At 36.9% G+C, this 72,089-nt stretch overlaps 1 protein-coding gene and 2 long non-coding RNA genes across 18 annotated transcripts; 2 read left to right on the top strand and 1 right to left on the bottom strand.

Moving 5' to 3' along the window:
* The first annotated feature begins 23,700 nt into the window (after positions 1–23,700).
* On the top strand, positions 23,701–28,399 carry LOC110781375 (uncharacterized). Of its 14 annotated transcripts, XR_008921881.1 has the most exons (7): positions 23,722–24,052; positions 24,150–24,215; positions 24,932–24,992; positions 26,080–26,162; positions 26,338–26,448; positions 26,632–26,750; positions 27,895–28,399. It is a non-coding gene; the product is annotated as an uncharacterized lncRNA (long non-coding RNA). The 14 variants fall into 14 exon arrangements; XR_008921879.1 differs by having other exon boundaries at positions 23,704–24,052; positions 24,932–26,448; XR_008921870.1 differs by having other exon boundaries at positions 23,718–24,215; positions 26,080–26,448.
* An 8,386-nt stretch (positions 28,400–36,785) lies between these two features.
* Positions 36,786–42,505, bottom strand: LOC110789639 (uncharacterized). Of its 3 annotated transcripts, XR_008921904.1 has the most exons (7): positions 42,163–42,500; positions 41,352–41,481; positions 40,927–41,248; positions 40,397–40,523; positions 40,173–40,312; positions 39,841–40,049; positions 36,786–36,992 (listed from the first exon to the last, which is right to left on the bottom strand). It is a non-coding gene; the product is annotated as an uncharacterized lncRNA (long non-coding RNA). The 3 variants fall into 3 exon arrangements; XR_008921906.1 differs by lacking the exon at positions 40,927–41,248 and having other exon boundaries at positions 36,798–36,992; positions 42,163–42,492; XR_008921905.1 differs by lacking the exon at positions 36,786–36,992 and having other exon boundaries at positions 39,612–40,049; positions 42,163–42,505.
* Positions 42,506–58,704: 16,199 nt separating this feature from the next.
* On the top strand, positions 58,705–59,556 carry LOC110786966 (uncharacterized). The gene has a single exon (XM_021991558.2). The coding sequence runs from the start codon at positions 58,705–58,707 to the stop codon at positions 59,554–59,556; it is 852 nt and encodes a 283-aa protein (XP_021847250.2).
* The last annotated feature ends 12,533 nt before the right edge of the window (positions 59,557–72,089 follow it).

Raw genomic sequence — 72,089 nt, 5'->3', positions numbered from 1 at the left:
ACCGATAAGAATCGATATAATAAGAAACCGAATCGATATGAACCAGAACCCAATATAACCCGGCTAAACCTATTCAACCTGACTAATTTCAAACAGTTTTCAGATGAACCCGACACGATATGAACCCGATATGATATGATATGAATCTATTACAACCCGTTATATTCCAACACGGGCCGACTTGACCTGACCCGACTATAACCCGGCCCGATATCTGTCCGACCCGATATGACATGCACCTGTTACGACCCGGCTAATCCCGTTTACAGCCCGACCCAACCCAATTATGCCCCGATCTGATATGAACCCGGACCGATTTTAGCCCGGACCAATATGAAACTGATCCAATATGAACCCGTGTTTACCAACCCGAACCGAACCAACCCAAGCCGTTAATTTTTCAACCCGTACTGATCCGACCCGATATCCAAATTAACTCGTTTCAACGCAAACCGATCAATCCAATCTAAACCTGATCCGTTTGTCCGAATATACACCATACCCTCACGACTTACAAAAGGTCTTGCGCGCACAAGGTGTACAATAAATTTATTGTACACCAAGATAACTTTTATGCAGTTTTTCGTAACTTTAACCTATTTTTCTGTAACTTTTATATTATAAAATTAAAAAGTTGATAGATAAACATTTTAAAGGGTTAAATGATTAATTTATACATTATTAGTGATTTTGAAGAAATAATTTTTTATTCAAATGAAAAATTTATCATTAAAAAATAGATAACTTTTACATATATAAATGTAACTTTAAAGCATTTTAAGTCAACTTTTACTTCGATGTACAATATTTATTGTACACCCATTGTAAATAAGAATTTGTGCACGACTTATTAAAAAAAGAAGTGAACAGAAGTGGCAGTGGTAGAGTAGCAGTCTCCCTAGGATTCTATAGTGGATAATTGTGCGTTAACGGCCGTATGCTGTTTTGTTTGTTGGGGTTGTTCAATTATTTGATTCTCTCTCTTACTCTGTCTTGGATTGTGCAATTACAACCATGATACGAAGACGAAATAAGAGTCGTTTGTATTTTGTAATCTACTGCTGGTTGTGGTAGTAAAAGGATATCATCTTTTATTATAATTAACCACTTGACTTGCCTTAAAGGAAATGGAGCGGAATAAGCCAAATCAAACACTGGAATAAGTAGAGAAGATGACACGAATTACATCAAATAAAAAGTAATTAATCACCAATTACATCCTATACACTTGATGCTTGTTGGTATTTCTCTTGATGTGTAATTAAGTTGGAAAAGTGAATCTCATTTTGCCATCCTTCAGCCTTCCTAGAGAAACCAAGCCAAACCAGCTTGGTAAACTCAAAGTAAAGATGATTTAAACTTTCCTCTTTCTGCTTGATCAGTACACAAACTGGACCATGAAACACTCCAAAATTAACCTTCCTCAACCTGTCACATGCAGCTAACTGACCATGCAGAGCTATGAAATACATTTAGGAGGCGCATAACCAAAAGATTACTATGAATTTAAAATAGTAAATATAATAACAAAAGAAGAACTATAACAAAAAATACTAATTATAACAAAACAACTGTAACTATAGCAAAAAGGAAAATTGATTATAAGAATCCAACTTCTAAGCAATTCGCTTTAATTAATCACACCTTTGAGGTTTTTTTAAAATAATCCGAACTCGAGGCACCATCTATTTTGTTTCTTTTTCCTTTTGTTAACCACCAACACCATCACTACGAACAGCAAAACTGACCACTACCGACACCAAAACTGACCACCACCACTCACAAAAATGGCATGTGAGTCTTACCTTCTTGTCGTCTCTCACTAGTGACAATCGACGGTTGATTTTGTTGTTGTTACAATGAGGGTCGGAAATAAAGAGAATTGGATAGCGGAGAGAATTGGGGCAATGGAGATGGTTGCAGTGGTTCAGTGAGGAGAAAGAAAAAGATACGAGAATGGTGGAAGAATGGGGCGAGAGCGAGTGTCAAAGGAGGGAGTTAGGCTGCGGGGCATTGATGATTGCAGGTTGGTTGGTGGGTGGTTGTTGATGTGGTGGTTTACAGCGAGGATGAGAGAGAGAATGAGGCATAATGGGAGGGGAAAAGAGAGAGAGAACGAGAGCGGGGGTTGTTAGCGTTTTGGTTGTTGATGCGTCGACGGAGAGGGAGGAGGGAGAAGAGATTGGCGAAGAAGTGAGAAGTTGTTGCTAGTGGAGGGGGTGGGGAGAGAAGATGGTCGCTGAGGTAAGGCGGAAAATCGGCTGTGGGTGGGAGGTTGGCTAGGTTTTGAGCACATGTGGAGGGTGAGGCGAAAGAAGGGGATTTTGATGGTGGGGGAGGAGATCGGCAGTGGGACAGGGGAAGTAGGAGGATAGTAGGTCGAGGTGGAAGGGGAAGGAAGAAGAAGGAGAGAACTTTTGTTTTAATGAAATAGATTTAACAAAAAATGTACAGTTAGAGCGACACGTGGACATGTAACCTGCTACTAGGGGTGTCAAATCGGATCATCGGATCAGTTTTAAATCGGATATAAACGGTTCGGGTCTTGTTAGAATCCGATAATGTCGGGTCAATGTTTCTATCCGGGTCAATCAGATCGGTTTGGATAACTTTGGGTTCGGGTGAAGTCGGGTAATATATTATTTCGGGTTCAAGTCGGTTTCGGTTCGGGTAATTTTGGTTTGATTAAATCTCGTGTTCGCTTTGAACCTGTTCGAGTTTAAAACGGTTTTGTAGAGGTTTAATTTTGTTCGGGTCTAGTTTGGTTCGGGTGTATGTCGAATACGATTGTTATTTTGACTAGTTTACTAGCGGTACGGGTTGTGCCTAGATCGGATAAGTCTCGGCTTTGGGTGTATGTCGGATTCAATTACTATTTTAACCGGTTTACTGGGGGAAGGGTTATGTCTGGATCGGATAAAGTCTCAGGTTGGGGTCAAGTTTGGATCGTGATTCTCGAGTTCAGGTCAAGTTCGGATCTATTATACCTCGATTCCTGGTCAATTACGGATTGAGGTTGCGGTTTGCGGTTTGAGCTGAGATTGGGCAGGCTTTTATTCTTATGTTTTATGGATCGGGTAACTGTCGACTTTACTATCAAATTCAGATCACTTTATTATTCTAACTTTTCATGCCAAATAATGATTTTTTAGAATTCTACTCCCTCCGTCCAAAATTAACCTTTACACTTATCAAGACACATTGGCACAAAGTTTTACGGAGTATGGGTAGTGACTTTTAAATTATCAGGTTATTTTCGGATGTCTAATAGATTCGGGTTGGATTGGTGATACTTCGATTGAAAGTCGATGTCGGGTTCATTGGGATCGGGTTAACAACAATGCGGGTCAAACAGAATATCGGGTTTTATCAAGTCGGGTCGATTGTAGTTGTTATCAGGTAAAATCGGATTTCAGATTGCTATTGGGTTGGATGCGGGTTCAGTTGGGCTAAAAATAGTTAGATACTACCCAAAGTTCGGTTTATTAAAATCAATTTTTCCTAACAAACAAAATGAATTACTATGCATTAATAAAAGAGTAATTATAGAATAATTCTTTTTCTAGTTTTCCAACTTCAATACACACACTATGCTGGCACTTGGGGAAGAAAGCTAATATATTCGTAGAAACTATTGAATGGTTCATCAATTTCCCTAGCTAAATATTATATTCATATATAAGAAAATATACCACTCGATCCTTTCAAAAAAAATATACCAACGTAACTACAACAATAATATATACATATATTAATTTTGAATATAATTGTCTTTTTTCTCACGTCCTCGTCCTCTTCCCTTTTCTCATTATCTTCATTTTCCAATTCTTCTTCTTTTTTGAATTTAACTTTTCCAACTCTTTGTTTCTTGATTATATTTACCGTATATCAACTGTAACAATAAATAATAACTGTTAAAATTATATGATCATCCTAAAATTCATAAAAGAGCATCTTGAATGATGATATAATCCCTACTAATTAAAATCATATAGTAGATGTGTGAAACATATAATACTGCTAAAAATAATAAAATTAACTTAAACGGAAAACTAATTTTTATTGCTCAATAACACTAATAAAAATATTTCGTATAGTGAGTACATACGTAATATAGTCATTGTTTAAAGTTTATATATTCTATATATGTGTAAACTATATAGTCACTAATATAAATACATTGGAAATTAATAAATCATATAGTTACGGAAATATTTAGATATTCACTAAACAATAAAACCTTTTCAATAATTAGACAAACAACTATTGTAATGAAATAGTAATTACATAAATCATATAGTTAATATGAAATTATATAGTGATTTTACAACTTATGTACCCACGATTTTAATTATATTCACTATCAATATCATATAGTACCTGCTAAAATCATATAACAAATACTTCATCCGTTTCAAAAATATCGCACCATCTTATTTTTTACACTATTCATACTAGACCTTTGGTCCTTTTTTGTGATTCATACCTCAGAAAAATTGTACTCGTGTGAGATCTTGTTAGGTTCATGTCGATATATATTTTCTCTCGTATCGATACATATTTTCTGAATATAAATATTTAATATTTTTTTTACTTATACATAATTCGAGATATATTAAGAGTCATAATATGTGTTGGGAAGCGTAAAATAAACCATGGTGTAATATTTAAGAAACGAAAAAAATATTTAAATTACATACTCACACTATCGAATCGTATATTCACTATAGCAATTCAATAGTTACGGTTAATTTATGTACTATAGTGACCGTAAAAACTTATGTAGTTATTATATCAAACATTTTCAAACAAATTTAAAAATGAAGCTACGTACTATTATAATGAAGTACCAACCTTATAAATCATATAGTTACTATTTGAATTACGTAATTATTATAAAGCTCAGTAAAATACAATTCAATAATAATGAAATTTATAGTCAAATATAGTCAATAAATTATTATAAGAATAACCAACTGTTATAGTAATCATCAATTAATATCAAATTACATAAAAACATTATAAATCATATAGTCACTCTTTAAATCATAAAGTTGTTGTACAACTCATATAGTCATTATTTAAAATAGTAACCTTAAGAATCAGTAGTTTCTATTTTAATTATAATGTCACTATAAATCTCAAGAAAATATAATTCAATAATCATGAAAATTTTAGTCCAATATAGTCAATAAATCATTATAAAAGAAAATAAATGTCATAGTAATCATCAATATCTATATGATAATTATTTAAATGACGTAGAATTATTATAAATCATATAGTCACTTTTTAAATCACAAAGTTACTATAAAACTTATATACTTATCATTTAAATTCGCGATGTCACGGGTTAAACTCGCGATGTTAAAAACGATGTTTCGACGAAACAAATCCTAATTTCTCCAAAACAACAAACATATTCAAATTTAAATAAAAATAAAATTAAAATACTTAAAAAATAACGAATAGAGAAATTTTTTTTTCCAAATTCTTGCATAGATTTGAAGAAGAGCGCGAACATTTTCAATTATAGTCACGTATTCATGAAACCTATAGTCAAATATATTCGATAAATAATTATAACATACAGTAAAAAAATGGTATAATATAGTCAACATATATCAGATAGTTATATAGTTAAAATCGCATATAAACTCTGAAAATCAAATAGTAACTCTATAAATCATAAAATTACCGTAAAACTCATATAGTTACTATTTAAAATCGCGGAACCACTGATCGAATTCGCGAAGTTAAAGCGATATTTTGGCAAAACACAAACGTTAATTTCTCCAAAACAACAAACATTTTGAATTTTAAATAAAAATAAACATAAAATTAGTTTTAAAACAACGAACCGAGATGTGATCTCTCAAGATCACTCAAAATTTTTTGCGATGATTTGTGGATGAGCGCAAATTCTACATCCAGTTTCGGTAATGGTGAACCTCCTTCTAGATATACTACTTCCTCCATCTTTTTCTCCTCTAGTAGATCAAATAATAATGAGAATATATTATCAGATAATTACGAAGAAAATCAAACAAAAATGAACAACCCCAAAAGTAATGAGTATTATTAGATAATTACGAAGAAAATCAAACAAAAATGAACAACCCCAAGAAAATTGGGCAAAAATCTAAAAAGCATAGAAAGAAAATAAAGAGAGAAATGAACAGAATACAGATCTGAAATTTTTGGAAAACAATACTTAAATGAAAAATAAAAGAATTTAGGAGGAATGTAAATTGGTCTAGGCACGAATCACATAGAAACTCTATGAATCACATAGTAACTCTTTAAATCATAGAGTTACTGTAAAATTCATATAGTTGCTATTTAAAATTAATAGTAACTGTCACGTGACAGTTACACACGTTAACCAACCAAAATTACTTTATTTCCCTGGTTCACACTAAGTTAGCGTGGATAGGGTTTATAATAGAGTTTATATTAAATGAGAATTGTATCATGTGAGAGATTTCCTACAAACGCCTGAAGAATAACATTTTGTGTTCATAAACAAAAACAATTACCTTAATTAACATTTTCAAAATCATAGTACGTAGTTCGACTACAAAAACAACCAAACCTCAAATTAATTGGCCTTTTTAAAAGTTTTTGGTGGTTGACGGGTTGCAAATATATTATAATTCTCCAAACTTGTACGATTATTTTGATGGAGTTTAATTTCCTAAGAAGATAGGAAAATGTTTCATGGCCATAATAATTTCTCATTGTAAGTTAACTTTGTAAGAGAACTTTTAATGGTACAATTAGCTTGTCATGTAAACTAAGATTTTAAGTTAATTTATTTTCTAGCTAGTTTATGTCTCAATGACAAGCTAATTTACAAAACTAACTTGCTATTAAATTAGGTTTACTTTTCAATTAACTATTTACTTTAAACTTTATTTTTAATTAAAATTTGTATTTTAATTGGGCAGATTTTTTTTATTTAAGCAATTAATTGCGTAGATTTATCCCAATTTGTTTTTATCAAAATCACTTTAATGATTACGCTAATAGTTTAAGACTTTTGCAAATTGTAAGTAAGTCCCTACCTACAAATGTCGAAGATGTTCTAAGTAAGTTTCCCCTCTTTTTTAGAATGTGTGCCAATAGTATTTCACTTTCTATATATTCTCGTGTCAACTAAATAGATCTTCAAACTTTGCTAATTTAATTTCGTAAATTAAAGTTTTCTTGTACTCCATAGTACGTCCATGTTTTCTTATTTATATCCATAATAAGATTAGATCCCGTGCACATACGGATATCTAAAATTATTTTTTGACTTTTTTTTAATAAAATGTTTAACTGATTTATTTCTCCTTATAAAGGAAATGCATAATTAATAAATCTTAAACACACTAATTTAATTATTTAATATGAAATTTTCGTCTCATTACGTATTACATATTTTATATGCTTAATATGCTAACACTATTTGATATATCTGACTAAAATATTACAAAAATGATTTTAAGTAAATTATTATTACGCGGTATCTATTAATTGTCATATTCTATACTCCAATTTTTTTTTCGTACATAAACCGTTAAAAGAACAAAAAATAAAAAATAAATAAAGTTGAAATATTTTTAGGAAAATGTTTTTGACGGGAAAATTTTGCACCAGGAGTGACACGTGTCACTCCTTATGTATATTTTATTATAATGTAGTAGATACTCGTAATTTGTAAGAGCAAACATGTCATTTTATTGCAAGTTACATTACTAACATTTGGTATCTGGTAACAAATAGTGGAATGAAAATAGATCGAGTTAAGTGTTATTTTGTTATCATAATGTCCATGATAATGAAACCTTATTCAAACTTGATGTTTCTGTTTATAAATTTGTATTCCCACTATGTTCGGGCCCCTAGGTGGGACCTACATTCCAGGATTTTACCAAAATACCCCCTCATAAGGCAAATTACTCAAATACCTCAAACACAAACCCTCTGATGGGTTCAGACCAAAATCTTGGGACCCAAGTCTCATCCTCCAGTAGGCCAGGATTTCATGCCCCTACATTCGCTCATATTTACTAATATTGTAATCCTACATTACTATAAATATGTCCCACCTAATCATGAAGGAAATATGTCCTTCCCTCAATGTGCATTAGTCTAATAACAAAGGTTCAGATTAATTACGAACAATTAATTTAGTGAGATCAAGTGATCCGAATAGCTGGCTGGAACAATGCTTCCGATCAGTGAGTTCTAATCCTAATTAGGCTCACAGCTTACTCTTGACTAAACCTATAAGGTCACACCATTGACATCTAACAGATCTTCGGATTAAATGAATCGGAAATTCATTTAATAGCTTTTTGACAAATTAGTTCGGCAAACATAATTATATAATTAAACAGTGGATCACAAATCTTATATCGTATTGTGTATATTCGTACGTTAGGCGAAACGAATAATCACATCGTACGACGTTGAATCGTCAAATACGAAACGATAAATTATCGAAGCATAATTTAATCGCAACACGAAGAAGCAACCACGAGCCAAGCGCACGAGGCGGAAGGCCCATGGGCGCAACGTGCAAGCGTGCAACACTAGCCCATGGTCTCGCATCCTAGGCGCGAGCGCACCTGAGCAAGCATGAGTAGCGCCGCGGCCCACGGCCTTGCAGCGTGCTCAGTGCATGTTGTTGCTTCGAGTGGGCCGAGCTGTCTGGTTGAGGCCTTTGGTTATGGCCGGTTATTTTGGAAAGTTAAAGGTTATTTGAATAACCTATTAACATATATTTTTCCCTTAACCAAATATCCTATTCATTCTACCCAAGCATATAGAGAACCCTAATTCTATGTGTGCCTCCATTAGAGTGTTCTTCCCAAAAGAAAAATATCTTGAAGGAAATCTAAGCCATCAATCTAAAGACGGATTTGAACTTGTCGGTGAACCAAGTAGAGGAACGACATTTGGTGTTCTTGTTCGTGTTCGTTGAACTAAGGGGGAAACATGTTACAAACGTAAGTTATTCTTAATCTGTACCTTATACATTGTTGATTCTGAGTTTTGATGATGACAACGCAAACTTCCTAATCGTTGTTTAAGTGTGTTTTTGGAATGCTAAGTTAGGGAGTGCCTGAGTAGGACAAACTAAGCATGTGGAACAAACACTAAGCAATGCATGGAATTTCTAAAGAATCGATCAAGTCTGCATATGAAGGTTGTTCCCAAGACAGTTGTTCCCGAGACAGCAGGAACAGCTGTTCCCAAGACAGCGGGAACAGCTGTTCCCAAGACAGCGGGAACAGCTGTTCCTAAGACGACTGTTCCCACGACGGCTGTTCCTAAGACGGCTGTTCCTAAGACGGCTGTTCCCACGACGGCTGTTCCTAAGACGGCTGTTCCCAAGACGGTTGCTCCTAAAGCAGGCTGATCCTCAACGACTGATCCTAAAGCAAGTTATTAAGGGTGCTCCTCATATAGTATGAAGATCATCAAAGTTCCGGAGAAGGAACAATGTATGAAGCATTCAGGTGATGCTTCAAAAGGTGCCAACATAGAAGCTACAACATATGAGTTTATGTTTAGATTTTATGTAAGTATTTTAATAACGTTTATGCATAATATGGAACAAAAGGAACACGTGTGTTTTAATATGTTTGAGAAAATAGTTTTTGTAAATAAAATAAAGTTTTATAAAGGAAAATCTTTTGGAAAATAAATAAAACGATTTTGAGAAAATCAACATTGGATTCTGATTTAGAATTCCTTGTTTTCCAAGAAAAGGTTTTTACTTGTTCCTAAAACTACTCCCACTATTTTCTCTAAAATTGAACGTGTTAAAAGTGGTTTGAAGAAGTCTCCCTGTTTCTCTCAATCAACGTGCACGTTACTGCTCCCAGTAACTGTTAGTGGCCGTTGAGGGGAACATGGGAAACTGACCAAGAAAGTTCTTCTATAAAAGGAAAAGGTTTTTCATTTCTCAAATCACAACTGACAACGTGCAATATTTCTAAAGAACTTAAGAGTTTTTATAAAAAGTCAGTTTGCGAAAGAGCGTGTTCCTAAAGTTCCTTTATTGTACATAAGCTTTATTGAATACTAGAGTTTTCATAATTCGAGTTGTAATTGTGGGGTTAAGGATCGAGTGATCCTTGAGTTGTGGGGTTAAGGATCAAGGGATCCTTGAGTCTTGAGTGTAAGGGTTGAGTGATCCTTAAAGTGACTTAGAGTCAAGTCAGCGAGAGAGTGTGAAAGGAGCAAGCACAGTAATCAACGGGGATTGCTGTGAGGAACTCGTGTTCAAGTGGAACTCGAGTTATTGAGTGTGTTGTATTCGAGCGATTACAATATATAAAAGAGTTTGAGGTTTTCGCTTCTTGATAAGGATCAAGAAGTTTCCTCAGTTTTCACATTCTTCGTACTAATTTGTTAGTTGTTCCTTTAATTTCTAAATTCCGCAAAGGAACACCCTAAGTTCAACGAAACAATTCACCCCCCCCTCTTGTCAGTGTTCCTACTGGAATATCAGTTGGTATCAGAGCGGGATCTCACAAAAATACAGGAAACCCTGTTGAGAAAATGTTCCTGGAAAGTATGAACACTCACGAGAAACTCGAAGAAGGTTATTCAACTCAAAGACCTCCAATGTTCAATGGAAAATTCTATACATATTGGAAGAACAGAATGGAGATCTTTATCAAGGCAGAGAACTATCAAGTTTGGCGAGTCATAGAAGTCGGTAACTTCGAGGTAACAAAAACCAATGCTGAAAATGAGGTAGTTCCTAAACCTATTTCTGAATTTGTGAAAGAATATTTTGAAAAATATGAAATCAACGCTATGGCTGTTAAGATTTTGCATTGCGGCCTTGGACCTCATGAACACAATAGAGTTATGGGGTGCAAGAGCGCAAAGCAAATCTGGGATCTCCTTCAAGTAACACATGAAGGAACAAATGAGGTCAAACGTTCTAAAATTGATTTACTGATGTCTAAATATGAACGTTTTGAAATGCATCCACAAGAAACAATTCAGGAGATGTTTACTCGGTTCACTAACATTACTAATGAACTTGTTTCCCTTGGAAGAATTATTCCCTCTGATGAACAGGTTAGGAAAATTCTAAGGAGCATGCCTCAAGATGATCGATGGAGAACCAAGGTCACTGCATTGTTTGAAACCAAGGATTTCACCAAATTCAACATTGAGCAGCTGGCAGGATCCTTAATGACACATGAACTACATCTAGGATCAGCTGTTCCTGAGAATCCCAAGAACCAAGGTCTTGCTCTCAAGGCTGGGGAACTGGAGGATTCAGAACCGGATGAAGAAGAGGCTGCCACTTTGGTCAGAAGGATGAAAATATTATACAGAAACCTCAGACCGGGAAATCAAAAAGGAAGGAACTCCGGAAGAAGAACAATTGGTTCCAAATCCGGCCAAGGATGCTTCAAATGCGGTGATCCAGACCATCAAATCCGGGAGTGCCCTCAGTGGGAATATGAAAAAGGAAAAGGAGAGGATCGGCTCAAAGAAAGATGCAACAAACCCACCTTTTCCAAACCCAAAAAGGCAATGATTGCAGCATGGGGAGATGTTACAGACTCGGAGGACGATGATGACCAACCAGAAAAAGAAACTGCCAACCTGTGCCTCATGGCAAAGATTGATGGAACAATGCAAGATCCATCAAACGAGGTAAGTTCCACAACCTCTCAATCTTTGTCTAATAACAGGTTAATTGAATCACCAATTGAAAATCTAGTATTTTTTGAAAAGCTTAGTGTAGTAAAGGAACAAAGTAATAAGGCATTGGAGCCCAATAAAGATCACATGACCTACCTAAATAATGTTAGATATGAGGTACAAGGTAGGTTCTTGGAATTGCCTGACAGGAACAACTCTCTCCAAGACTCTCTTGGAAGAGTTAAAAATGCACATACTATTCTTGATGAAACTGATAATATTGATAAAGTTCAGGAGCAGGAGAATTTCGATATTGGTTTAATTCGCCTTACAGATAATGATGAGGAAGATTCTCCAGCTGAACTACATAAGAAAGATCAAGGAATTCCTGTGCAAGAGGAACAAGCAGAAAATCAGGGTGTTCCCATGCAAGAGGAACAAGCAGAAAATCAAGGTGCTCCCATGCAAGAGGAACAAGTAGAAAATCAGGGTGTTCCCATACAAGAGGAACAAGTAGAAAATCAGGGTGTTCCCATGCAAGAGGAACAAGTAGAGAATCAAGGTGTTCCTATGCAAGAGGAACAAGCAGATAATCAAGGCGTTCAAAGGACGGAAGCAACCTTGGATGTTCCCGTGGCTCAATTTCAACCTAAGCCATGGAAACATCAAAGCTCCCATCCAATGAAACTAATTGTCAGCGACATTAGAAAGGGAATTCAAACAAGGTCTCAACTCAGAAACTTTTGTGCCTTTCATGCGTTCCTTTCCACAATAGAGCCAAGAAATCACACCGAAGCTCTGGAAGATGCTGATTGGATAACAGCCATGCAAGAAGAGCTAAATGAGTTCGAAAGGAACAAGGTGTGGCACCTGGAACCCAAACCTAAGCACCAGAAAGTGATAGGACTGAAATGGGTGTTCCGGAACAAGAAAGATGAACATGCAACAATCATAAGGAACAAGGCAAGGTTAGTGGTCAAAGGCTACAATCAACAGGAAGGTATTGATTTCGAAGAAACTTTTGCTCCTGTTGCTAGATTAGAAGCTATAAGAATCTTGATTGCCTTTGCTGCTTTTATGGGTTTTAAACTGTACCAAATGGACGTCAAATGTGCTTTTTTAAATGGTTTTCTAGAAGAAGATGTCTATGTGGAACAACCTCCTGGTTTCGAAAATCCTGAATTTCCCAACCACATCTATAAGCTTGATAAAGCTCTTTATGGATTGAAGCAAGCGCCTAGATCGTGGTATGATAGATTATCTAAATTCCTTTTGCAAAATGATTTTAAACGAGGCAGAATTGACAAAACTTTATTTCTAAAATCAAAAGGAGCAGACTTGTTAGTTGTACAAATTTACGTTGATGATATATTATTTGGTGCAACTAACGAAATTTTATGCAAGGAATTTGCAAATTTAATGAGCAGCGAATTTAAAATGAGTATGATGGGGGAACTAAATTTCTTCCTCGGTTTGCAAATCAAACAAACCAAAGAAGGAATCATGATCCACCAACAGAAATACGTGAAAGAACTCCTCAAAAAGTACGAAATGGAAACTACCAAAGTGAATCACACACCAATGGGAACAACCACAAGATTAGACGAAGATCCCAGAGGAACAAGTGTGAATCAAACAAGATACAGAGGGATGATTGGATCCCTGCTCTACCTAACTGCAAGTAGACCTGACATTTCATTCAGTGTAGGCTTATGCGCAAGGTTCCAGTCAAACCCAAAGGAGTCTCACATGACTGCTGTAAAGAGGATTCTCAGATACCTCAAAGGAACAGACGATTTATGTTTGTTCTATCCAAGAAGTGGAACATTCGACTTAAGAGGATATGCTGATGCTGATTATGCTGGTGATCTGGTAAATCGTAAAAGCACATCAGGTATGGTTCAATTCTTAGGTCCCTGCATGGTTTCTTGGGGTTCCAAGAAACAAAACACTGTTGCTTTATCCACAGCTGAAGCTGAGTACGTAGCTGCTGCTGCATGCTGCTCTCAAATCCTTTGGATAAAACAACAGTTAAGGGATTTTGGTATCACATATGACTGTGTTCCTATTTATTGTGATAATACTAGTGCAATATGTATTTCTAAAGATCCAGTTCACCATTCCAGAGTCAAGCATATACATATTAGACACCACTTTCTTAAAGATAATGTAGAAAAAAGTTTAATTAAGTTGGATTTTTGTCAAACAGAAAATCAAATTGCAGATATCTTGACTAAACCTTTAAGCAGAGAGAAGCACGAGAAAATGAGATTGGAACTGGGAATGATCAAGCTAAGATAAGGAAGCAGGAAGATCCTCTAAAGGTATAAACTTTAATATTAAATGCCTGGCCTTAATATTATATTCATAATTTTACGTGCGAAAGCATAGCTAAAGTTTACCATCGTTAGGGATCGACCTACATAATGAAAGTGCATAATACATGATTAAATAAATGAATCAATAATACGAGATGCAAAAATAAGCTGTTCCACAACCAGGTTTACCGTTATCATTTTTCCTGTATTCTCTCCAATTCTTCAGTTATCATTTATTTTTATTTTTATCTTTATCTTTTTTTTTCCTCGAAATTTTTTCTTTCCGAATTTTTTTTTTGTTTATCTTCCACATACATAAACCTCACAAATTTATTTCTTAATCCTCAAATTCTTCCTGTTCCCAACATCTAAAAAAACAATGGAAACAATCCCAATGGATCTCAACTACTCAACCCCCACACCAACAAATACACGTTTATCCCAGCCCCGACGGTCGCCCACACATCAACCACCCCTCCTGCTCAGGTCGCCGAAGAAAACAAAGAGGACCACCACCGACCCGCGAAGAATCCGCGGCAGTCGGGTGGTGTGGTTATTGCAAAAAAAAAAAAAAAAAAAATAAAAAAAAAAAAATAAAAAAAAAAAAAAGAATTACGGATTGTTCTAAGGGGGAATTTACCTTATTCCGGTTGATGATGCAAATTTGATGACGAGGTGTGCAATTAATATTGAGGATTCATGGGTTATGTACTATATTAAAGGGAAAACGTTGTTATACCCAAAAAAAAAAAAAAAAAAAAAAAAAAAAAAAAAAAAAAAAAAAAAGGTTAACAACGTGGTTCCTAGGGTGAACAACTCTCTGTTTGTTGAAATTCTTGTGAGGATGAGGATGATGAGGGGGAACAAGGTGAGGAGGATATTATAAAAGAAAAGGAACAGGCATCCAAAGTCCCTCAACCCATTGATGTTGTTCCTAAGACTAAACCCTTCACCCTTAAACCTGATCCGCTACTTTGATTGTTACCTTGGTTTTTTATTTGTTTGGAACAATTTTTTTCTCTATTTTATTTTTTATGTAACCCTCAGTTTGGGTGACATCATTATTATTTTTATTTTTAGAACATGTGGAACCTAAAGCTTGCATCTCTAAAACTTGGTTGATTTCTTTTGTTATATATTATGTTTACAATTAATTATGCATGTTGAGACTTGACTTTGAGGCTAACTTAGTTTGCCAAACGTTGATCGTGGGGCGCTATGAATATTCTATTACTGCCTTGTATTTTCTCTTTTTGTTAATGCCAACAGGGGGAAAAGAATGCAAACTTTGTTTTAACTTGATCTTACCTGTCTCCATGTCCCTCATTGCCTCACTTCTCGCTGCTGTAAGTTTTTGTTTTAAGTTTTCAATTTGTTTCACTTTTTTTTCCGTAAATTTTTTCATTTCCATTTTTGTGTTTTAAAAACTTGTTTAAGATTGCAAATAAGTTCGATTTTTTTGGTAAAAGTTTGCTTATGTTGTCATCACCAAAAAGGGGGAATATTGTTGATTCTGAGTTTTGATGATGACAACGCAAACTTCCTAATCGTTGTTTAAGTGTGTTTTTGGAATGCTAAGTTAGGGAGTGCCTGAGTAGGACAAACTAAGCATGTGGAACAAACACTAAGCAATGCATGGAATTTCTAAAGAATCGATCAAGTCTGCATATGAAGGTTGTTCCCAAGACAGTTGTTCCCGAGACAGCAGGAACAGCTGTTCCCAAGACAGCGGGAACAGCTGTTCCCAAGACAGCGGGAACAGCTGTTCCTAAGACGACTGTTCCCACGACGGCTGTTCCTAAGACGACTGTTCCTAAGACGGCTGTTCCCACGACGGCTGTTCCTAAGACGGCTGTTCCCAAGACGGTTGCTCCTAAAGCAGACTGATCCTCAACGACTGATCCTAAAGCAAGTTATTAAGGGTGCTCCTCATATAGTATGAAGATCATCAAAGTTCCGGAGAAGGAACAATGTATGAAGCATTCAGGTGATGCTTCAAAAGGTGCCAACATAGAAGCTACAACATATGAGTTTATGTTTAGATTTTATGTAAGTATTTTAATAACGTTTATGCATAATATGGAACAAAAGGAACACGTGTGTTTTAATATGTTTGAGAAAATAGTTTTTGTAAATAAAATAAAGTTTTATAAAGGAAAATCTTTTGGAAAATAAATAAAACGATTTTGAGAAAATCAACATTGGATTCTGATTTAGAATTCCTTGTTTTCCAAGAAAAGGTTTTTACTTGTTCCTAAAACTACTCCCACTATTTTCTCTAAAATTGAACGTGTTAAAAGTGGTTTGAAGAAGTCTCCCTGTTTCTCTCAATCAACGTGCACGTTACTGCTCCCAGTAACTGTTAGTGGCCGTTGAGGGGAACATGGGAAACTGACCAAGAAAGTTCTTCTATAAAAGGAAAAGGTTTTTCATTTCTCAAATCACAACTGACAACGTGTAATATTTCTAAAGAACTTAAGAGTTTTTATAAAAAGTCAGTTTGCGAAAGAGCGTGTTCCTAAAGTTCCTTTATTGTACATAAGCTTTATTGAATACTAGAGTTTTCATAATTCGAGTTGTAATTGTGGGGTTAAGGATCGAGTGATCCTTGAGTTGTGGGGTTAAGGATCAAGTGATCCTTGAGTTTTGAGTGTAAGGGTTGAGTGATCCTTAAAGTGACTTAGAGTCAAGTCAGCGAGAGAGTGTGAAAGGAGCAAGCACAGTAATCAACGGGGATTGCTGTGAGGAACTCGTGTTCAAGTGGAACTCGAGTTATTGAGTGTGTTGTATTCGAGCGATTACAATATATAAAAGAGTTTGAGGTTTTCGCTTCTTGATAAGGATCAAGAAGTTTCCTCAGTTTTCACATTCTTCGTACTAATTTGTTAGTTGTTCCTTTAATTTCTAAATTCCGCAAAGGAACACCCTAAGTTCAACGAAACAATTCACCCCCCCCCTCTTGTCAGTGTTCCTACTGGAATATCATACATGCTTCCTGGCTTTGGGCTATTCCGCTATCATGTTATGTATTTAAATGTAAACCCTACAGTGGTATCATGAGCTTCATGTAATTAAGTAATTTTTAGCATATTTTATATGTTTGTGTGCTGTCGAAATTTTCTGAATTTTTTTTATTATTTTTCGAATATTTTTTCTTGATTATTGGATGAATCGTTGAAAACGTTGCTGTATTCGTAAAGTGTCGGAATTTCGACTTTTCTGAACCTAATCTGATGAATACAGATTTTTAAAATCAATGAATGAGAACGGAATATCAAAAACATTCTCCAAAGTTGGATTTTTTGGGTGTTTTTATTGTTTAATGAGTAAATCATTTATTTTAATGCATTTTTTAATTAATTATATGAGCGAATCAACTTATAATTAATTGAAATTTTGTTCTACTGTTGTTTATAATATTGTGAACCTATGATAATTTTTCGTTCATAAATTTAAATTATAAACCCTTATCCCAATTTAACCTAGATTAATGCATGGATTTTAGATCGAAAAATGAATTTTATTGATTTGGTTAGATCTGAAAATTTATTTAGGTGAGAAGGGGAATATGATTTCATGTTTAAATGGCTTATTTAAAAATTCAATGATTGAAATTTTTATTGGATTCGTTAATTTAAATCGTTCACCTAAACCAAAATTGATGAAAATCTGAAATTTAAACGTTTAGAACGATTTAAATGTGTGGGTTGGATTATCAAAGTTATTCAATTTTTTTTTGATGTTCAATGTTCGTTAAATTTGAATATTTTTTAGCCAAGATTTATTATATTTGATAATTGAATTTTTTGAAATTATATAAATACCCCACTTTATTATTTTTCGTAATTAAAACGATTGGAATTGTTAACATCATCAAAAATATAATTCGAATTTTTCTTTTCGAACATAAAAATTGAAACTTTTTTTTTAATGATCGGACGAGCAAGCCACTCTTACTTGGCGAGGGGTGGCTGCTCCCATTGCGAGATGAAAGGAATAAGCGGCACGCGACACGCAAGCAGGCCCATGGGCGCTGGCCTTGCGGGTGCGCGATGTGCCTGCGAGCAGCGAGCCATGAGCGAGTGACCTTGGCAGCGCTGGGTGAGGCAGCAAGCAGCAGGCAGCGATGAACATTGAGCGGGCGCACCAGCCTGTGTGCTGCTACTAGGCTGTGTGCGACGTTGTGGGCCTTTGTTGCCTGCTCATTGGTGTGTTGATTCGATGCACAACACATCATTTGGGCTGGACGCTTGCCTAACCCACGATGCATCAAAATGTGTGTTTTTGCATCGTTCTAATGCAAGGCCTAATATCTGGGCTTTGGGCTTAATTTGCACGAAGGTGCTAACGGTGGATTTTTTCATTGTTTATTTTATTTGACTTGGGACGGGTCGCGAGTTTAAATATTTAAAATCAAAAGGTCCAAAATAAATATTGGTTTAAGTGGGAGCCGTTTAAATAAAATTATTGAAATTAATTATTGGAAAAATTGATATTATCGGTCCCAACTATGGCCGATTTACTTTAAAAGGTCCCAACTTTTGATTATGTCAGGGTGGTCCCAACTATAGAGAGTGTTTTCCAAAAATGGTCCCTTAGTTAAAATTAAGTGCTAAATAACTTAATTAACACTAATATCTCTCGTGCAATAATCATATTTTTTAATTAAATGAAGTAAATGGAACAGTATGATATGCTTAAATCAACTTAATTAATAGTTTAATAAACCAAAGGACCATTCTTGGAAAACACACCTTAAAGTTGAGACCACTCTAGAATAATCAAAAGTTGGGACCTTTAAAAGTTAAACGGCCATAGTTGGAACTGTCAATATCAATTTTTCCTTAATTATTTTAATCATTTTTTCGTAGGAAATTTTATTTTAATGAAATTAATTTTTGATTACAAAAAATCTAAGGATTAAGAATTTGGAATTGATTAATCTTTTAGGACGCGTTTACATGAACGTGATTTTAATTAATCATGTAAATACTTGCAAACCTTACTTGGGCCATTCGTTTTAGGATACGAATGGGTGAATGCATATATATATATTATTATGTATTGCAGGTATTGAATGTGACCAGTATGTCCCAACTAGGATAGTTAAATACGGTATGCGTACCGTTTTATCTTTGAATGTATCTGCCTACCATGAAGTTTTGATGTAATAATTAGATTATTAAGTTCAAGCTCTTATAGTTTTTTTTTTTAAAACTACTACTTAGCCTTTTGAATGGAGTTCAAGACGGTGCCAAGCTAACAAGGTGAAGGGAAGATTGGATGCTTTAAGACCAAGTTTTTGGGGCCATACTAGTTCACCAAACTTATTTATGCTTTTATATATTGGTATATGTATATTATGCATGAATGCGTTGTCTGTATGTTTGATTAAGGATTTAGTTCACTAAATAATCAAACCAACATACTGTAGAAACGACTAGGTGCAAGGAATATCATGTTTAAAATTTCCTTCCAAATCAAGCACTTACAAAAATCTTTGAACCTAAGATAGTAGGTTTCCGCCAAAGCGAGGTGCTATTTTAGTATTCCTAGATGGTAAGGTATCCCGAAGGAACACGTTGGATGTGGTTTCAACTCAAACAATATTGGTATATGTTTTGGCAATGAAATAAATTATGGAATTAATTTATTAACCAAGAGTAGTTTCGATATTATTAGCAATTGGTTTTTGTTTACCTAAAATCTTAAAAGATTTAAGACAAGCCAAAGCATGCTTAAGAATTAGAGCCTTTTAGGGTCTTGGATTCGTTTCATTCATTACAGACCATGTTTTATTATGCATGAATGAAAGGTTTAATAGCTTTAATAATTGCATGATTGCTTTTATTTCAATGTTATTAAAGGATTATGAATGGTTATTTATTACAAATTCCTTTCAAATTGTAGTAAGAAATGGCCGCAAAAAATACAACTCAATCAATTTGCGTTCACTTCTCGAAAAAGAGATGTTGAATGGCAATAACTTCCTCGATTGGCAAAGGAACTTGAAAATAGTTCTAATGCATGAGGAAAAGGTGTATGTCCTTAAGGAAGAGTTACCGAAAGCCGCTGGGCCGGAGGTAACTCAAGCTGCCCTTAATCACTGGAACTAGGCCAACAGGGATGTCAAATGTGTGATGCTTTCATCCATGAATCCTGAACTTCATAAAATGTTCATCAAGTCGGATGCTTATCAAATCATCTTGGAGTTAAAGAACATGTTTCAGGACCAGGCCAGAATTGAAAGATTCAAAACTCAGAGGTTTATCCTTGAGACAAAGCTCGAGAAAGGAGAGCCAGTGAGCGCACATGTTCTTAAGATGATTAGATTGTTTGAGAACATGATGGCTCTAGATTGTGATGTTTCTAATGAGATGGTCATTGACATCAGTCTTCGTTCACTTTATATTGGATATAATCAGTTAAAGTTGAATTACAACATGAACAGTATGGAGAAAACTCTTAGTGAGCTTCATGGTATGCTGAAAACCGCTGAAAAGACGCTTAAGCAAGAGAATAAGCAAGACATGCTTATGGTGCGTAAGGGCAAAGGCTTCAAGAAATCTGGCAACAGAAAGGGAAAGAAGGGTAAGGGAAAGGCTACGCCCACACCCAAGCCCAACTGCACCAATTCGGGTAAACAGAAAAAGGTGACTTGTTCTCCCGACGACTCTGAATGCTTCTATTGCAAGAAGAAGGGGCACTGGAAGAGGGATTGCTTGAAGAGAAAGGAAGATGAGAAGAACGGGAACGTTTCTTCTACTTCAGGTATATATATTACACATTGTAATCTTGCTAATTCTATTTCTTGGGTATTAGATACTGCTTGTGGCTCACACTTATGTTCCGATTCACAGGGACTAAGGAGAAGTAAAAAGATTGATAAAGGCGAGATGGATCTACGCGTGGGAAATGGAGCACGGATTGATGCATTAGCCGTAAGATATTATTTTATATCTTTGCCTAGAGGTTTTGTTTTGGAACTAGAAAACTGTTACTTCGCCACGAGTTGGATGACCATCTAAAAGGATGCGGTATTCTTTCTGAATTGACTGCTCCGGGGACACCTCAATGGAATGGAGTGTCAGAACGGAGATACAAGGCCTTACTAGATATGGTCAAGTCAATGATGGGTCAAGCCGAAATTCCTTTACAATATGGGGGACATGCGTTGCAAACAACAGTACTTACATTAAATCGTGCCCCGTCAAAATCCATTGAAAAGACTCCATATGAATTATGGACTGGGAAACTGGCAAAGTTTTATTTTCTAAGATTTGGGGTTGGGAAGCATATTTCAAGCGATTAATTTCAGACAAGCTAGCACCAAAATATGGCAAATGTTTCTTTCTTGGGTATCCAATAGAAACTAAGGGGTATTACTTCTACAACAAGCTAGAGAACAAAGTATTTGTTGCTCGTGATGGTGTCTTTTTGGAAAGAAATCAAATAATAGACCTCGAAGAGATTCGAGACGAACCATAAATAAATAACTCTTTAGAAGGAGTTCAAGATGAAGAACCTCAAAGGCCTTTGGAAGAGCCACTGGGAGTAGTTCCTCAAGACGTTGTTGCCCCTCGTAGATCACATAGAAATAAGGTACAGTCGGATAGATGGAAAGGTGTCCTCTTGACTGAAAACTTAGAAGTTCTCATATTAGATGGTGATGAACCTATATCCTACAAGCAAGCTATGACGAGCCAAAGCTCCATGAAATATAAAATAGATTCCATATCTGAAAATCAAGTCTGCAATCTAGTTGATTTGCCGGATGGGTTCACACCTATCAGAAGCAAATGGGCATTCAAATTGAAGAAAGGCAAAGATGGAATTGTATACATATACAATGCTAGATTGGTAGAAAAAGGTTAAAGACAACTTCACGACGTTGACTACGATGAAACCTTTCCCCCGGTTGCAATGCTTAAGTCTATTCGGATAATCCTTGCAATTGTCGTTTTTCATGACTATGAAATATGGCAAATGGATTTCAAAACTGCCTTCTTGAATGGTGTTCCTGAAGGGACTGTGTTTATCACACAACTAGAGGGTTTAGTTGATCCAAAGAATCAAGGAAAGGTTTGCAAGCTTAAGAAATCCATTTATGGATTAAAGCAAGAATCTAGGAGTTGGAATATACGATTTGATGAAGCAGTCAATGAATTTGGCTTCATCAAGAATCAAGACGAATCTTGTGTATACAAGAAACTCAGGGGGAGTAAAATTTCATTCCTAGTCTTGTGTATTGACGACATACTATCTATTGAAATGTCATTCCTATGTTGGAGTCTGTAAATACGTGGCTTGGAAAGTGTTTCTCAATGAAAGATTTAGGAGAGGCACAACACATATTGGGCATCAAGATCTATGGGGATAGGTCTAAGAGGATGATTGGACTAAGCCAAAGAACTTACATTGATAAAGTGCTATCTAGATTCAGTATGATGGAAGCCAAGATATGTCATCTACCCATGTTACATGGCATATATCTAAGCAAGACTCGGTGTACCAAGACATCGGATGAGCGTAGAAACATGAGTGGAATGTATGCTATGATTTGTACAAGGTCGGATGTTTCCTTCGCACTTAGTGCAACGAGCAGGTACCCGTGAGACCTAGGGGAGGCGCATTGGACTAATGCCAAGAATATCCTAAAGTACCTGAAAAGGACAAAGGATCAATTTCTGGTTTATGGTGGTACAAATGCGTTGATTGTTAAGGGCTATATAGACGCCAACTTTCAAACCCACAGAGATGATTTCAGATCACAATCTGGTTTTATGTTCTGCCTTAATGGAGGAGTAGTAAGCTGGAAAAGTGCAAATCAAAGCACTATTGCGGATTCTACAACTGAAGCCGAGAGTATTACTGCCTCAGAAGCAGCTAAGGAAGATGTTTGGATTCAGAAGTTTATTGAAGGACTTAGGGTTCTCTCCTCCGTAAAGGGACCAGTGGATTTATATTGCGATAACAGTGGATCCATTACCCAGGCAAAGGAGCCTAGGAGCCACCTGAAGTCCAAGCACGTACTGCGGCGATTTCACATGCTTTGAGAAATCGTTGAACGGAAATAAATCGAGATTTGCAAGGTTGGAACTGACGACAACGTCGCGGATCCATTGTCTAAATCGTTGCCACATGTGAAGCACAACGCAAATGTAGCAACCATGGGAATCAAGCATTTTGGAGAATGACTTTGAATTTCTATGTTTTGTTTTAGAACATTCGTTGGATCTGTGTTTAAAACAATTGGTTTAACCATTTCATATTTATGGAATTATTTATTTCATATTGATTTAATTTTGGTTTAGGATTAAATGGTAAAGTCCAAGTGATTCAAAACATTCAAATGGGATGTCAAGATGGATTCTTTGACAAAGAAACACCCATAAGTGAACTTGAATATTAAAGTCATAAAAGGATCTCTAATCCAGGTCATTGAAAGGTTAGATGACCAATGACTAATGAAGATTAGATTGCAAGTAGATTTATTGTTCAGTTTCTTGAACTAGATGGACATGGTATGCCAGAAATATTTTGCATAGATACTTATTGGATCTCGTATCGGATTTACCATGAAAACACTTTAAGAGATTAAATTCATGTCATAACACTACTAAAAAATGAATGTTTAACGACAATATATCTACGACTAACGCAATATTATTTCGTTAAAAGCATTAGCACAAAACCATTCTACGACCAACCAATAATATTGTCGTGATTGGTGAGAAGGTAAAATAAAAAATAAAAGAAAAAAGAAGTTGTTCGACTTTATTTTTCATTTCCCTGTAGCGCGACTTTCAATTTTCAAAGGCCGCCCAAATTTTCACTTAACTCCAACCTAAATTCCTCAAATTAGGTTGAACTCGCCTCAAATTTTCAAAGGCCGCCCTAGTTGAACTCGCCTCAAATTGGTAATTTCTCAAATTAGTCTTATGTCTTCTTCTTTCGTTGAGTGGTTGTCTCCTTTTTCATCTCACAAGCCATGGAATTTTCATGGACGAGGACATTGTTAATCTCTTTTTCAGCTCTATACAAGCAGATCGCAGTACGGCAGTACGGTATTTTTTCGATCTGTTTCTATACTTCCAGCGATTTTTTCCTTCGAAAAATGATATAGCAGTTGATTTAGCCTTTTGGTTCAATTGATTAATGAAGTTGGGTTCAGATCTGGCTATCAAATTCTTCTTGAATCGCATTAACCCTCAAAACCTCAAAAAATAGGTAATATTTAATCTCGAAAGTGTAATTGAATTTCTATGTTTCTTAAAATCATTTTGTCGATTTTCGGCCATTTTTTCTTGCCTAATATGTTGGTAGATTTTTTATGGCTCTTTATTTATTTTCCTCTCTTCTGGGGGCACATCAAAGAAAGATTATTGTAACTCCTAATCTATTCGAATTTCAGTTCAAGCAAGATGAGAATAAACGATTTACTTTAATAGCACCAAGAATTTATTATGTTTTGAACAATTTGGATAAATTAGTTTGAATTAAATTTCCATTTTAATAAATTGTAGACGAAATGATAAAATTCCAGACTTCTCTATGTTGCCCAAGTGTACTGCTGCATATCTCATATTCATTGAGATTTGCTCCTCCTCTTTCATTGCAAAGTTTTAGTAAACTAAATTCGTTTGACTGCTTTTTTTATCTGATATTTTTGCCTTTGAATTTGTTTCAATTTTCACTCTTTTATTAACTAATTTAACTCAATTGTGATTTTCTGGGGAAACCATACCTTTTGTTTCAATTAAGCTTCCACCAATTTTAAAGTGCTTTGCTAAGTGCTAATTGGAAATTCAATTCAACTCGGTGTGGTCATCATATTGTTGTATCTTAGATGCTTTTCTCTTCTTAGTAGAGACTACAGAGTAAACAATCCATTTTAATGAGTGCTGAGTGTTAATGTTTTTGTGTCCTTGGTCCATGGGTGGAAGTTTTGAAGCCTTCACTTGGCTTGAAAGTTGAAGGGAATCCAACAGGCTGAACTTCTTGAAGGTTTTAACTTTTTACCTTTCTTTTCATCTTTAATTTTTATCTTTGTAGTTCTTAGCTACCTCAGTATTTAGTACCACTACAGGTCTCTCGATATTTTTCGTTCTGAATATTCTATAGCTAGCTCTTTTCCATATGGATAGCTTAAGCTTTGTGCATAGACTCTCTTTAATAATTGAATTTAAATTAAGGCTCCTATTCCTTATCTCAATTGTAGATTGAAATATATCCAACCATTTTTTATAGCATAAAGGCTGAACATAACATGAAGGGGAGTATATATAGTGATCATAGGTTGTATCTTCCTATATGAATACTAAAGCATTAACGTGTGTATTCTCTCTCTTCACCTTAGCTAAACAAGGATAAGGAAGGCAGTCTTAGTTTAGGTGGCGTTCTCTTGATGTGCCTCCTACTGATTTTGAGCATTAGTATACTTTCCCTTTTCATTTTCGGTATGCTTTTTGTTTTTAAATTGGTTTCTTTGTTGTAGACGATGATACCTGACTCTTCTCCCCAAACCGGCTGACATAATTAGTTTGTTCCTGCTTCACAGGTCAGGCTGTGGAAAATATTTCTAATTGCTGATGAATGGCCTAATTTCCATGGTTTTTGATGTTATAATATGGTATAATAGAAAATATGTTTTTAACAACAAAATAATTACGACCAAAGCTAATTTTGGTCGTTATGTGCAGCCTTATGACGACTAGTCTAGATGTTTGTCGAAATAGAGTTTAGCAGGCAAAATAAATTTATTCATCAAACACCAATACCGTTGTTATTTGTGGTAAAGTGAAGCAGGATAAAATTTTTAGGTTTTCCAAATTTTAGTTTCACATTTACACTCTTTGTGAAATAAAAACAATAAAAATTCTGAAGCGCTCTTCTCCCCCCTTCTATAATTCAATGAAATACACATTGATTTAACATTTTTAATATATTCGTTGTTAAATCCACCGAAATTTTACCTCTATGGTCAATTCTTTCCCCTAAATCTAATTATTTTTTCGCAAGTTCTTGAATTGAGATTCTAGGGTTTTAGCGACAATATTCTTAATGCTTGTTAACTAGTTGGTTAAATTTGTAGGACGAGTGGTTGTTTTTATCATGGATTGATTATGGAAGTTCAACATATTATGATCGATGAAGTTGAGAGTTTGTATATACAAGGTTTTCATTCCTCTTCTCTGCTTTTCTATTTGTCCCTAATTTGTTATAGTTTTAATTGTGCTTGCTTTATTTAATCAACAGTTTAAGGTTTTCAATATATTTGTAATTATACTAGGATTTTTATGAACTCTCTATTGGTAAAACTCTTGCTAAAAATTGGGATCTGCATTATAAGGTTTGGCCGAAATACAGAACAAGAACTAAATTAGTTGTAGCGAAGAAAATGCAACGCGCGCATCGAAGCCAATTGTTGCATCTATTTCCAATTTAGCGTTCAATTACGTCGGTAATCTCCTTGCCTGATCTTCTGTTTCATTTTTTCTGCTATTCTAGGGTTTCTAAACTTGGATTATCATTTATCAGAATTTATCAGGAATTAGATTTTCGATTGTAGCTATATTTTTTCTAATTGTTCTCTCCAGACCTAAAATATGTTTAATGATGCTTTGAATTTGGAATATATTCACAGAAAACAACTAGTTTAATACACGAGTTTAAGAGAAGTGAGCTCAATAGTCTACATCTACAACTGTTGGGAGTGCGCCAGACACATCTCCTTTGCCCAGAATATAGTTGTGGTGGTTGCAGGTTAGTAGGAAAGTGTGTCGCTCGCTCCTTATCCTTCCAATACTTTGTTGCCCGCATATTGTTGTCCTCCATTAGTTGTAGTATACGTAGAGGGTTTGGCCGAGCGATTCTGAAGTTAACTTCATTTCGATGGAGCATATACTCCAAAGAATTGACAGGAAGGTACCAATCCTGTTAACGTTATTCATTGTATTTTTGAGGAAGTACACACATAAGTTCTTTCCTCATGAATCTAGCTGCAGTGTCTCATTTCTCGTTATTTTTATGCAAACTGTTTGAGTACCTTCTGCCCTAACTTTCTTTTACATGTATGTTAGATTCCTATGTTTTATTGTGTTATTATACTTGGAATTAAATGTAATTAATATGTTAAGTTATAGATTTATTTTGTTAATTAAAAATTCATAATTCAGAGTTTGTATTGTTTAAATTATTCTGCTCAGTGTGAGCAGTTTCTGGTGTGTGTTTGCTGCCCAAAAACCATGATATATTATGTGTTAAAATCCCTTAATTGATCATGCTTATATATAGCTTTAATTAATTGGTCTAAGCTATAGATTTATTTGTTTAATGAATTGCATCATTTGGAGCTGGTGTTTTGCTTAACACCTCTGCTTGATCTGATCAGTTCTATGTGCTGTTGCTGCTGTAAATCAGGTCTGTTTTTTGCATAAAAACTTGTTACCAATGCTTAGTATCATGTTAGTGTCCCATATATGGGTAGATTATGGTCCATGTTTGAATTGTGAAATAATCAATTTTGGAGTAAATTGGTATTCTCTTTATATTTTTGTACTGTGAGTGAGGCCTTGATGTTTGATTCAAATTACTCAATATGATTCAAACTAAGTAATGCAGATAGGTATTACATGTGCATTAAATAACTGTTATTCCACTATCTTCATTTAAAATATCACTTTCTCATGAAAGATTACGTCCTAGCAACTGATTCTCGCTTTGATATTTAGATGCTGCTAATACCTAATTTCTAGATGTTTGAATGTTTAGGCCCTTTTCAATACCCTCTCAACTTTTTGCAGACCTTGTACCTATCTTAGATATAGAATTGTGATTTACTCAGTTAAGTATTACATGTGCAAATGTATTCTTCATGTACTAATGTAATTTCTTTGTGTACTGCTAGGTAGTTTAACAGGTTTTTAAATCAAAATCTCGAGATCGGGTTGTAGGTTTTGGAGGAGGAATAAAGCTTCAAGATGTAAGGGGACCACAACCCAGTAGAGTAGAGCTTTAAACTAAATTAAATGCTGCCAACAAACGGAATGAAGTTCTTGCAAATCGCATGGAGGAAGTACAAGCTGAGAACAATGAAATGAAGGAACGTGTTAGCTTGGTTGAGTCTAGAATTAAAATGTTTCAAGATGCATTAGTCTCGCAACTTAATGTTACAATTCCAACTTCACAAGCTGGATCAGAAATGCAAAAATAGGTTGAAGCTGCTACACATCAGTTCTAGATATTTGGTGTAAATTTTCTTAATTTTTTTTAAGAACAAGGATTTATTAAGATTTAATTCTTAGTATGGACCAAGTTAAATATTTGATCTTATTAGTTTGGTTGTTTTGACTCACATTGAATCTTGTGACTGATTACGTTTAATTAATATAAATTTATTGTATTATTCTATATACTTTTTATGGTTTTGAATGAATTGCAGGTAATAAATATTTTTCATATTTACGACAAGCAATATTTATTTTAATCACATTAACGTCGAAATATATTGTTGTTGTTGGACGATAATTAAAATTATTGTGTCCATTTGATTCTCTTTTTACGTCAAATATGATGGTCGCTATTTGCTGTTTGTTCGACGTCATTGAATACATAATAACGACGAACAACCTTTTTGTCGTTAATAAATAACGACAAACAACCTTTTTGTCGTTAATAAATAACGACGAACTATAACTTCGTCGTGTAAAATTCACGACGAACGTTGACGTTAATACTAATAACGTCGGAAGCTATTACGACAAAACTCACGACGAACTTTGTTCGTCGTTAAAGGTTTTACCGACGACTTTTGAGACTTATAACGACGAAAAAGTTTGTCGTTATAAACCCCTTTTCTAGTAGTGTAAGTTGTTCTCATTAATGGTGATTAGTGAAAGAAATAATGCCCTTGGTCCAAGTATGCATATAATATTAAGTCTAATAAATGCGGTTCAGTATTAATTAACAAGTTAATAATTCAGTGAGATCAAGTGAGCTGAATGCCTAGCTAGAGGCCGCTTCAGTTCAAGTGGAATTAATGATATTAATCCACAACTTACTCTTGACTGAACCCGTAGGGTCACACAAATAGTACGTAAACGGATCAAGTATTTAATGGCATTAAATACTCCATCTATGGATATTCGGAATCGACGGATCTTGGTTTCAGTGGGAGCTGAGATCGTCATAAGCAAGAAATGAATACTTCGGAAACGATGATATTGCCGGCAACGGAAATATGGGTCGTATCGGAAATATGAATATTATCCAAGTCATAGATGTTGCCGGAAACGGAAACATGGTACGTATCGAAAAATATTATTGGAAATGGAAATATTGCCGGAATCGGAAATATTGCCGGAAACGGAAATATTGTCAGAATCGGAAATATTATCGAAATCGGAAAAATAATTCCGGAAATGGAAATATTAAATATTTGTTCGAAACGGAAATTAATTCCGGAATCGGAAATATTAAATATTGTTCGTATCGGAAATGAATTCTGGAATCGGGAATTTTATCGGAAGCGTATCGTACGAATTAGCATCGGACGAGGCTCGCTAGACGAAGGCCCAGCACAAAGCCAGGCCATCGCCCAGCAAGCCACACGCATCACCAACACACGCCAAGCCTCGACTAGGCCCAGCGCAAGGCCAGGCCTAGCCAAGGCCTTGGGCGCGCGCGCGGACACATGCATCGAGCATGGGCCGAGGCGCTGTGCGCTCAGCATGGCCGCAAGGCCTGCGCGAGTGTACGGTGCTCGTGCGATGCTCGTGTGCGTGCTATACGAATCCTAAAGCTATCGGGATTCGATATATGATTAAATCCTAAACCTATTAGATAAAGTTTATTTAATAGAGTCATAGCAGGATTCTAATTAAACTAATTGGTATCCTAATAGGATTACAAATCCTTTTCCATAACACTATAAATAGGTACCTAGGGTCACAATTTATAGATACAATTGAAGTATTCAAAGGTGAGATTTTCAAGAAAAATCAGTACCTCTCTTGCCCCTATTTAGCCGAAATCTATACTACCTTAAGGGCGATTCTAGTTGGTCAAGCTTAAGGCGGATCCGGACGTGCTGTGGACTTTCTACGGAGGGACGACACTTGGAGTCCTAAATACTTGTTCTTGTTCGATTCGGGCGCAGCTAGGGAGGGCACGCTACAAAGTGTATGCATCTAAATTATGCTATATGATTATGTGTAAATAATATGTTCCCTGGCTTTATGGTTTTTCCGCATGATTTATGTTTATTCATATGTATCATAACCTAACAGTGGTATCACGAGCCTCTTATTATTTTCATAATCTAAATTGCATGAACATGGTTAAATTTTACAAATTTGCAAAGAATTAAAGGGGTGATTAATTTTCGTAATTAATTGCAAATTGCGTTTATTTAATTATATGTACGCAGTTTTTCGGCAGTGTCTTCGTTACTCATCCAAATCGAGTGATTTTTGTGTCAATCCGCATGTAAAAGACATTCTAAAATTTTGACCTACGGCCGAACGCAGAATTCTCAAATTCGAAGCCTAACTATGACTTTTCGGAGGTTTTAGTTTTTCGAACGCAAAAGTTTGTAAATTTAAGATGTTAAATTAAGTATTTAGGATTCTTGTTGATAAATCTTGAGTTTTTGATTGACCTACTGTATATGTTTAACAATTATGAATGCCTAGACTGTTAATTATACAAACTAATTTGTAATTATGATTAATTTGTCGAAATTCGAATAATTTAGAATTGATTTGTTTTTCATAATTAATTAGTAATTTAATTAGGTACCAATGATTAAAATCCACCATAAAAAGTGTAAATTTATGTTAATTTTTTAATTTTTATGACCTAGATTTGAATCCATGTTAATCGGAAATTAATTGATTAATAAATTTTCGATTTTTCGCCCTAAAATTATGAAATTAATATGATTTATTAATTTGTCATTAATTTTAAATTAAAATTTTTTAATTTTATATAATTCGCTCATAAAAGTTGCACGCACAAAGTAATGGACGCTACGTGTTACCCTTAAAGGGGTGTTGTATAGTGCGGGCAAGCGACGACGAGCAAGGGAGCTCGTCGCCCGTGCGGTACGAATGCAGCGAGCAACCTAGCGCATGGCGCGCGCACGAGGCAAGGGAGCCTGTGCGTGTGTGCTGTGTGCTATGGGCGACGGGCGAAGGGGGATGGCGTGGCACAAGAGAGGCGCGAGCGCAAGGGCGAGAGCTGGGTCGCCAGCGATCGCTGCTCCGCGCACCAACACGCGATGCCTCGAGAGCTTTCTTGCGCGCGAGCGAGCGAGCGCTCCTTCCGTAGCTGCTGCGATGCATGCGGGCAAGCAGGCTGCGCGCAAGCGTGGCTTGGCTTGCTGCGTTTGCGCGTGGCTGCTGCTGCGATGTGCCATGAGCCAGCAATTGGTCGTGCACTCGACGGAGCTTGGGCGTAAGATCAAGTGCTCGTCGTGTTACGATTGTCGCATTTTAAATTTTAATTTGAGATTTTCAGTTCAAGTAATTTTAATTAATTTTAAAATTAATAATTTAAAGTGTTTTCTTGGATTTTAATTTTGAATATTATAATTATTATAAATTTTAATTTATTCTAATTATTTTACTAAAATTAAAAACCTTGAATTAATTTAAATACGACTGAAAATAGATTAAATAAGTGGATTCAATTATAAATTTATATGAGCTTTAAATTTTAATTAAATTTGTATGTTTCCTGTTAGACTAGAAATACATTTTTATGTTTAAAATTAGTAAATCATATGAATTTATTGGTTTAAGTGGGAGCAATTTTAGTCATAAACTCTTGATTAGGTCTACAAATCCTTTAAGGTTAAACAACTTGATTAGAATTAATAAGGACTGAATAATTGGTAGATTATTGGTGCCCTTGATTAATTGCTGCAAATATTTATGTGATGCATAACGTGTTTTACTAACCAGCTATGTGGGCCATTCATGATAATGAATGGGTGAATGGTATATATTGTATATGTACTGTTTTGCAGGTTATGAAGTGACTAGTATGGCCCAAATAGGATAGAAAATATGGTCTCCGTACCATTAATTTGAATGTAATTGGTCTAAAGCACCAAATTTGTTTTTCAATTAAAATATGGTCTGCGTACCATCAAATAGTTGTAATTAGTTTAATTATAGCTTATCCTATTTGAAGAAAATGGCGCCTCCCACGGAGATTTTCAAGACGGACTTTGAAGTTGAAGCTTCAAGATGAAGTCGGGCCATACTAGATCACATTTATCTTATGCATGCTTTAAGTTATTTATTGCTTTTAAATATGTCTTAAATATGCATGAGATTGAAGCTTGATTATGTTGCATGATTAAGGATTTTAGTTCACTTAAAATCTAACCAACATAGTAAGAGCCTTAAGTTCCAAACTTAAAAATTGAGTTAAAAGGTGCCATGCCAAAATAACACTTACTTGGATATCCTTTTTTTCATCGATCTTAGTAATAGTTTTCCGCCATAGCGAGGTGTTACTTATCGATACTAAAGGGGTAAGGTACACAAATAATTGTGAGTACATGTTAGTTTTGGTGAAACTCAACGATATAAGTAAGGAGTCCTTTTATGTCGTGGCAAAATCGATAGGTTTACCTAATAAGTTCTTAGACGTACCTATCAACCAATGGTAGTTTCTAGACTATTAGCAAAAGGCTTTTGGTTACCTAAAATGTTTTAGAATTGAGTCAAAATACATAATGTGCTTAATTCTTCAATGGTTTTAGGGTCTTGGAATCATTTTATTCACACCTGCCGGAACAATAAAATCGAATAAAATGCCAATAACTTGTTTAAATTGCATGATTGCTTTAATTTTCAAGTTATTACTCATGATAAATGTTTAGACTTTGCATGCTTCAATGTATGTTTTAATTATTGTTTATAATTAAATATCTTGCACTGCAATAAATCCTTTTAGAAAGGTAACAGTAAATTTCCTCGATTGGTAGTGAATCCAAGAATGATTCACGGAAATGAGAGAAAATGAGCAATTTAAAATGTACGTTTCTTTTAGAGACTTTTATGGTTGTTTTCGAGTATCAAAGTCGAATGGCAAACCGATTGGTGCTTTTGAATTCAAAATACAATGTAGTTTTGAGATCATAAAGCATTGAGTTTAAACGCTCAGCCTTACCAATGGTTAACAACCTAATATCTTTGTCCATTTAATTCTCGAATGAGTCTAGTCCCTAGACATTGGAATAGATCGATGCTTAGAGAACTTTAGAAGCTTCTGGTAAGATCATCTAGTTGAAACAGAATATTCAACATAAATAAAATGGTAAGAACTCTGTTAGAATGACATCGGACATGTCTAACAAAGTATAAAAGTCAAACACTAGAGAAGTTGATTCTTAAGACTATAAGGAAGGGTACAAGAAATAGGAAAACAAAGGAACAAATGAAAGGAATTTACGATTCCGTTTCTACCTATAAGCTTATGTTTAAAGAAAAGTGACCTAGCAATAAAACTTCCTTGGTATCATATACCGCTTGAGGTTCTTACTTCGGTAATAACTCAAACAATGGAAGCTAGGATACACTAATGACCTACAAGTGGGAAATGAAGCATGGCAATGCTACATTAGTTGTAGGGTCATCTAGTTTGTTTTAAGTCCTTTCAAGGCTGGAACTTAATGGCTATTTTGTTCCATAATTAACATACCTAAATTTCTGTTTTCAAACACAGAAAGACTCACATTCAAGAAAAACAAAAACAATGTTTGTTTGTTTATTTAAATGAAATGGTCAATTACGGGTTGAGTCAATATGCTTGATTAAAACAAACAACTCTTTAACAATAAGAACTTTACTAGGTTCAAATCAACCCCTTGATTTGAGTTCCACTAATCTTTGGCATTGTTTCTTAGACCATATCAACAAGTTAACATTCAAAAGCTCTATTTTGATGGACTTTTGAAAGTTCATTGATTTCTAGATCAATTTAAGACAACTAGTCTTATTTGTTGAAAGTAACAAAAGATATGAACTATTGTTAGAACGCCTAGACAATAGAGTTCAAAGCTAAAGAAAGGTTTTATGACTTTATTATTTCACACAGATTTGAGTGAATATAGGTTTATTTACTCAATGTGATATAAGTTTGAATCTGTTTGGCTAGTTCAAAGATCCAGAAGTATAAATCCCACTTGGTAAGAAATCATAATGATCTAGGATAGATCATGTTAATGATTGCTTGAGACCAAAAATGATCATCAATGATTGTGTGTAGTAAAATTCACAATCTAGCTCCATAAGTTATGGCATATCTAAGTTGGAATGATCGAAGTCAATTAGTACTTGATTCGATCAATGATGAATCATAAAGACTTTTCCTATAATTTCTAAAACAAAATGCTCAACTACCACCAAACTAAACCAAATTCATCAAAGCTATTGAAAAGTAATTTCAAAATATCTTTTCATAATATATCTAAAGAGTTTCTAAACTCAGTGGGAGCTTAGTGTTTGTCATTCGACAAACTAAGGCCCAAGTATAGATATATGTTTCATTGTGATTTATTCAAATGAGACAAACGGGTATTGTTTCTACCACGAATTTTTGTGAACATAATGTTTGTTTGCTCGAAATAATGTCCTTTTGAAGATTCGTTTCAGAAATGACAAGTGGGAGAAAATAGACCTCGAAAGTATTCGAGGCGAACAACAAACATAAAGGGACATTCCGGAGGCTTTTCGAAGTTCTTTAGAAAATCCGAATACGTATTCTTTAAGGACTTTAGAAGTGGCTTTAAAGAATAGACATCTCTTAGAAGACTTTACAAGTGCTTCAAGGAGAACTGAATATTCAAAGGACTCTCAAAATGCCTGTTGATATTCTATTGTTTGATGTTCTATTCGCAAGTAGGCATAGAGTTCAAGTCACAGAAACTATGAGATTCTTCTATTAGATAGTGAAGAAACATAGAGTTCATGTCACTATGCAATTCTTCTATTAGATAGTGAAGAAACCTACAACTTACAGTCAAACTATTATCATGTAGATTAATGAGTTTGTGACTTGTAAGAAAGCTATGACGAAACCCAGATTCCCTAAAATGGTTAGAGGCCATACATAGACTCAAATGTTTTAAATGGTTAGAGGCCATAAAACATAGTCAATGTTTTGATGACAAAATTGAAATTTTGTTGATTTGCAAGAATAGTTTCACACCTATTGGTTGCAAGTTTGTTTTAAGGATAAAAACCATCAAACATGAAATTGCGTTCACACACAAAGCTAGATTAGTTGCTAAAGGTTACAAGCAAATTCACGATGTGGATTGTGTTGAAACCTCATGCAAAATCGTAATGCTTAAGTCTATAATTCAAAGCAATGATTGCATATTGGTACATATGGCAGTTGGATGACAAAACATCTTCCGCAGTCAAATGTTGGAAGAAACTATGTACATGGTATGTTATAGGATTTGTGGATCCAAATAATGCTTGAAATGAATGATAGCTTATGAAATCTAAGTACAGATTTAAGCAAGCAAATTGGGAATTAAAAACTGTATTTTAGTGAAGCTGATAAGTATTTTAGTTTCATAAAATGTACATGATTCTATTAGATATATAAGAAGTTTAGTGGGAGTACATAAAAATTTATTGGTCCTATGTGTATCACACATATCTCTCTATTGTGAAATGACATTCAAATGCTAATAACTTAGGTTTGAAATTATTCATCAATGATGGACCAAGGCGAAACTTAGTACATACTGGGTATTAAGATCTATTTACAAAGATCTTATGATGTTGTTTTGGATTAAGTAATGGCAATTTACTAAAGCAAACACGAAATACTCCATTGGAGATATTCGACCCATGTGAATAAATCTAAGTAAAAGATGTTTGAACTATGTATAAGCGTTTGCTAAGTTAAACATCAAAGAATCTAAGTAAGATTCTTAACCTATATTATATGTCAAAGAATTTAGCTGGATTTAGTATCGACTGAAACTAGATGAGCTAAAGTTACATGAATAGAATTCAATTGGGAATTATTCTGCAAAAGAATTTATCATATATGATATAATATGAGGATCGCCAAAAACGTATTGTATGACTTTAGGCATGACGAACATATACCAATCTCTATTGATCTAAGTGAAGATCAATTAGATTGAAATCAAGAAAAACTTATGGTACTTGAAAAGGTACATAAGAGTAGTTCTTGATTCAAGGAAATAAAGATATGCTAAATATTGATGCTACACGCATAAACACTGGCAAAGGATCAACACTAGTAGAAAAAACCCTTATTGCAGCGGGCTTTTAGACCCCTGTTGCAGCGTACATCGTATGCTGCAACTGGGGGGCCTGCAACAAGTCTGACCTTGTTGCAGCGTGCAATGTTCGCTGCAAAAAGTGGTTTTTTGCAGCGTACATATGTATGTACGCTGCAACAAGTGCCAAAAAATTGGTAAAAATTTGGACTTGTTGCAGCGTACATATATATGTACGCTGCAAAAAACTCAACTTTTTGCAGCGTACATATAATTGTACGCTGCAACAAGTCTGGAATTTTGCGAAATTTTTTTCCCTTGTTGCAGCGTACAATATATATGTACGCTGCAACAAAGTAATTTTGGCGGGAAAATTCTAATCTTGTTTAGGGATACCTAGAGTGCCTTGCACCAAATATAGAAACCTGTCAAAACAATAATAGAATAACGCAACCTGTATAACAAATATAAAAACAACAAAACTGGAGTTTTGTATATTTCCCAAAACCAAAAGTGCACATACCGATACATTTAAATATATTTACGTTCCAATTTCAACGTACGCATACATTTTGACATAAAAGATTGTTCTATAACATCTAAACCAACTCGATCAAGCGCCCTCAGGTCAATAATAAACACTTGGTGGTAAAAAACTTCGCCCATTGCTCACGAACCACATCAATTTCCTCACTAGCATAAGGCGCATTCCTCGGAGTGTAGACCTTTACAAAAACAGAAATTTCAATTAAACATTAGTTTAAATACAAATTAAATATCACATTTTAACATTCAAGCAACTAATGACAATGTCCTAATAGTCTAAAATGAGTCCTTAGGTTTTTTAGTTCAAAGTTGGGAGCGAAAATGTCATTTTAGCATAAATATGACCTATAGCGACCCAATGAGCCTTAAAGGTGCATAAATAGATTGGAATGAGTCTTATAAAGTTAAAAGTATGCATATTAAACATGTAATAAGTTTAAAATGAGTCCTTAGGTTCTTTATTTTAAAGTTGGGAGCGAAAATGTCTCATTTTAGCCTAAATATGACCTATAACGATCAAACAAACATTAAATGTGCATAAATAGATTAGAATAAGTCTTAGAAATTTAAAACTAAGCATATCAATCATAGAATAAGTTTAAAATGAGTCCTTAGGTTCTTAAGTTCAAAGTTGGGAGCGAAAATGTCATTTTAGCCTAAATATGACCTATAACGATCAAACAAGCATTAAATGTGCATAAATAGATTAGAATAAGTCTTAGAAACTTAAACTAAGCATATTAATCATATAATAAGTTTAAAATGAGTCCTTAGGTTCTTAAGTTCAGAGTTGAGAGCGAAAATGTCATTTTAGCCTAAATATGACCTATAACGACCCAATGAGCCTTAAAGGTGCATAAATAGATTGGAACGAGTCTTATAAAGTTAAAATTATGCATATTAAACATGTAATAAGTTTAAAATGAGTCCTTGTGTTCTTTATTTTAAAGTTGGGAGCGAAAATGACTCATTTTAGCCTAAATATGACCTATAACGATCAAACAAGCATTAAATGTGCATAAATAGATTAGAATAAGTCTTAGAAACTTAAAACTAAGCATATTAATCGTATAATAAGTTTAAAATGAGTCCTTAGGTTCTTAAGTTCAAAGTTGGGATCAAAAATGTCATTTTAGCCTAAATATGACCTATAACGATCAAACAAGCATTAATGTGCATAAATAGATTAGAATAAGTTTTAGAAACTTAAAACTAAGCATATTAATCATATAATAAGTTTAAAATGAGTCCTTAGGTTCTTAAGTTCAAAGTTGGGAGCGAAAATGCCATTTTAGCCTAAATATGACCTATAACAATCAAACAAGCATTAAATGTGCATAAATAGATTATAATAAGTCTTAGAAACTTAAACTAAGCATATTAATCATATAATAAGTTTAAAATGAGTCCTTATGTTCTTAAGTTCAGAGTTGAGAGCGAAAATGTCATTTTAGCCTAAATATGACCTATAACGACCCAATGAGCCTTATAGGTGCATAAATAGATTGGAACGAGTCTTATGAAGTTAATATGTTTCTTGTTTTTGACAACTCTTTTCATTAATCAAGTTTCAGGTATTATTTTCATTTTTGTCTTTTCTTCGTTTTATGCTTTTAGATTGTTTAATTATTGTTCTTCGTTATTCATTAAACCCTAATTTGTCTTCTATTAATATCATGATGAATTATTCAATGTCTTTAATTTCTTTAAATATGTGTGAGTAGTCTAATTATATGGTTTTAAGGGATACATGAATACATGAAAGGGGTTGACTTTATTGCTTTCAATTATTGATTAATTTACTATTTCTCCTATTGCTTCTTTTGGATTCTTGTCAATCTTGTTTGGCCAGACTTTATTGATTAAGTGTTGCAATATTATATTATAATCTCACCTCATGTAACATAATCTGGGTTTGTTACAGCTTAAGGCAGCTAGGGTGTAAGATGTAATACGGGATTGTATTAATTATTTACTTTCTCTCTCCATACGTCTCTACTATCTCTCCCTAAACAATTCTCTCTAAGCTGCAGTTCTGAAATCACCACTGTTGTTTTCAACTTTTCAAACAGCATAATTCTTCTGTTTTCTACATTTATAAACTTTTAATAGCATTACATGTTATTGCATAAACTCTAAATTTGGCTAAAGTTCAGAGGACAGAGAAAATATGACAGCAGGGCTACGGCGAGCCCTGCAGATTCTGATAGCAGCAGGTGCTGTTGAGGTTGGGACTTATAGAAGTGATGGTCAGAGAATAGAGTGCAAAGGAAAGAGTGAGGATGAAATAGAGGAGTTTCTAGGATCAGTTTCGGCAAACAAAGGTCCTTTGACAGATCATTTCTGGTCTATTTACTGTACGGCACATCAGATGGGGAGTTGCAGAATGGGGAGGAGAGAAGATGAAGGTGCTGTTGATGAGAATGGGGAGAGTTGGGAAGCAGAAGGGTTGTTTGTTTGTGATGGAAGTATCTTGCCTAGTGCTGTGGGTGTTAATCCTATGATCACTATACAATCTACTGCTTATTGTATTGCTAAGAAGCTTGCCGAGTCTCTGAAGAACGGGGAGTTCATCATCTAGATAGGTTTTCTGTTTTCTTTCTGTAATCTTTGTATTTCTAATAATTTCAATAGTTGCAGTATCTAAACTCAGAATCATGAACCAACATAATCAGACAACCGGTCAAAATGAGCATGAATGAACATGGAATATGCAATCTAATGTTAGAGATGACTGTTCAACAAGATGACAGCAGAAAGAAAAGAATGTAAGATAATTAATTCTGATGATTCATATATTCAGCCAAATGCGTCAAAATTTTATTGCAAGAAATCGGGTCTCTTTGTTACAAAAAATCATCATACATTTAGGTTGTCAATATATATTACTGAAACAAAAATCTTCAGGTTGACTGAGATTATTAACCATTAGAGATTGAATTCAATGGTGCACCTTCTATACAGAAGTGGGACTCGCAAGTTGTATGAATATATATCTTCAGATGCATAATGAGCGAGAATTTTCACCTTTACCGGATTCTTCAATGCAGCTCTTTTATGCTCTGTGGAAGATATAAATAAAAATTTGCATTTCTCCCACCCACCAAAGAACAAGGGATATCTGTACATAACTTCAGCTAACAGTTTAGCCGTCTGTATCAGTTTCATGGAATGGCAGAGGAACTGCCTTTACTGCCCTGTACTTGCCCACATTGTTTAGGTGCTCATGCTCCACTCTGTTAATTCAGGGAAGATAATTAATAAAAAAAAGAAGATGAGTTGAAAGAGTTAAGAAATCTATAACGGTTTCAAGATAAAAGTCACAAATGGGAAATGCTACTCGTTAAGGGATTCCTTACCTATAGAAGTTCCAATGCCCTCGACGAATTACTTCAAGAGAAGCTAAAGAAAAGTCTAAAAATTTGGCTTCAACATTGCCAACTTTTTTAAACCTCATGACACTTTCCACCCAAGCAACTCTTAGGACCAAATTGAGAACCTACAAGGAAAAGTACCATTAGTACTGGTTTCTGTTTGACATGTCAAGGAGAAAAGGAGGGAAAGGAGAAAGACGGAAACTTACAATGGAAATGTAGTAAACAAATTTCTTCTTCAGAACAAGCTCATCCCTTAGCCACTAGCTAAAAGTTCCTGACTGTCTAACATTTTAGAAATTGTTTTGCCCTTAGACTATTCTTATCTATTCAATTCTGCAAGTTGACAGTAGCAGCTCAATACTTGTGCAGAAACACTTGAGAAAAACATCAAATAACTTAACATAACTTTAATAGCCTGGTCAATATCTGGAATTGTGTCACTTAAAGTATGTCACTTTCTAGGAATTAGTAGACAATATGTTTATTTAACCTTGCAGTGTTAGGTCCTCAGACATGGATGATTCTCAGGAATTTCCAAGAAATCCAAGCATACATATGTACGTACATCTAAAAATATAGATACTTATTCTGATTTTACTATTAAGAACTAAGTGAAAGAATAGAATTTGACAGCCAAATTCACAATTTTTGTCAGACATAAAGAATTAAGCCTTCCAAGACATGATTTTGAATAAGGAAGACCATTTAATTATTAAATAAAGTTCTACAGTTCTACCTCTTAATATCCCACCAGCCTTGTTATTTCTTTGTCTTTCCACCAAATATGCTACAGGTGAGGATGAAGTTACTTATTTACAAGCTGTATGGTGCACCCATATATTAGTGAAGAGCCACAAGAAAACAATCTCATTTGTAGAAATTACATTGAAATAAATACATAACTAACATCTTCAAACTTCTTTGAACGCTTTTCCATGGACTCGGACCATTTTAAACTGGTTCAAGAGAGACTTACGACCTTTGATCTTCTTAAAGAAAAACCACGACCCGACCTTACATACACAGCACCCCTCTTTCTTGAAGAAAATGGTTTTCGACTAAAAATATTCCCAGATAATTTCTGTCAGACCATTGCACCAACAAGCAAAAATATTGACATCAAACTCAATTGATATAGCATATGTTTTCTGCCAGACAAACCTCCAATAAGTAGCTCTTTTCCAAGGCAACAAGTGGCAAAGTAGTCTCCTTGATCTCAATACATCAACACCTTTACCACAGGACTTGGAATCACCGAACTTCCAAAAAAGCGAAAATTTTGGAGATTTAACTGCAAATAATAGGAACATATACTATGAACTCTTTTCCATTTAGTGGTCGAATATTACTAGTTTGCTGTGTTCTTTTCAAAACCAATCCCATTTAAATCAAGTACAACAACACTTTAGCATCCAAAGAACGTTGGAAAGTATTGCAAGTTTCTTATAGACTTCAACATCAAAAAATTAAAAACAGAAGCTAAAACCAAATGAATAATTATGAGTTGTCAAAAATCATTACAAACACAAACTATTATCTTGCAATCCAGTACGCAGTTAATGAACTGTAGTAGTAAAGGAGGAGGCAGCTAGGTAATAATATACCTTTATTTGATAGGCTTTTGGTAAAACTTCTACCAGAGGAAACATGCAGGGCCCTTTGAGAAATTAACTATTGATCCACTATTTCGGGATCTTACAACTAACCCAGTCAAACAAGATCATGATTTGCAACATAATCCGCAGCTTGATTTACTCATAAACTTGTTGCTCATGGATTAAACAAAACCCACCCCACATGCCAAATCAGTATAATCAACCAAATCAATTACTTTAAATTTGCAACAAAGTAGAAGAAATTAACAAATTAACTGCAAAGATGAACGAATTGAACAAATTGCCACACAAAAAAAAAAACTTGAACAAACCCTAATTCTGAAAAAAAAATCAAGAGGGATAGGGGACCAAGTTACTTGTTGCGGCAAGGATTGACGGAGAACAGGGTTCACGAACCGGCCGAGCAAAGTAGCTTAGTTTTTTGAGCAGGAAATGACTTCACCGGTGGTTTTTCGAGCAGGGAATAACTTCTGCGGTGGTTTATCGAGCAGGGAACCACTGGTGAGGAGGCGAGGAAATAGACCCTTTCTGGAGTACCACCGACAACGGGCAAGACCTAGCGGCGATGACAACTGGCGAGAATCACCGGCGACGGGCGAGACGCAGGGAAAGTTGAGGGAAGAAGAAGGGAGTACTGAGCGCGGGATATGTATTTCGAAATTGGTTTTGAGGTTTGAGATGAAATGTTTGGTCTGAATCAACGTTGCAGCGAAAAAAATTATAACATGTTATTGCAGGGGGCTTTTACCATGTACGCTGCAAAATAAAAGGGCTATTGCAGGGGGCTTTTACTATGTACGCTGCAAAAAACTCTTTTGTAGGGGGCAATTAATTTGTACGCTGCAACAACCCTTTAAAGGGTTTGACCCGCGTTGACCTACTAGTTGTTGAAGCGTATTAACACATGTACGCTGCAACAAGGGGGCTGCAACAGGGGTTTTTTCTACTAGTGCAAGCAAGATTTCTTTGGAGTTAACCATTGACAAGGACGAGCTATAGAGCATCGTGTTTTGAAATGGCAACATGGATTGAAGACCATGAGTTGTTGCGTGGGAAATTAAAATAATAATTTCTATGTTCTAAGATATAGTTGGAAAGTCTTCCACATATCTATGAACTGCTTGGATAGGTAAATCCAAACAAAGCATCACTAGCAACCTATACAGTTGAAGTAAAAGTAATTATTGCCTAAGAAGCAATAAAACAGGGTTGTTTAAAGTTCTTCACTGAACTTGGGTAGATCACCTATCTGCTGGATTGATGGTTCTTCATTGAAAAATGCATAGAACCACTCTTGAAACAAGAAAAACGTCTGCTAACTTGATGGTTCTTCATTGAGAAATGCGTAGAACCACTATTATAGTAAGAAAGACTAGATCACATAATAAACAAACTCAAAAGATCTTATCATCATATCTCGAATATTATTCGATGAAAAGGATATTAAGTTTGGCAAAGCATGATAACTAAAACTATGCAACAAGTGAGAAGCAACACTCACATTGTAGCACTGGAAATCAAGCAAAGCTTTGAATTCCATGAACTGTTTTAAAGATGGGTTTGAGGCCCATGGTTGTAAAACATTGGGGTTGAACATTTATCATATATGAAATGTATTTTCATATTCCATTTAATCTTGGTTTAGTATTAAATGATGAGTCCCTTCAATTTGACGAAATATTCAAGATAGACTGTCAGGACCAGTCCTGTGACTAAGAAATGTCTATCAAGTGAACTTGAATGTCAAAAGTTGAAAATGGTCCCTGGTCGGAGTTTTCTATAAAGATGGACGCATAGAAAACGTTAGACGACTAGAATGCAAGATGACTAGTAGTTCTGTTTCTTGAACTATGTGGACATGGCAATGTCGTAATCATTTGCATAGATACTTACTTTGGGAAGACTAGTATCGGACAGACCTATGAAACTTTACTGTAAGAGATGAAGATCTGTCATAAGTAAATTTCATTAAAATTATTAGACACTAAATCCTCAATACCTGAGTGATTTGAGATTACTTATTTGAGAACTGGTTACTTTGACGTTGACCAACCGTCGCACCGCAAAAGGAGGCTATAAAGGCAACGCTCGGGTAATCACCTATCAAAGGAAGTCTAATCTCAAGATCGCAAGATTGGGATTGTCCGTGAGATGCTTAAAAGTTGTACAAGGCCACTCGGAGAGCTAGAAACTGTAAAATGCATAGCCGTGCTCGGATGAATCATAGGCTATGAATATCTGTTTATTTGATCAGTTGAACTCTGAAACCGAGAAACACCTCTGGACATAATAAGGATGACAACTCTTACCTTATGTTCAAGAGCAAGCATCGAGCGACAATGGAATTAGGAAATGCACACTTGTCCCTAAGGACAAGTGGGAGACTGAAGGAAATAATGCCCTTGGTCCAAGTATGCATATAATATTAAGTCTAATAAATGCGGTTCAGTATTAATTAACAAGTTAATAATTCAGTGAGATCAAGTGAGTTGAATGCCTAGCTAGAGGCCGCTTCAGTTCAAGTGGAATTAATGATATTAATCCACAGCTTACTCTTGACTGAACCCGTAAGGTCACACAAATAGTACGTAAACGGATCAAGTATTTAATGGCATTAAATACTCCATCTATGGATATTCGGAATCGACGGATCTTGGTTTCAGTGGGAGCTGAGATCGTCATAAGCAAGAAATGAATACTCCGGAAACGATGATATTGCCGGAAACGGAAATATGGATCGTATCGGAAATATGAATATTATCCAAGTCGTAGATGTTGCCGGAAACGGAAACATGGTACGTATCGGAAAATATTATTGGAAATGGAAATATTGCCGGAATCGGAAATATTGCCGGAAACGGAAATATTGTCAGAATCGGAAATATTATCGAAATCGGAAAAATAATTCCGGAAACGGAAATATTAAATATTTGTTCGAAACGGAAATTAATTCGGGAATGGGAAATATTAAATATTGTTCGTATCGGAAATGAATTCCGGAATCGGGAATTTAATCGGAAGCGTATCGTATGAATAAGCATCGGACGAGGCTCGCTAGACGAAGGCCCAGCACGAAGCCAGGCCATCGCCCAGCAAGCCACATGCATCACCAACACACGCCAAGCCTCGACCAGGCCCAGCGCAAGGCCAGGCCCAGCCAAGGCCTTGGGCGCGCGCGCGGACACAAGCAGCTAGCATGGGCCGAGGCGATGTGTGCTCAGCATGGGCCGCAAGGCCTGCGCGAGTGTACGATGCTCGTGCGATGCTCGTGTGGGTGCTATACGAATCCTAAAGCTATCGGGATTCGATATATGATTAAATCCTAAACCTATTAGATAATGTTTATTTAATAGAGTCCTAGCAGGATTCTAATTAAACTAATTGGTATCCTAATAGGTTTACAAATCCTTTTCCATAACACTATAAATAGGTGCCTAGGGTCACAATTTATAGATACAATTGAAGTATTCAAAGGTAAGATTTTCAAGAAAAATCAGTCACTCTCTTGCCCCTATTTAGCCGAAATCTATACTACCTTAAGGGCGATTCTAGTTGGTCAAGATTAAGGCGGATCCGGACATGCTGTGGACTATCTACGGAGGGACGACACTTGGAGTCCTAAAGAATTGTTCTTGTTCGGTTCGGGCGCAGCTAGGGAGGGCACGCTACAAAGTGTATGCATCTAAATTATGCTATATGATTATGTGTAAATAATATGTTTCCTGGCTTTATGGTTTTTCCGCATGATTTATGTTTATTCATATGTATCATAACCTAACAATTTGAACCATTCCTCCAAACATGAGTAATTATGATTGCTCGTTTGAAGCATAGTTACTTTGACGCTCGCAAAACGTCGCACCGTAATAGGAGATAATAAAAGCAGTTATTGGGTGTAATATGAATCAAAGTGATTATTCATAGATTACAAGATTGGATTGTCCTCCTATCTTTGATAGGATATGGTGTTGTGTAACAAGGACTCTCAGAGAGTTAGATACTGTGAAAATGCATGGTCGTGCTCATAATGGTTAAAGGCTTAATCTTCTGTAAAAGTTTAGCAGTTGAACTTAGTAAGCCGAGAAACACTTATGGACCTAATAAGGATGGCTTGGATCTTACCTTATGTTCAACAAATAACACTGAGTGACAAGGGAATGTGAATGCACACTTGTCTAAAGGACAAGTGGGAGACTCAGAAGGAAATGTGTCCTTCACCCAATGTGCATTAGTCTAATACCTAAGGTTCAGATTAATTACGAACAATTAATTCAGTGAGATCAAGTGATCGGAATAGCTGGCTGGAGCAATGCTTCCAATCAGTGAGTTCTAATCCAAATTAGGCTCACAACTTACTCTTGACTTAACCTATGAGGTCACACCATTGGCATGTAACAGATCATCAGATTAAATGAATAGAAAATTCATCTATGAGCTTTTCGGGAAATTAGTTCGGAAAACCTAATTATACGATCAAACGTTGGATGGAAAATCGTATATCGTATTGCGTATATTCGTAAGATAGGCGAAAAAAATAATCATATCGTACGACGTTGAATCGTCAAATACGAAACGATAAATTGTCGAAGCATAATTTAATCGCAACACGAAGAAGCAACCACGAGCCAAGCGCACAAGGCGAAAGGCCCATGAGCGCAGCGCTGGCCCATGGCCTCACTGCCTAGGCGCGTGCGCGCGGAGCAAGAAGGAGCAGCGCTGCGGCCCACGGACCAATAACGTGCTTGTTGCATGCTGTTAGTTCGACTGGGGTGAGCTGGCCGGTCGAGGCCTTTGGCTTTGGCCGTTTAGCTTGGCAAGTTAAAGGTTATTTTAATAACCTGTTCACATATGTTTTTCCCTTAACCTAATATCCTATTCATTCTACCCAAGCACCTAGAGAACCCTAATTCTCTATGTGCATCCATTAAAGTGTTCTTCCCAAAAGAACAATATCTCGAAGGAGATCTAAGCCATTAATCTCAAGACGGACCTGAACGTGTCGGGGAACCAAGTAGAGGAACAACATTTGGAGTTCTTGTTCGTGTTCGCTGAACTAAGGGGAAAACACGCTACAAACGTAAGTTATGCTTAATCTGTACTTTATACATGCTTTCTTGCTTTGGGGTTATTCCTCTATCATGTGATGTATTTAACTGTAAACCCCTACAAATCATTACTCAAGTATGCAATTACTCCCGAAACACGCTCTCTCTCTACTTTCTCTTTCTACAAAGAACTGACTTGAGCGTCGATGAGGGTTTTCTCGGCAACCCCCCCGAGCCAGTTTACGTTTGTCCTTTTGTAGGAAAATACAGCAGTCAAGTACTCAAAAGCAACAACCAAATACTCAAAAATAACAGCTCGATTGAAGGAAACGATTCGCCTGGTTGACGGAGCTTCCCTATTTTATACTTAGCATTTTCTTCGCGGGAAGAGTTGGCGCAGACTGTGGGGAAGCCAACTACAAGCCATGGTTAATACTCGAAGAACCAGACAACAATCCTCCTCTCATCTATCGGAATCCCATCCCAACTTTGGAATCATGCCCACTCCACGCTACGGAGATTATCACGATATTGATCAAGAGCACGAGAAACACCAGCCTCGTGTTGAGGATCACCTCGAGAATCTGGTCACCCGAAAGGGCTTGGATCAGATGGCTACTCAGTTCAATGAGGCAATTTGCAACCTCCAAGGAGTTGGGGAGGGGTCTTCAATGAAGCCACCAACTCGTCATATCAACTCGAGACTAAGCACATCATCGCACACCATCCAGATGGCGCGGCCCCAAGGTGTAAGGAAAAGTCTAGGTGATAGGGACGGGGCACAACCTCCCCCTCACCAATCAAGAGCCAGCCAAGATGCTCGCCGAGTGATTGAAGTGCGACAACTATGCAGAGGAGACCTTGATGCTCGAGATCTCTTAAACAGGAGGTACCTCGACTAGGCCATACCCGCAATCAGGAGTGATAGGATCGCCCGAGGACTCCACTCCTCTAGTGCTGAGTCCACTATGTCCGCACGAGGCCATCCTACTCCACCAAGACAAGTTGATCGAATCAAAGTTAGCTCTCGCAAGACACCCACCCGAGAGGTAAGCCGAAAAACACCTCCCAGAGAAGTCCGCCTAAGGACATCTCCCAAGAGACACTCATCTCCCCCCATGAAGAGACGTCACTCACCTCCTAGCCGGGTCATAGGACACTCCCCTCTCCCTCCAGCAAGGGATTCACCCCCCATTCGGAAGCCAATGGCTCATTCATTTCTTCATCGGCCAAAGGGTCGTTCACCCTCAAGAACCACAAAGAGCCCTCCACGCTGTATGCGAACCTACTCTCCTCACCAAGAGAACAAAGATAGACACACCTCACCAAGGGGAAGATGGGGCTCCCCTTACCTCATAGATGATAGGTGCGGGTACGCCTTATCACTAGAGGAGGCCCTCACTCCCTTCTCCCAAGAGATAATTGTTAGGTTATGATACATATGACAATCCATAAATCATGCGTAAAAACCATAAAGCCAGGAAAGCATATTATTTACACATAATCATTTAGCATAGTTTAGATGCATACTCTTTGTTGCGTGCCCTCCCTAGCTGCGCCCGAACCGAACAAGAACAAGTCTTTAGGACTCCAAGTGTCGTCCCTCCGTAGATAGTCCACAGCACGTCCGGATCCGCCTTAAGATTGACCAACTAGAATCGCCCTTAAGGTACTTAGAATTTTCGGCACTTTATAGGCAATTGTATGACTGAATTTTGCTCTCAAAAACTCACTTTGAATACTTGAATGCTCGATGTAAATATGTGACCCTAGGCACCTATTTATAGAGTTATGGAAAAGGATTTGGAATCCTATTAGGATACTAATTTATTTAATTATAATCCTACTAGGACTCTAATTAAATAAACTAAATCTTTTAGGATTAGATTTAATCATATGACAAATCCCGGTAGCTTTAGGATTCGAGTAGCACACAAACACACACGCACGCACAGCAGCCCACGAGGGGCGCACTGCGCGCGCGCGCAGCCCGCGAGCTCGCAGCCCACTGCCGCAAGCCCACACGCTGCCGTAGCCTTGGCGCGCGCTGGGCCTGCCTTGCGGTGGGCCTGGCGCAGCCTTGGCTGGTGAGTTTGTGGCGCGCTGGCTTGCTGGGCGATGGCCCGGCTTCGTGCTGGGCCTTCGTCTGGCAGGCCTCGTCCGATGCTAATTCGTACGATACGCTTCCGATTAATTTCCCGATTCCGGAATTCATTTCCGATACGAACAATATTCAATATTTCCGATTCCGGAATCAATTTCCGTTTCGAACAAATATTTAATATTTCCGTTTCCGGAATTATTTTCCGATTCCGATAATATTTCCGATTCTGACAATATTTCCGTTTCCGGCAATATTTCCGATTCCGGCAATATTTCCATTTCCGATAATATTTTCCGATACGTACCATGTTTCCGTTTCCGGCAACATCTACGACTTGGATAATATTTATATTTCCGATACGATCCATATTTCTGTTTCCGGCAATATCATCGTTTCCGGAGTATTTATTTCTTGCCTGTGACGATCTCAGCTCCCACTGAAACCAAGATCCGTCGATTCTGAATATCCATAGATGGAGTATTTAATGCCATTAAATACTTGATCCGTTTACGTACTATTTGTGTGACCCTACGGGTTCAGTCAAGAGTAAGCTGTGGATCATTAATTCCACTTGAACTGAAGCGGCCTCTAGCTAGGCATTCAGCTCACTTGATCTCACTGAATTATTAACTTGTTAATTAATACTGAACCGCATTTATTAGACTTAACATTGAATGCATACTTGGACCAAGGGCATTATTTCCTTCAGTCTCCCACTTGTCCTTAGGGACAAGTGTGCATTTCCTAATTCCTTTGTCGCTCGATGCTTGCTCTTGAACATAAGGTAAGAGTTGTCATCCTTATTATGTCCAGAGGTGTTTCTCGGTTTCAGAGTTCAACTGATCAAATAAGCAGATAATCATAGCCTATGATTCATCCGAGCACGGCCATGCATTTCAAAGTTTCTAGCTCTCCGAGTGGCCTTGTACAACTTTTAAGCATCTCATCCCGATTTATGGGAGGACAATCCCAATCTTGCGATCTTGAGATTAGACTTCGTTTGATAGGTGATTACCTGAGCGTTGCCTTTATAGCCTCCTTTTACGGTGCGACGGTTGGTCAACGTCAAAGCAACCAGTTCTCAAACAAGTAATCTCAAATCACTCAGGTATTGAGGATTTAGTGTCTAATAATTTTAATGAAATTTACTTATGACAGATTTTCATCTCTTACAGTAAAGTTTCATAGGTCTTGTCCGATACTAGTCTTCCCAAAGTAAGTATCTATGCAAATGATTATGACATTGCCATGTCCATATAGTTCAAGAAACAGAACTACTAGTCATCTTGCATTCTAGTCGTCTAACGTTTTCTATGCGTCCAATTTTATAGAAAACTCCGACTAGGGACCATTTTCAACCTTTGACATTCAAGTTCACTTGATAGACATTTCTTAGTCACAGGACTGGTCCTGACAGTCTATCTTGAATATATCGTCAAATTGAAGGGACTCATCATTTAATAAACCACAAATTAAATGGAAAAATGAATTCTTTTCATTTATTGTGAATGATTAACCAATAATGTTTTACAAAGATTTAAACTCTAAAACTTTAAAACATTAAACAGGGTCATCAAAGCCATTCTCCAATATGCTTGATTCCCATAGCTGCAGTGTGCGAGTTGTGCTTCGCCTGCGGCAGAGGTTTAGTCAATGGATCTGATATGTTGTCATCAGTTCCAATCTTGTTTATCTCGACTTCTTTTCTTTCAACGAACTCTCGTAGAAGGTGAAATCTACGAAGTACATGCTTGACTCTCTGGTGGTGTCTAGGCTCCTTTGCCTGTGCAATAGCTCCGTTATTATTACAATACAGGGCTATTGGTCCTTTAATGGAGGGGACTACACCAAGTTCATCTATGAAATTCCTTAGCCATATAGCTTCCTTTGCTGCTTCATGTGCAGCAATGTACTCCGCTTCAGTTGTAGAATCCGCAATGGTGCTTTGCTTAGCACTTTTCCAGTTTACTGCTCCTCCGTTGAGGCAGAAGACAAACCCAGACTGTGATCTGAAATCATCTTTGTCTGTTTTGGAAACTTGCATCCGTATAGCCTTTAACAATTAATTCATCATCTCCACCATAGACCAGGAAGTCATCTTTGTGCCTTTTCAGGTACTTCAGAATATTCTTGGCAGCAGTCCAATGCGCCTCTCCTGGGTCTGACTGGTATCTGCTCGTAGCACTGAGTGCGTACGCAACATCCGGGCGTGTACATATCATAGCATACATTATTGAACCAATCAATGATGCATATGGAATCCCATTCATTCGTCTACGCTCATCAAGTGTTTTTGGGCACTGATTCTTGCTTAGAGTCATTCCATGAGACATGGGTAGGTAGCCTCGCTTGGAGTCCGCCATCTTGAACCTATCAAGCACCTTATTGATATAAGTGCTTTGACTAAGTCCAATCATCCTTTTAGATCTATCTCTGTAAATCTTGATGCCCAATATGTACTGTGCTTCTCCTAGATCTTTCATCGAAAAACATTTCCCAAGCCAAATCTTGACAGAGTTCAACATAGGAATGTCATTTTCGATAAGTAATATGTCGTCGACATATAATACTAGGAAAGCAATTTTGCTCCCACTGACCTTCTTGTATACACAAGATTCGTCTGCGTTCTTGATGAAACCAAAGTCACTGACTGCTTCATCAAAACGTATATTCCAGCTCCTGGATGCCTGCTTCAATCCGTAGATTGACTTCTTTAGCTTGCATACCTTTTTAGCATTCTTTGGATCCTCAAAACCTTCAGGTTGTGTCATAAACACAGTTTCTGTTAAAACGCCGTTTAAGAAAGCAGTTTTGACATCCATCTGCCATATTTCGTAATCGTAATATGCAGCGATTGCTAACATTATCCGAATAGACTTTAGCATTGCAACTGGTGAAAAGGTTTCATCGTAATCCACACCGTGGACTTGCCTGTAACCTTTTGCAACCAATCTAGCTTTGAAAACTTCAAGTTTCCCATCTTTGTCCTTTTTCAGTTTGAAAACCCATTTGCTTCCAATGGCTTGGTAGCCATCTGACAAATCGACCAAATCCCATACTTGGTTTTCAGACATGGAGTCTAATTCAGATTGCATGGCTTCTTGCCATTGCTTGGAGCTAGGGCTCGTCATAGCTTGTTTGTAAGTCGCAGGTTCATCACTTTCAAGTAATAGAACGTCATAGCTCTCGTTCGTCAAAATACCTAAGTACCTTTCCGGTTGAGATCTATATCTTTGCGATCTACGCGGGGTAACATTTCTAGTTTGACCATGATTCTCTCCAGATTCTTCTAAAGATCTCTGAGTTTCATCCTGAATGTCATCTTGAGCATTCTCTAGAGTTTGCTGTTCGACTCGAATTTCTTCGAGGTCTACTTTTCTCCCACTTGTCATTTTGGAAATGTGATCTTTCTCCAAAAAGACACCATCTCGAGCAACAAACACCTTGTTCTCAGATGTATTGTAGAAGTAATACCCCTTTGTTTCCTTTGGATAGCCCACAAGGATACATTTGTCAGATTTTGGATGAAGTTTGTCTGAAATCAATCGTTTGACGTATACTTCACATCCCCAAATCTTCAGAAAAGACACATTTGGAGGCTTTCCAAACCATAATTCATATGGAGTCTTTTCGACAGCTTTAGACGGAGCTCTATTTATAGTGAGTGCAGCTGTATTTAGTGCATGTCCCCAAAATTCTAATGGAAGTTTGGCCTGACCCATCATTGACCTGACCATGTCTAGCAAGGTTCTGTTCCTCCGTTCCGACACACCGTTCCATTGTGGTGTTCCAGGAGGAGTCAATTCTGATAGAATTCCACATTCTTTCAGATGGTCATCAAATTCATAGCTCAGATATTCACCGCCTCTATCAGACCGCAGTGCCTTAATCTTCTTGCCTAATTGATTCTCTACTTCACTCTGAAATTCCTTGAATTTGTCAAAGGATTCAGACTTATGCTTCATTAGGTAGACATAACCATATCTACTGAAGTCATCAGTGAAAGTGATAAAGTAGCTGAAACCACCTCTAGCATTTGTACTCATTGGTCCACATACATCTGTATGGATTAAACCCAATAGTTCATTTGCTCTTTCTCCAACTTTAGAGAAAGGTTGCTTTGTCATTTTGCCAAGTAAACATGATTCGCATTTACCATAATCCTCTAAGTCAAATGGTTCTAGAATTCCTTCCTTTTGAAGTCTTTCTAAGCGTTTCAAGTTTATATGGCCTAATCGACAATGCCACAGATAGGTGAGATCTGAATCATCCTTTTTGGCCCTTTTGGTATTTATGTTATATACTTGTTTGTCGTGATCTAATAAATAAAGTCCATTGACTAATCTAGCATATCCATAAAACATCTCTTTAAAATAAAACGAACAACTATTGTCTTTTATTAAAAAGGAAAATCCCTTAGCATCTAAGCAAGAAACTGAAATGATATTTTTAGTAAGACTTGGAACATGGAAACATTCTTCCAGTTCCAAAACTAGCCCGGAGGGCAACGACAAATAGTAAGTTCCTACAGCTAATGCAGCAATCCGTGCTCCATTTCCCACTCGTAGGTCGACTTCACCCTTGCTTAACTTTCTACTTCTTCATAGTCCCTGTGGATTGGAACATAAGTGTGAGCCACAACCTGTATCTAATACCCAAGAAGTTGAATTAGCAAGTATACAGTCTATAACGAAAATACCTGAAGATGGAACGTCTGTTCCGTTCTTCTGATCTTCCTTTAGCTTCAAGCAATCTCTCTTCCAATGCCCCTTCTTCTTGCAGTAGAAGCATTCGGATTCAGAAGTGGGTTGACTGACCTTCCTCTTTACAGATTTGGCGCCAGTTTGCTTAGTTGGGCTGGCCTTGTTGCCACCTTTGTTAGCATTCCTCTTCTTTCCAGATTTCTTGAACTTGCCCCCACGCACCATAAGCACATCCTGCTTATCACTTTTGAGCGTCTTTTCAGCGGTCTTCAGCATACCGTGAAGCTCAGTGAGCGTTTTGTCCAGACTATTCATACTGTAGTTCAGTTTGAACTGATCATACCCGCTATGAAAAGAATGGAGTATGGTGTCTATAGCCATTTCCTGAGAAAATTGCTGATCCAGCCAACTCATATTCTCAATGAGTCCAATCATTTTGAGAACATCTGGACTTACGGGCTCGCCTTTCTTAAGCTTGGTCTCAAGAATTTGCCTATGAGTCTCGAATCTTTCGACTCGAGCCAGATCTTGGAACATGTTCTTCAACTCACTGATGATTGTGAAAGCATCTGAGTTGATGAACGTTTTCTGCAGATCCGCACTCATGGTGGCGAGCATTAGACATTTCACATCCTTGTTGGCATCAATCCAACGATTGAGGGCTGCCTGAGTGACCCCGTCGCCTGCGGCTTCGGGCATCGCCTCTTCTAGGACATACTCCTTTTCTTCCTGCATAAGAACTATTTGCAAGTTACTTTGCCACTCAAGGAAGTTCTTCCCGTTCAACTTCTCCTTTTCGAGAATTGATCGAATGTTGAATGAATTATTGTTTGCCATATTTAAAACTACAATTGAAAAGAATAAACAAATAAATAACCATTCACAGTTTCTCTTAATAAACTTAAATTCTAGCGTACATGCATAATTCAATGTTTATTAAGCATTTTATTCAAGTTATGTGTTCCGGCAGGTGTGAATAAAATGATTCCAAGATCCTAAAATCATTGAAGAACTAAGCACAGTTTGTCGACTTAATCCTAAAAGATCTTAGGTAAGCAAAAGCCTTTTGCTAATAGTCTAGAAACTATTCTTGGTTGATAGGTACGTCTAAGAACTTATTAGGTAAACCTATCGATTTTGCCACGACATAAAAGGACTCCTTACTTATATCGTTGAGTTTCACCAAAACTAACATGTACTCACAATTATTTGTGCACCTTGCCCCTTTAGGACCAATAAGTAACACCTCGCTGAGCAAAAACTATTACTAGATTGATGTAACGGATATCCAAGCAAGTGTATATTTTGGCATGGCACCTTTTAACTCAATTTTTAAGTTTGGAACTTAAGGCTCTTACTATGTTGGTTAGATTTTAAGTGAACTAAAATCCTTAATCATGCAACATAATCAAGCTTTTGATCTCATGCATTTTAAGACATATTTAAAAGCAATAAATAACTTAAAACATGCATAAGATAAATGTGATCTAGTATGGCCCGACTTCATCTTGAAGCTTTAACTTCAAAGTCCGTCTTGAAAATCTCCGTGGGAGGCACCATTTTCTTCAAATAGGATAAGCTATAATTAAAACTAATTACAACTATTTGATGGTACGCAGACCATATTTGAATTGAAAAACAACTTTGGTACTTTAGACCAATTACATTCAAATTAATGGTACGCAGACCATATTTTCTATCCTATTTGGGCCATACTAGTCACTTCATAACCTGCAAAACAGTACATATACAATATATACCATTCACCCATTCATTATCATGAATGGCCCACATAGCTGGTTAGTAAAACACATTATGCATCACATAAACATTTGCAGCAATTAATCAAGGGCACCAATAATCTACAAATTATTCAGTCCTTATTAATTCTAATCAAGTTGTTTTAACCTTAAGGATTTGTAGACCTAATCAAGAGTTTATGACTAAAAGGGCTCCCACTTAAACCAATAAATTCATATGCTTTACTAATTTTAAACATAAAAATGTATTTCTAGTCTAACCGGAAACATACAAATTTAATTAAAATTTAAAGCTCATATGAATTTATAATTGAATCCAAAAAGTTTAATTTAATTTCAGTCGTATTTAAATTAATTCATGATTTTAATTTTAGTAAAATAATTAGAATAAATAAAATTTATTATAATTACAATATTCAAAATTAAAATCCAAGAAAATAATTTAAATTATTAATTTTAAAATTAATTAAAATTACGTAAACTGAAAATTTCAAATTAAAATTTCAAAACGATCCAATCGCAACGCAACAACTCCACGCAACGCACGCCCATGGGCCACACGCACACAACCATCGCTGGCCATGTGCGCGCAGCCCATGCGCTGCGTCGCATCGCTGCTGCTGCTCTCCTTCGCAAGGCATCACGCGAGCTGGTGCTCGCTGCGCGCGCCAGCACTCGATGCACGCGAGCCATCGCTCGCTGCGCTCGCTTCATGCGAGCCAACGCTCGCTGCGCGCGCTCGCCAGCGCTCGCTTTATGCGGGCCATTGCTCGCTGCGCGCGCTTCCCAGCGCTCGATCCTACGAGCCTCGCTCGCTGCGCGAGGCATCGACGCTGGGCGTAGCACTCGTGGCACGCGAGCTTGCGCTCGCTGCGGGCGAGGCTCCGCACGCTTGCGCGAGGCAGTGCGCGCTGTGGCGCAGCTCGCTTGCTGCCCACACGCGACTGTTGTGCCTTGCTTTCGCCCTCGCCCATTCGTCCATTGCTCACAGCCCACGACACAAGGCAGGGCTGCTGCCTTGTGCTCGTGCACCATGGCCTTGCTCATTGCATTCGTGCCGTATGGGCGACGAGCTCCCTTGCTCGTCGTCACATGCCCGTACTATACAACACCCCTTAAGGGTAACACGTAGCGTACATTGCTTTGTGCGTGCAAGTTATATGAGCGAATCGCATAAAATTTAAAAAATTTATATTTAAAATTAATGACAAATTAATAAATAATATTAATTTCATAATTTTAGGGCGAAAATCGAAAATTTATTATTCAACTAATTTCCGATTAACATGGATTCAAGTCTAGGTCATAAAAATTTAAAATTTAACATAAATTTACAATTTTTATGGTGGTTTTTAATCATAGGTATCTAATTAAATTATAATTAATTATGAAAATCAAATTAATTCTAAATTATTCTAATTTTGAACAAATTAATCATAATTACAAATTAGATTGCATAATTAACAAGGCTAGGCATTCAAACTTGTTAAACATATACAGTAGGTCAATCAAAAATTCAAGATTTATCAACAAGAATCGCAAATATTTAATTTAACATCTTAAATTTACGAAATTTTGCATTCGAAAAACTAAAACCTCCGAAAAGTCATAGTTAGGCTTCGAATTTGAGAATTCTGGGTTCGGCAGAAAACTATTATATTTGTCAAAATTTTAGAATGCCTTTTACATGCGGAATTGACACAAAAATCACTCGATTTGGATGAGTAACGAAGAAACTGCCGAAAAATTGCGTACGTATAATTAAATAAACGCAATTTGCAATTAATTAACAATTACGAAAATTAATCACCCCTTTTAATTCTTGCAAATTTGTAATATTTAACCATGTTCATGCAATTTTAGATTATGAAAATAATAAGAGGCTCGTGATACCACTGTTAGGTTATGATACATATGACAATTCATAAATCATGCGGAAAAACCATAAAGCCAGGAAAGCATATTATTTACACATAATCATTTAGCATAGTTTAGATGCATACTCTTTGTTGCGTGCCCTCCCTAGTTGCGCCCGAACCGAACAAGAACAAGTCTTTAGGACTCCAAGTGTCGTCCCTCCGTAGATAGTCCACAGCACGTCCGGATCCGCCTTAAGATTGACCAACTAGAATCGCCCTTAAGGTACTTAGAATTTTCGGCACTTTATAGGCAATTGTATGACTGAATTTTGCTCTCAAAAACTCACTTTGAATACGAATGCTCGATGTAAATATGTGACCCTAGGCACCTATTTATAGAGTTATGGAAAAAGATTTGGAATCCTATTAGGATACTAATTTATTTAATTATAATCCTACTAGGACTCTAATTAAATAAACTAAATCTTTTAGGATTAGATTTAATCATATGACAAATCCCGGTAGCTTTAGGATTCGAGTAGCACACAAACACACACGCACGCACAGCAGCCCACGAGGGGCGCACTGCGCGCGCGCGCAGCCCGCGAGCTCGCAGCCCACTGCCGCAAGCCCACACGCTGCCGTAGCCTTGGCGCTCGCTGGGCCTGCCTTGCGGTGGGCCTGGCGCAGCCTTGGCTGGTGCGTTTGTGGCGCGCTGGCTTGCTGGGCGATGGCCCGGCTTCGTGCTGGGCCTTCGTCTGGCAGGCCTCGTCCGATGCTAATTCGTACGATACGCTTCCGATTAATTTCCCGATTCCGGAATTCATTTCCGATACGAACAATATTCAATATTTCCGATTCCGGAATCAATTTCCGTTTCGAACAAATATTTAATATTTCCGTTTCCGGAATTATTTTCCGATTCCGATAATATTTCCGATTCTGACAATATTTACGTTTCCGGCTATATTTCTGATTCCGGCAATATTTCCATTTCCGATAATATTTTCCGATACGTACCATATTTCTGTTTCTGGCAACATCTACGACTTGGATAATATTTATATTTCCGATACGATCCATATTTCTGTTACCGGCAATATCATCGTTTCCGGAGTATTCATTTCTTGCCTGTGACGATCTCAGCTCCCGCTGAAACCAAGATCCGTCGATTCCGAATATCCATAGATGGAGTATTTAATGCCATTAAATACTTGATCCGTTTACGTACTATTTGTTTGACCCTACGGATTCAGTCAAGAGTAAGCTATGGATCATTAATTCCACTTGAACTAAAGCGGCCTCTAGCTAGGCATTCAGCTCACTTGATCTCACTGAATTATTAACTTGTTAATTAATACTGAACCGCATTTATTAGACTTAACATTGAATGCATACTTGGACCAAGGGCATTATTTCCTTCAATAATGAACACTCCCCGCCGAGACAAAGTGAAGGTACCTACCATAGAGCCTTTTGATGGGACTACTGATCCAGAAGAACACATTGTTGCCTATGCATCCCAAATTAACGTCCAGATTGGATGTGGGGCTACTTGGTACTTCCCCACCACCTTGAAGGGGCTCTCCCTTATCTTGTTCAACAAGCATGTGCCAAATGGGAGTATCGGGAGCTACAACGAGCTCGAGAAACTGTTCATCAGCCAATTCGCTGCAGGCCGAAGACATCAAAAGACCAGTGTCAACTTGATGGCTATCAGACAAGGGGAAACCGAGACCCTTCGCAATCACATCAAAAGATTCAATGACGAGTTCCTAAAGATACATAATCTCAAGGATGAAACCAAGTTTGTAGCCCTCTTGGCGAGTCTACAACCAGATGACTTCAAGTTTGAATTGATCAAGTCTGGGGTGTCCAACCTCGAAGAACGAATGGAGAAGGCTCAGATGCACATTTATGCTACAGATGTTTGTAAAATCAAATGGGGAGGTGAGCGTGGTGCGAGGCAAAAATATAAACCCAACTGGGTAGAAACGTCGAAGCATGACAAAAAGAAGAAAGATAATGGCAGCAATGAACAAGCTCACCCTATCCCCAAGAAGTCAGCTACCGTTGAAGACCATGGAGAAGATCCGAGGTACAACCGCAACAGGCGGGAAATTTACCTCGATCTCAAAGGAAAATACATCATCCCTAAGACACCTGCAATCCTTACGCCCGAGGCAAAGAGAGACAAGTCACTTTGGTGTGAGTTCCACCATGAGTGCGGGCACACTATGAAGAACTGCCGGGAGTTGAAGAGGGCGTGGATCACTTAGGCTCCGTTTTATTGGACTTATTTTGACTGAACTTATATTATCTGAACTTATCTGAACTTATCTGAACTTAACTGAACTTATCTGAACTTATTTTATTTGAAAAAAACTTATTTTGTCTGAAAACAAACTTATTTGTGTGTGAAAATATCTGAAAAAAACTTAATTTTGCTGAACTTATATTATCTGAAGTTATCTGAACTTAACTGAACTTATCTGAACTTAATTTGTATGAAATAAGTCAAAATAAGTCGAACAGAACGATGCCTTAGCCGACAAGGGCAAGTTGAATTATTACATAAGCAAATATCCTTCCCCCTTAAATTAAAAGCCAAGGACATGGACCCCTTAGTGATGACAACAAGAACTACTCATGGCAAGGCCCTCCCCAACCCATGAAATACCAACATCCTTTGAAGGTTTTATGTTTGAATCCTCTAAGTACTTTTCGTTTCTTTTAAGTACTTTACCTCCTAGCTATAGTTCTCAATGATGAAAATGGAGGCAAAATTATCTAAACTCGCCATAGGCTAAATAACATTCCATCATCGTAAACAAGTTTCATTCTTCAAGGCAATAGTAAAAGGCTTGGCGAATATTTGCTTGGTAAATATTACTTAGTAGAAAAAAAAATTGTTTTTGAACAAGATCCAAACAAAGGAAAGTCCAACTCAAGGGGCATCAAAGGCTAAACAATGGCACGACAAGCTCAAGGTGCATCAAAAGGCAAGCAAGTGCAAGAGAAAGTCAAACATGGGGCTCATTAGTCCCTATGGAAGAATAGAAGTCCATCTCTAATACTTAGAAAAGTAATCTAAGTCTTTTAAGCTCCAGGTGCATCAAAAGCCATGCAAGTAACAAACTAGTTCAGGGTACATGAAAAGCCAAAGAGTGGCAGACTAAGTTCAAGGTGAATGAAAAGCCAAGCAAATTAAAGTGCATCAAAAGCCAAGCAAGTGGCAGACCAAGCTCATCGTGCATTATAAGCCAAGTAGTGGAAGACTAAGTTCGAGATGCATCAAAAGCCAAACAAAGACAGACCAAATATGAGGGGCATGAAAATCCAAACAATGGAAAAACAAGTTAAAGTGCATCAGAAGCCGAAGAAGGGTAAGTCAATATCAAAGTGAATCAAAAGCCAAAATATGGCAAGTCAAGTTCGAGGCAAATCAAAAGCCAAAAAATGGCAAGACGAGTTTGAGGCCAATCAAAAGCCAAAAATTATCAAGTTGAGTTCAAGGAGAATCAAAATATAAAAAATGGCGAGTCAAGTTCAAAATAAATCAAAAGCCAAAAAATGGCAAGTACAAATTCCAAAGTACACCAAAAGCCAAAAAAATGGTGACAAAGTTTTTAAGCGAATCAAAAGGCAAGCAATTGGCACATCAAGCTCAAAGTGCAACAAGAGCCAAAACATATGGCTGCAAAATAAACCAAACTCCCTAAATAGGGCTTAGCTCAATCGGCACCCCCACGTACACAAATCATAGCCAAACACCCAACTTTGGCCCAACTAGCAGCGAGCAACATCCCCCAAATACGTAAGCCTCGCCCAGCCAAGTGTGTGAGCATCGCTCTCCCAAGACATTGTCCGCCCAACCCACACTTCAATACTCAGCACCCATCACGTTGTGTGTTTATATCCTTCGTCTAGAGCCCAATGTCCAACGCGCGCGTTGTACGCCCAGTCATCACAAAACATAACCTAGAATATGACCAAGAGGGTGGAGATTCAAAGAAAGGGGCGAAACACATGTTAAAGTTTTTATTACCCTCCACGATCCCAACTGTAGACACCTACTTTTGTCCCCATTCCCGAAAGGGAAGGTTCGATGATGAAAACGTATATCTCCACTTGAGAACGCATCTCCTATAAAATAACGAATCTCAATTCCCCTTTTCATTTCACCCAAAACCTGCTATTTATAGAAACCTGCTATTTATGGAAACCTGCTAAAAATAGTAACTGCCGTAATGGGTAGTTCTTAAAAGTGGAAAGTGATAAAAGATAGAAACCTGTCAGAATTAGGTGTTGCACTCCAACATAAATCCTAAATGAGATAGAAATTGCGAGAGAATCCTATTCCTAATATGATTCGAAAATAGGAGTCACGTATTAATTAAAACCCTAACGAGCCTAGAGTTCGTAACGGGCCCAGACGCATCCCGTCACAAGGTTAATACGCACTAAAAGACTCAATTAAATCTCAAATACTCCGGATTCTAGGAATCCGAATCTGACTAAGAAAAATAGCCCAGATCCTATTTTCAACGCCTGGCTCTAGGCGCCGAAATCTTCGGCGCCCAGGCCTGGGCGCTGAAAATACCTGGTACGTGTTTTTTCCTAATTCCTCGTGGATTTCTGCAATTCTATCTTTCCACGAACTCTTTTCTATAAATAGGGCCTTAAGTTCGACGTGAAAAGGACAACTCACAATTCATATTCTGAGTATTGACTCCAACCCTTAGCCTAAGCCTCACGCTGCGAAATTGTTCACGCGTTCTGTCGCAATCGATCCATAAATCGAACAGAACGTATCCTGTCCCATAATTGAGATTCGTTAAATAAAAAGGAGAAATAGCAGAGTCAAAGTGGTTAGTTTCCTGAGAACCGTGACGCACCTCTCGCGTCGTAATGTGTCCCTTTTCCATGATTTAATTGCTTTCCTCGCCCTTTTTATGAACTGTTAAACTAACTAAATATGATTGTTCTATCACGCCTAACAAATATAATATTTTTCGGAAATTGGATTATCATGCTAGGTCCCTTAATGCTATCTAAATCAGATAATCGCGATCGATCTAGTAATATATGTTGCATATTGCTAAAATCAACTCAGATTAGTTTAATAGTTAACGCATGTCCCTTCAATTATTTATGCTGGGCTAGTAAGGATATCCTGCCTCTGGAGTTATCGACGAGCGAAGTACTCCTCTCGGTAGTTACAGTCCCCTGAACCCTCAATCTCTACCTTGCGGGTGTATGTTGAGTGATCCCCACACCAGGGATCACAAGGGAACCTACGGCCGTCGTGGTCAAACATAATTGCACTCCCTTTATGTCACGATAACCGGGTTTTGTCATTTTTTCTCATTGTTGTTAAAAAGTGAATGGCGACTCCTATATTACTAGTCAATTGGGTGTAAACTCACAGGAAATCCAATTACACTTGATTGAATAAAAAAGAAGCGTCACACCCACGAGGGACGAGGTCATGCATTAGCCTCGTGCTTTTTCGACCCCCTCACACCAACTCACCAACATATCTCAAATATTGAAGAAGTGCTTACATCTGGCACTCGACACAAACACTCTGCATCTCACCCGAGCATGAGCATATCGTCCCCCACCAGCAAGGGTAAGTCGTGCCTTGTAAATAATAAGTTTACAACAATTTAGTATATATGGGAAAGGGAGCACGGTATAAATGTGTCACATCAATATCATACCATCGTTGTAAACAATTTTCCACGCAAAGAAACAAAGGTTTCTAGACCTACCACAGAATAGAAGCTTACCTCCCACATTTAGCAAAATAATCTAAGTTCATAACGCAGGAGAAGCCGGAGAAATGAGAAACTAAGTCAAAGACCATCAAAAGCCAAGCCATGGCCAAATATGTTCAAAACACAAGAAAAGCCACACATATGGTCAACCATGTTAAAGTACATCAAAAGCCAAGCGAATGGCAAGCAGAAGTCAAGCATGGGGCTCATTAGTCCCTTTGGAGAATAGAAGCCCACTCTCATACTTAGAAAAATAATCTAGGTCTTTCAAGCATTGCGCTTCATCGTTCGCCCAAGCATGGGGCTCATTAGTACCTTTGGAGAATAGAATCCCAATCTCATACTTAGAAAAGTAATCTAAGTTTTCCAAGCATGGCGCTTCATCGTTCGCCCAAACATGGGGCTCATTCGTCCCTTTGGAGAATAGAATCCCACTCTCATACTTAGAAAAAAAATCTAAGTCTTTTAAGCATGGCTCTTCATCGTTCGCCCAATCATGGGGCTCATCAGCCCCTTTGGAGAATAGAAGCCTGCTCTTATACTTAGAAAATTAATTTAACTCTTTTAAGCATGGCCTTCATTGTTTGCCCAAGCATGGGGCTCGTAGACACCTAATTTGTGTCTCCCCTAATGGGATGATGACGAGACCATTATCCTTGCTAGGTGGTTGGTACAACTCCGTGCGGAAGTCCCAATTGCTAAGATATGTTCCAAAATCCAATATCCAAAGTCCAATTCCCGAGCCCGCTCCCATTCCGAAACTCGGTACATAATACAATTTTCAAAAATCAAATTCAAAATCCAAACCCAATCTCGCCCAATGGACTTCTCCATTAGTTTTACAAGGCCGTTTCCCGTCGAAATTCCATTAAGCAATCCAAAATCGGGCGCCGACCTATAAAACCGAGCATAGCAGGCCGCGTCCCATAATTCGAGTCCAAAATACAAAAACCGAGCGCAAAAAAGGAGTGTTTTTAGTCGCAAAATGCCTTAACCACCAAGAAACGCTACGTGCTAAATTCGTACACATTCGTACAAGGTACAAAGCTACAATACAAAAGAAAAGGACGGCGTCATCGTCCTTGTTTAGCGGCACCTGAGACACGTCACCTGCGCTAGGCGCTGGCCTTGCGTTGGGCGCTGACGTGTCTTGGCGTTTAGCCGGATAATCTCCTATTTAAACCTCCATTTTCACCCCAAATGGGGGGAACAATTCAATACAACGTCGTAATTTCGAATTTTCCTCTCAAATTCCAATACAAATTTCAAGTTTCCAATCTACATCTCCACTACAATTTTCTAAAATATCAATGCAATTGGGAGTACAAATCGGAAAACTAACCTAATCCTAAATAGGTAAATCCGAATCCCTAATAAAATTATCATGATATTCTCTACCTTTCTACCTTTCTAAATTCAATATTCAATTCCTATGATGTTTTCATTTGAGTGCACACTCATGATAAACTAGGAAAAGTGTTCAAAAGTGCAATCTTTGTGAGGGTTTCACTCTTGAAACTCCTCCCAAATGATTTTCTACGCACATTTTCAATATCAATATGCAATATTCGAGCTTTATTTTCGAAAACGATTAGTAAAGTAAAGAACTTTCATACTTGAAAGGTTTCTCCTTTACAACAATCAGCATACAATTTTACAAAATAAAAATCTTTTCAAAACTTCAAGGATGTTTGGAAAAGTGCAAACCCTTTTCAAAACTAGAACACATGAACATTCAACCTTCTATATTCAAATACAAGTTCTATTTTCATTATTCAATGATGTTTAAGTGAGATCAACTTCTCCTTAAACTAGAACCAATTTCAAGTTATGGAGCATTTTAAAGGGGAAGCCTTTTTAACATTAAAAGGTCTAATATTTAAGAACCAAGCCTCCTAATTTCAATGTTCAAGTTCAATATTCAAGTTCTATTTTAATAATCAAAATCAAGGATGATTTATGATGAACAACTCGTCTAAAGTTGAGATTTTTAGAGAATTGAATCCCTGTCGGACACACTTATTATTAAGTAGTTGTTTGGCGTTCGGATCTCAAGTATAATAATACAATTTCAATATCGTCATTTAAATATTGTCATTTCAATATTGCATTTCAATATCACACTTTCAATACCGCATTTCAATATCGCAATTTCAATATCGCACTTTCAATATCGCAATTTCAATAACGCACTTTCAATATCGCACCTTTATTTCCTATGCTTGCAATTACAATTCCGCACTCTTTACTCACCTGTTTTAAGGTGATGTGGTTTTGTACGCATTTCAATAATTCCTACTATTTGTGATGATGCTTTACATGTTTATTGCTTTCATCACCCAACATGCTAAATACAACAATATACAAAGGTTACATCACGCTTAACAAAGATAATTTTTGGACAAACCGGCCTTAGGTTCCTTTAATTAACTTTAAAGAAAAGTGACCACGTACAAGTAGCAAATACAATGTTCTAAAATGCATGATTCAACCAACATAGCATCATGATCAGGATTTCACGAAAACGTTCCTTGTCTTGTGTTTGAACGTGCTTTTCAAGTTTGCCAAAAATAAGCGGTTCGTTCCCATACCCGAATCTCACACGTTCGGTTTCAATATTCAATGCCTTATCCAAAAAGAGTCATACTAGGGTCTTTCCAAACTAGACCCTTAAACTTGTTTGGTGGCGAATCCTTCGAATTTCAAAATTTCAAAAGCCGCAGGGGCACATACAAAAAAGATACAAAAAAAATCACCCCTACAATCTGGCGACTCCATTAGGGAGTTTCAAATTTCAATTCGAGTATACGAGCATCTTATGAGCATTATGCCACTGTTGTGCTCAAGTGTTGAGTGCTAGCAGCTGCCTGCCATCAGCACCGTGGCCTCCAGTGGCTGGCTGCCCATTTTTGGCCAAATACCCTAGTGGGAGTTTAGCTCAGAAATTTTGAAATTCGAAGGGCACTCCCAAACTAGGAGAATGAACGCAGAAGGGTAAACTTTTCAAGTAAAATGTTTAAATACGATTGTGTTTTAGGCATATCATGCATATTTTCGAAAACATTATCTGTGCAAAACGAATTTCTACCTTGCCCAACATGAATGTGTTCTACATTCGGGCTAGCCCCGGGGGTAATGGAACGGTCATTCTCCATACGGTTCCTGACCAAAGTGTCTGACCATTCCCCAGCCTATCGAAACTTGACATTTGCTTGACGTTCCTGACGTCTAGCATGGAGGTCGTCTTCCAACAAACACGTCCCTAAGGTGGATGTGAAACGGTTGTTTCCGGATCCGCCTCTTAGTCAAGGACCCTTTTAACACCAAGCCGACCACTTGCATCATACAAAACTTAGACCGACCATAGGTTGAGAACTTTGCATCTCGCATTCATATTCATGCTAGTGTAACTATGTGCTATTTATGCATTTTGTGGGCGTCTTTGCATGAGTGAATGGCTAACCTCGAGTTCCAGCTTTGCCAAAACAATTAGCCTCCAACTAGGAAACCTAACCCCTAGGAGCATCATCCAAACCTCATGCATCTAAAATCGCCGATATAGGGTCTTCTAGGAGTGCCACTCCATTTGATTCAAAACCCTAAACACGCCTCACGCACAAATGCCAATCCAAACTCAAAAATCCAATCCAACGGCGTTATAATGCCGAATTTTCAAGTCAAAACTCTCAATTAAAATTCAAAATCCAATCCAACGGAGTTATAATGCCGGATTTCCAAGTCAAATTTCCAAATTCAAGTTTCAAAAACCCAATCCAACGGCGTTACAATGCCGGAAATCAAACTTCCAAACTCAAGTTTCAAAAATCCAATTCAATGCCGTCATGATTTTCAAGTCCAATTTCCAAATCCAAGTCCTATGTGCAAAATCCTAATTTCAAATATCCAAATCTATGACGGCGTAATGCCGAAATTTCAAGTCCTTACTCAAACCTTCAAAAATTAAGTTCTGAATCCAACTCCAAAAGCCTCAAACATATGGCGGCATAATGCCGGATTTTCAAGTCCGAAAATTGCAAATTCTTCAAATTCCAAATTCGAAGTCTCATTTTCTATGCTTCTCTTGTCGAATTCCAAATTCAAATTCGAAATCAAAAATCAAGTGTCAAAATTCAATGTTTAAACTACAAAAATCCTTATCTACCATCACTTTCGAATACCAATTCCGAAAGAATTTCCAATGGGGTGAAAATCCCTAGAAATAATTCCAAAACCTTTGGGTTGAAAATCCCTAGAAATAATACAAAATCCAACGGGTTGAAACTCCCTTGAAATAATCCAAACCCCTTTTCCATATACAAATTCAATGGGTTGAAATTCCCCTAAAATATTCGTAGTTCTATAGATGGGTTGAAATTCCCCTAAAATATTTCTAGTTCTATAGATGGGTTGAAATTCCCTAAAATATTCTAAAACCAATGAGTTGAAATCCCCTTAAAATATTCCAAATTATGTAATGGGTTGAAATTCCCTTGAAATATTCCTAATTCTATCGACGGGTTCAAATTCCCTTGAAATAATACAAGATCCAATGTCATTTATCATGGATTGAAAATCCCTAGAAATAATAAAAATTCCAATTTCAAATCCAATGGTTTGAAATCCCCCTAAATATTCCATGTTCTATAGACGGGTTGAAATCCCGCTAAAATATTCCAAGTTCTACACCCGGGTTGAAATCCCCTTTAAATATTCCAAGTTCTATTACCGGGTTGAAATCCCCTTTAAATATTCTGATTTCTATTACCGAGTTGAAATTCCCTTGAAATAATACAAGAAGGTAGCCTCCACAAAAGAATGAAGCTCCTCTCCAAATATTTCCAACGGGTTGTAAGTCCCGATACAAGTACAAATTCTGATATAAATTCCAATAGGTTAAAATCCCTTTGAAATATTTCCAATAGGTTGAAATCCCTTTGAAATATTTCCAATGGGTCGGAGTGGCACTTAGAGTCAAGTCTAGGTCTCATTCATTGCATTCATATCATACCAGGTGTCGGGAATTCCAAGTTCTAAATGTTAGGTTATGATACATATGACATTTACATAAATCATGCGGAAACAACCATTAACCCAGGAATCATATTATTTACACATAATCATATAGCATAATTAGATGCATACTCTTTGTTGCGTGCCCTCCCTAGCTGCGCCCGAACCGAACAAGAACAAGTCTTTTAGGACTCCAAATGTCGTCCCTCCGTAGATAGTCCACAGCACGTCCGGATCCGCCTTAAGATTGACCAACTAGAATCGCCCTTAAGGTACTAGAAAATTCGGCACTTTTATGAGCAAGATGTGTTTTAATTTTCTCTCAAAAAACTCACTTTTGAATACTTTGAAACTTCTGTATAAATTATGACCCCTAGGCCTTTATTTATAGAGTTATGGAAAAGGAATCGTAATCCTAGTAGGATACGAATTAATTGGAATTAGAATCCTACATGAATTCTATTTAATTAATTTATCCAATTAGGAATAGACATTTAATCATACACTGACTCTTGCAGATTCAGGAATCATGCATGAGCACAAACTCACACACACACGGCAGCCACAAGGACTGCCCATGCGTGCGAGCTGCAGCCCACGCAGCAAGGCCCACGCATCCGTGGCCTTGGCGCGCGCTGGGCTTGTGGCGTGCGTGCTTGCTGGGCGACGGCCTGGCTTCGTGCTGGGCCTTCGTCCGGCAGGCCTCGTCCGATGCTAATTCGTACGATACGCTTCCGATTAAATTTCCATTTCCGGAATCTATTTCCGATACGAACAATATTTAATATTTCCGATTCCGGAATTAATTTCCGTTTCGAACAAATATTTAATATTTCCGTTTCCGGAATTATTTTCCGATTCCGGCAATATTTCCGATTCTGACAATATTTCCGTTTCCGGCAATATTTCCGATTCTGGTAATATTTCCATTTCCAATAATATTTTCCGATACGTACCATGTTTCCGTTTCCGGCAACATCTACGACTTGGATAATATTCATATTTCCGATACGATCCATATTTCCGTTTCCGGCAATATCATCGTTTCCGGAGTATTCATTTCTTGCCTGTGACGATCTCAGCTCCCACTGAAACCAAGATCCGTCGGTTCCGAATATTCATAGATGGAGTATTTAATGCCATTAAATACTTGATCCGTTTACGTACTATTTGTGTGACCCTACGGGTTCAGTCAAGAGTAAGCTGTGGATTAATATCATTAATTCCACTTGAACTGAAGCGGCCTCTAGCTAGGCATTCAGCTCACTTGATCTCACTGAATTATTAACTTGTTAATTAATACTGAACCGCATTTATTAGACTTAACATAGAATGCATACTTGGACCAAGGGCATTATTTCCTTCAGTCTCCCACTTGTCCTTAGGGACAAGTGTGCATTTCCTAATTCCTTTGTCGCTCGATGCTTGCTCTTGAACATAAGGTAAGAGTTGTCATCCTTATTATGTCCAGAGGTGTTCCTCGGTTTCAGAGTTCAACTGATCAAATAAACAGATAATCATAGCCTATGATTCATCCGAGCACGGCCATGCATTTCACAGTTTCTAGCTCTCCGAGTGGCCTTGTACAACTTTTAAGCATCTCATCCCGATTTATGGGAGGACAATCCCAATCTTGCGATCTTGAGTTTAGACTTCGTTTGATAGGTGATTACCTGAGCGTTGCCTTTATAGCCTCCTTTTACGGTGCGACGGTTGGTCAACGTCAAAGCAACCAGTTCTCAAACAAGTAATCTCAAATCACTCAGGTATCGAGGATTTAGTGTCTAATAATTTAATGAAATTTACTTATGACAGACTTTCATCTCTTACAGTAAAGTTTCATAGGTCTTGTCCGATACTAGTCTTCCCAAAGTAAGTATCTATGCAAATGATTATGACATTGCCATGTCCACATAGTTCAAGAAACAGAACTACTAGTCATCTTGCATTCTAATCGTCTAACGTTTTCTATGCGTCCAATTTTATAGAAAACTCCGATTAGGGACCATTTTCAACCTTTGACATTCAAGTTCACTTGATAGACATTTCTTAGTCACAGGACTGGTCCTGACAGTCTATCTTGAATATATCGTCAAATTGAAGGGACTCATCATTTAATACTAAACCAAGATTAAATGGAATATGAAAATACATTTCATATATGATAAATGTTCAACCCCAATGTTTTATAAGCATGGGCCTCAAACCCATCTTCTAAAACAGTTCATGGAATTCAAAGCTATGCTTGATTTCCAGTGCTACAATGTGAGTGTTGCTTCTCACTTGTTGCATAGGTTTAGTTATCATGCTTTGCCAATCTTTAATATCCTTTTCATCGAATGTTCTTCGAGATATGATAATAAGATCTTTTCGAGTTTGTTTACTATGTGATCTAGTCTTTCTCACTTCGATGGTGGTTTTACTCATTTTGCAATGAAGAACCATCAAGTTAGCAGACGTTTTTCTTGCTTCAAGAGTGGTTCTACGCATTTTTCAATGAAGAATCATCAAGCCAGCAGATAGGTGATCTACCCAAGTTCAGTGAAGAACTTTAAACAACCCTGTTTTATTGCTTCTTAGGCAATAATTACTTTTACTTCAACTTTATAGGTTGCTAGTGATGCTTTGTTTGGAATTACTTATCCAAGCAGTTCACAGATATGTGGAATACTCTCAACTATATCTTAGAACATAGAAATCATTATTTTAATTTCCCACGCAACAACTCATGGTCTCCAACCCATGTTGCCATTTCGAAACACGATGCTCTTTAGCTCGTCCTTGTCAATGGTTAACTCCAAAAGGTCTTGCTTGATCCTTTGCCAGTGTTTATGCGTGTAGCACCAATATTTAGCATATCTTTATTTCCTTAAATCAAGAACTATTCCTATGTACCTTTTCAAGTACCATAAGTATTCTTGATCTCAATCTAGTTGATCTTCACTTAGATCAATAGAGATTGGTATATGTTTGTCATGCCTAAAGTCATACGATACGTTTTTGGCGATCCTCATATTATATCATACATGATAAATTCTTTTGCAGAATAATTCCCAATTGAATTCTATTCATGTAACTTTAGCTTATCTAGTTTCAGTAGATACTAAATTCAGCTAAATTCTTTGACATATAATATAGGTTAAGAATCTCATTTAGACTCTTTGATGTTTAACTTAGTAAATGCTTATACATAGTTCAAACATCCTTTACTTAGATTTATTCACATGGGTCGAATATCTCCAATTGAGACTTTCGTGTTTGATTTAGTAAATGCCATTACTTAATCTAAAACAATATTATAAGATCTTTGTAAATAGATCTTAATACCCAATATGTACTAAGTTTCGCCATGGTCCATTATTGATGAATAATTTCAAATCTAAGTCATTTAGCATTTGAATGTTATTTCACAATAGAGAGATATGTGTGTAATACACATAGGACCAATTAAGTTTTAAGTACTCCCACTAAACTTCTTATATATCTATAAGAATCATGTATATTTTATGAAACTAAAATACTTATTAGTTTCACTAAAATACATTTCTAATTCCCAATTGCTTGCTTAAATCTGGACTTAGATTTCATAAGCTAGCTTTCCTTTTCAAGCATTTATTTGGATCCACAAATCCTATGACATACCATGTACATAGTTTATTCCAACATTTGATTGAGGAATACGTTTTGTCATCCAATTGCTATATGTACCAATATGCAATCATTGCTTGAATTATAGACTTGAGCATTACGATTTTGCATGAGGTTTCAACACAATCCATGCCATGAATTTGCTTGTAACCTTTAGCAACTAATCTAGCCTTGTGTGTGAACACAATTCCATGTTTGATGGTTTTTATCCTTAAAACAAACTTGCAACCAATAGGTGTGAAACTATTCTTGCAAATCAACAAAATTTCAATTTTGTCATCAAAACATTGAGTATGTTTTATGGCCTCTAACCATTTAAAACATTTGAGTCTATATATGGCCTCTAACCATTTTAGGGAATCTAGGTTTCG

Source organism: Spinacia oleracea, chromosome 5 (genome assembly GCF_020520425.1).
Source record: "Spinacia oleracea cultivar Varoflay chromosome 5, BTI_SOV_V1, whole genome shotgun sequence".
Classification (NCBI taxonomy): Eukaryota; Viridiplantae; Streptophyta; class Magnoliopsida; order Caryophyllales; family Amaranthaceae; genus Spinacia; species Spinacia oleracea.
The sequence above is the reverse complement of the archived record's forward strand: the minus strand, read 5'-3'. Positions and strand labels throughout refer to the sequence as shown.

Excerpts from the sequence above, each read along its gene's own strand:
- LOC110786966 (XM_021991558.2), top strand. The coding sequence starts at position 58,705 with ATGAACACTCCCCGCCGAGACAAAGTGAAGGTACCTACCATAGAGCCT.